General features: G+C 39.5%; 2 long non-coding RNA genes across 2 annotated transcripts; one reads left to right on the top strand and one right to left on the bottom strand.

Moving 5' to 3' along the window:
• The first annotated feature begins 31,522 nt into the window (after positions 1–31,522).
• On the top strand, positions 31,523–34,805 carry LOC133257223 (uncharacterized). Its single transcript, XR_009739459.1, has 3 exons — positions 31,523–31,611; positions 32,329–32,441; positions 34,209–34,805. It is a non-coding gene; the product is annotated as an uncharacterized LOC133257223 (long non-coding RNA).
• LOC133257224 (uncharacterized) lies at positions 32,435–40,129 on the bottom strand. The gene is made up of 3 exons (XR_009739460.1): positions 39,912–40,129; positions 39,770–39,821; positions 32,435–34,064 (listed from the first exon to the last, which is right to left on the bottom strand). It is a non-coding gene; the product is annotated as an uncharacterized LOC133257224 (long non-coding RNA).
• Positions 40,130–72,089: the final 31,960 nt, after the last annotated feature.

Raw genomic sequence — 72,089 nt, 5'->3', positions numbered from 1 at the left:
TATATAACTTTCAGCTAACTTTGAGTAGAATACATTAGAACAATAAAATTTAGACAAAAGTATCTCATCCTCTACCTCTTTTCTAAGCAACTGAATTTTTTGCATTATTTTATATTCAGTTTATATTCCACACAAAGAAGTAATGATCTCTTTTTTTATACTTGCACACCTATAAAAATGATATAAAAGGAACAATTTAATATTGCATCAAAGGCACTGAACTGAAAGAACTTTCTTAAGAGACAAAATATTTTCGTCATGAAAAATGAAAATATAGATTGTTGCTACTGTTTTTAAAAAAAAATTAAAGAAGTGGGGAAAATTTATCATCTTTCCTAATAGAAGTAAAGCTTGGTATCTTGTGAAGAACTCATCTGGGTATTTCTCTGCTACATTTTTTTTGACCTGTGGGTCAGCAAGTCAGCTATCACAACCTTAAGAAGTGAGCCCTCAGAAAGGATTTCCTTAAAGATGGAGGAAGAACTCTATGAATAGGATAACACTGTTTTGACCAAACACAGTTGCTTGGAACCGTTTATGAATGAGCCATAAATGGAATTGAATGCTATCCCCAGTTTAATTTTTTTCCCTCCTCACATTCTTACACACCAAAAATCCTATCATAAGAGGCAGCCGTGTAAGTTGCCAGAAGCCCAGCAAAGACGTATTAACGATATGACCCTTTATGGTGCAAGTTTATTTATATTCAGTGAAGTAGGTTACTGACAATTTGGCCATTAATTTTCTGTTTATAAACCGTATTTTCCTTGTGTAGTCACTTCAAGACTTTGACATTCACAGTCGTGTTGAAAGAAACAAGTTTATTAAAGAAGGCAAAAGAAGAAAAGATTGGTCCTTTAAAGTTCACCAAATTGTACATGTCAGCCACTAAGTAAAATTCTGGTTTTGAAAAACAGCAAAATGCCTAGCATAGTAGAAAGAGAAGGAAACACGCTGTGTGTATTCAACTCACATATTGAAGAGGAATCAGATCAGCAAAGAAAATCTAAGTATTCCACCCCCTAAAGAAACATAATCCGGAGTTTATATCAGATGGTTTATAGGAGTTTATTGGAATATACAACAGGGTTCATGTCGTGTGTCACAAGGTGAAGCCTGTTCACTGGTGATTTACAAGCCGCATGTGCCGGCGTTACTGTAATTTATAGGACGCAGATGGTCCTGGGGTGCCCCGCTGACTTGTAGCTGAATCAGGACCTAAGCCCTGTGTGTCATCTGCTCTGGGTACCTCAGGCTCACTTCCAAAATTACGCACCAACATATTTCTGTTCTGAACTGGAAGATTCCAGAAACCTTTACCTTGTAACAAACGCAGCTTTTTTTAAAAAAATGCAGTGGAGGTGGGAAAAGAAGCTAGGAAGGGACTTTTTTTTTTTTTTTTTTTCCTCCCTCTGCCTGAAGAAAGGTGGTTTCAGCCTCTTCCTCTGGGAGTTTTCATCAATAGGTTTGTCACCGCCTTATTGTTAACAGGGAAATGAGATGCTGCCTTTCTTTTTGAATGAGTCCAGGAAACAGGAAGGCTGAGATATTTAAAAGTTTTGCCTATTTCTGAAATGAAGTGGCAAAAAGGTTCTTTCCGTAGCCACCTTCAAAACCCTTATATAATTGTGTCTTTATTACAAATCCTCTTTATCACCCTCAGAGAGTATGGGTCAGAGAGATGGTGTAATAATGTGAGATGGATGTCTCCAGAATCTAATGTAAATGAGTTGACCTTTTTCAAAAGATTGTTTTATCAGCACTTTAATTCACAAATTAAGGCACACGTGTTGGTTTTGAACCAGCTTTCAGTACCTCCATTTTAAGTTTCTAGCACTCCTTGTTCTGGTGCTAATATATTTCATGTTTTGTTTGAAACTTTGTTGGCCAAGGAGGGGCAGTTAAAAGAAAGGACCCTTGAAGTTCCATTTGTACTGCTCAGATATCTCCCTCGGAGCCTGTTATTGAGAAATTAAGTTGAACAATCTGGCAATCACAAACACGTGCCTTAATAACATGTTCCAGCACCCATGCACACTGCCACCAAGAGCTCCCTTGTCTCCACACCAGCTGGCCCTCGCAGCCCTGGGGATGGTGGGAAAGATAAGAAAAAGTATGTCCAGTCCGTCCTTGCCCAGTTCCATGGGGAGCACAGCACTCCACAACAGTCCTGCCCATGTACGTGTCTTGTGAGCTGCATACATCATTCTAAACTCTCCAGTAGCCATGCTCAAAAAGTAAAAAGCAACAAGTGAAACTAAACAATAAGAGCGTTGCTTAATAATAATATGTTCAGACTACTATAAATAAAATAGATAAACAACAAGGTACTACTGTATAGCACAAGAAACTACATTCAATATCCTATAATAAATTATAATGAAAAAGAATAGGTATGTATATATGTGTAACTGAATCACTGTGCTGTACACCAGAAACTAACACATTATAAACCAACTGCACTTCAATAGAAAAAATAAAACAGTATATTTTTATACAAATTTTTATACACCCAAAATAATATCATTCAATAAGTAATTTAATGTTAAAAGTATCACTGAGATATTTTACATTTTTCTGTACTACATCTTCAAAATCTGGTGTGTATTTTACACGTACAATGCATCTGAATTCAGACTGATCTCAGTTCAAGAGCCCCATGGTAATATTGGGTTGAAGACTAGAGTACTGCATAGCACCTTTCTGGAATAGGCCTCCCAGGAAGAAATTGATCTAGAAAATCTGAAACAAGTAATAATTTCCATAAGGAGTAGCCATTCATACATGTTTTAATGTATTAAAAAAATAGATGTATGCCATGTGTGCATATTTGTTGTTTTCTTATCAAGCAAAAGGGGGAAAAAAGGAGTCCAAGAGGAGAAGCTGGAGAGCTGTAATGGAAATAAAATTGACAGTCTCTCAAAACTCAGGTGGCACTTTCCTTTTCCAGTTAATTACGGTTTTAATTACATGGCTTCTTGCGACTCCTTGATACCTAATAAACCAGACTCTTTGGGGCGGCCAAGTTGGGTTTTGCTTGAACTGCAGGTGTAAGACTCAGCATGAAACATAAATCAACTTCTTAAACATGCTCCCAAGGTGTGTTCAAGCCTTTTCTTCCTGTTTGCTTGTAAAATCACATCTTTTCACCATTGTTGGCACAAAAATGATTGAAGCAGCTAGGAGCTGAATAATGGCTTTGTGTTTTTGTCTCCCTTGGCCTGGCATGAAACATTTTTGCCTCAGATGAAATAGAATAGTAAAATAGAAGATATGATTTTTTTTCTCTTTCAGTCTTATGAATAATATATACTTCTAAATATTGACCATTTCACTTAAGAAAATAAATACCTGCAAGGGAAAGTAAAAAATGAAGACTCTGGGAATACATTAGGGTTGCCAGTTTGAGTATTTGGAACCCATGAGATCTCGGAAGATACATTTATTCCAGAGAAGTGCGGCATGAGGTCAATCAAGTTCAAATACGGTAGAGTGGGGACCAACGGTGCCTGGGGGCTCTGCTGCCACAGAGAACAGGGAGGAAGAGAAGCTTTCCCGAAGCTCTCATTGGCTGAGAACCGGCAGCATCTGATGGCATTATGAGCAGCTTGCAATTTAGCCTCAGCGGCAGGAAAATCTGCACTTGATCAGCTCTGCCATAACCAGTAAACGTCACCATGGCAGATACGGACTTCACTGGAAGGTTTTGCAGTGCCTAGTGATAATTCTGCCAACTCTCCCTCCTTCCCTCCTCCATCCATAAAGAGAAAGTGCGACATATGGTATTTGCATGTTATCACAAAATATGAGATACTGGGTGACATAAATTACGTGTGAAGGGGGTTTAGCCCATAATTTCTAGTAATTTCAAAAACATGAAAATGGCTTTTGAAGTAGGAGAGAGGGCCTTTCTCCTTGGGGAAAACTTCAAAACACATCACACGCTGTATAAACACAAATGCGTTTACCTTGCCGGGGCCTCCCTTTTTTTCTCCTTGGAATCCTGGCTAATTGTCAACGTTGTCTGTGTTCTAACAAGAGGTTTCTTTTTTCAGACCTGAATTACTTGAATTTGAGCTCTGTAACGTGAAGTTCTGCTGTGACTAGGGACAGTGGGGGGGGGGTTGGGGGGGGGGGGGGGGTGGTTGTTTGCTGGGGAAGGAAGTTGCTGCAGATGAATCACAGTCTTTTTATGAAAGAAGATCTCATGCTGGTTCAGGATCTGTGGTTCCTCCAAAATTCTCATCAATAATTCAAAGTTTTAAAATGTCTTCTTGTCTCTAAGGGATCTCTACTTGTTCTGCTTCTCCCATTAATTTTCATTGCCCTCTGTTCCTGCCTGGATATGCCAAGGATCAAACTTAAAGACCCAAGTTACAGGGCATGATGTAAGCCTTGGAAAACCCACACGTCTGGTTCCTAACAGCCCCCACCATCACTGTTTTTTGGAAAATATTTCTAGGGTGTGTGTATGGGTATATATGAACTCTAGACAGGTGGACACTTTGACTTTATATTAGCAATGAAGAACTAAAAATGCATTTGTTGCAGGAACGGGGACCCCTGCCAGGGCCTTGAGAGTGGGCTTCTATCAAACACTCAGAAATGAATTGTCCAAGGAGACACACATGCTGACAAAGCAAGAGACTTTATTGGGAAGGGGGCACCTGGGAGGGGGCTGGAAGGTAAGGGAACCCAAGAGAACTGCTCTGCCATGTGGCTCACAGGGTCAGGGTTGATGGTGATGAGGTTAATTTCCAGGTTGTCTCTGGCCAATCATTCTGGCTCAGGGTCCTTCCTGGTGGCGCACTTATTGCTCAAAGATGGATTCCAACAAGGAGGATTCTGGGAGGCTGGCGGTATATATGACTGGCATCTCCTTTTGATCCTTTCCAAATTCTTCTAAGTTGGTGGTGCCTTATTAGCTCCACATTCCTTACCAGGACCTTCTGTCATAAAATAACTCCCACAAATGGTTACTATGGTGCCTGGCCAGGGTGGGCAGTTACAGTCAGTGTTTCTCCTAATATATGTGTTGGTTTTATTGTAACCACAGTCATAAGAGTTACCTAAGTTTTATCATCTATTTAAAACAAATGCCAATTTAAAATAAATGCTATGTACAATAGTCAATTAACAAATATTTGCTGATCTGTTCTACTGTAACTCCAAGGGACAGGAGAATTCTCCTGATCACCTAGCCCAATGCTTAGTACACAGTCTGTGCTCAGTAACTCCTGGTTGACCAAATAAATGAACTGGCATCAGACCTTTCCATCTTTCCTAGACAGGTGAAAATAAAGTAAGAAGCTTTGAATCCCAATTCCACAGTTGTGCCAGGATACAGAAAAACCAAGTCTGCCATAATTAAAATGCTCATCAAGTTGTGAAAAAAGACTGGTAGACTAATTTAGACCTTCCTTGATTCCTGAATTCCTCCCTCTCTCTTCCTCATCAGTGCTTCCAGTTGGCCAGAAACTCTAAGGAGATTATTTACACTTCAATGCCAAAGACATCCTTCCTGAGGCCATCCTTCTTGGGAGGGGAAGGGGGGTTAACTGGGGAAGCAAAGAGAAATATCATTGAGAAAATGCTGCAACTTAGTAATTTACTAGCAATTGGGTAGCCCTTGAGAGTTTAGAAAGTGCTTTCATAGACTTTTCTTTTCCAATTCGCATAACAATCTTGTATGACAAACATCATCATCTTCATTTCACACAGGAGACTCAGGGAAATGAAGCGCCTTGCCTAAGATCACAATGCTAAGACACAACAGAACCTGAATTGATACCGAAATTCTGAAACCAAGGAGAGGAGTTGTTTTTTGTAAGTCGTATTTTAAAGTCGAAATATAGTGTATGTGACAACTCTTAAACATTACCTAGTAAAAATGTTTTTGTCTTGATTAGATCCCCAAATTTCCTTCCCAAAGGCAACTACTACCTATAACACCTTCAGTATTCTTTAAAAAATGTTATATATATATATAAACATACGTAGGGCTTCCCAGGTTACTCATTGGTAAAGAATCTGCCTGCAATGCAAGACACGCAGGTTCCATCCTTGGCTCTGGAAGATCCCCTGGAGGAGGGCATGACAGTCTACTCCAGTAATCTTGCCTGAGCAATCACCATGGACAGAGGAGCCTGGTGGGCTATAATCCATAGTGTTGCAAAGAGTTGGACATGACTGAAGCCACTTAGCAGGCACACATAAACATATGCACTGTGCACACACACACACATGTGCACATACATACACACACAAGTAGGGACATAATACCAAGTTTTTCTGGGTTTTTTTTTTTAATTTTTTAAAAAATATTTTAGTTTATTTGGCTGTGCTGAGTCTTAGTCACAGCACACAGGATCTTCAGTCTTCGTTGAGGCATGTAGAATCTTTAGTTGTGGCATGCAAAATCTCAGTTGCAGTATGTGGGATCTAGTTTCCTGACCAGGGATAGAACCCAGGCCCCTTGCATTGGGAGCTTGGATCTTAGACACTGGACCACCGAGGAATTCCCCACCATGTTCTTCTAATCATAACTTTCTTCACATAACCTATAGTTTGGTGGACATATATGTAAAGTTTCCCAACACATTTAAATCTACATTCATGCATGCTAAATCACTTCAGTCTCAATTAGAAATGAATATGAGGGCATGGCAACCCACTTCAGTATTCTTGCCTAGAGAATCCCAAGGACAGAGGAGCCTGGCAGGCTACAATCCATAGGGTTGCAAAGAGACGGATGTGACTGAGCAACTAACTCTTACACTTTTGACTTTACAAATATAATGTGTTTCCCTTTTGCTGGGCTTTTAAATTGCTTTTAGGAATTTGTCATTGCAAAAATGCTAAAATACAAATTCAGGTTCATGACAACAATCATTGATTTTCTTACAAGAAACTGGGTCCTGGTGACTGGGTTGTCCCCTGGCCTTAGAATGATATAAAATACCCTGCGTAGACTGAGGAAGGAGTTTCCATTCTGTGTGACTTTTAAGCCGTCCCTTGAAGTCTCTGACACTCAGTTTTCCCAGATGTAACATTAGAAAGTGACACAGCAGGAAGTTCTAAAGAAATAGAGCAGTATGATGGGAGGATATTCAGTGTAGTATTAGGAAACCTGAGTTCTGGTCTTAACAAGATCTATAATAACAAACCCTCTCAAAGTAGGATCTCTGAGTCCTCCTATCTCCTCCAGATTAGTCTATAGGGGAAAGAACAACTTCTTCCAGTCACTACATTTGCTGGCAGTACTTTCAATGTAATGAAGACAGTGTCATCAACACTATGGTTGGGTCATCATCCATGTCTCCCTTTTTAGATAGCCACATCTCCTCTTTACAATTCCCATGTATTGGAGAAAGCTAACATCAGATTGGAGCTCAAGACTCAAGCCTAAATTTACTAATATAATCCCTTCCCCAGATCTCAGATCATGATGGACCAAGTTGAATCACAAAGACAGAAAGCTCTGGAAAAAAGAGATTTCTCAGTCTTTTAGGAGGCTCCCTGGAGAGGGAAACAGGTAGATCTGAGAAGCATTTGTGGTTATTTTTCAACCACAAAGAGATGCCAGCCTTGGGGTTAAGTTAACACCAGAAAGGAAGGATGGAGAGAAGGAAATTTAAGAGTGCCTTAGTGATATTCCTAAAATCACTGAAACACAACAACCCAAAGGCCTGCCTGACTTTGCTTTCCATTTGGATGAGTCAGTAAGTCCCTTTTTGGTTTAAGTCTTTATGGATAAGTTTGAATCAGATTTTTCTCTTATACACATTTGAGGTCAAATTAAACAACACAGAATTATATATCAATATAAATACTTATATAAACAGTTTATTGATGCTTATTAGCTACAGGCTGTATCTTACATACTTTATAAACATTATCCCCTTTAACATCATTGCAACCCAAAACACAGATACTACATCTGGTGGATGAGAAAACAAGCTCAGAGATGGTAAGAAACTGTTCAGGTTACGCAGCTAATCAGCAGGGGAGGTGGGACTGCTTGTCTCCAAACCTTGCCTTAAATCTATACACCTCTTCTAGGCATGATGAGTAGATGCGCTTACTCACTTTATCATCATGCTAAGCTACATCGTGAAGGGTGAAATCGGTCTCTGGTACCCGGCCTTGTCAGAATCTGTCCCCACAGAGACACTCAGGGTGCCAGGTATCCCAAAATCAAAGGCAAAGGAACTGCTCTCACAGGCAGGCCACAACCCTACCTCTTAAGCTTCCTGTAGCCTGACATTCACTGGATCAGGGTACCATTCTCCTGTTGCTAAGTACCCACTCAAATAAATTACTTATGGATAAATATGTTTTAAATGATATACTCTTCACAAGAGCATAATTGCACTTTACCAGAAACCTTTGTAATCTTCACTCAAAGGGGAGACTAATGGAGAACACTGCAGTACCAGCTACATTAGAAGATGGGAAGATCTGACTTTCAGATAGTTCTCTTTGGGTGATAACGTTTATCACTCACAAGACTACATCAAGCTCACATTTAATTAACTGAAAATTTGTAACTTGATTCAAATCTGGTAAAAATCAAGAAGAAAATAGTTAACCAAAAATAAGAAATAATTACAAAGAAAATTGACAAACTACTGGAAAAAATGAAGACTTCTTTGAAGTCTTGTGTCTGATTGCTTATAAACTAACGAACATACACACCCACAGTATACAATATCAGTACAATACAATACAATACAATCTTTTTTTTCTGTTTACTGGATTAATTTGTAGAGCTCAAATTAATCATTACTGTCCATTCCTTTGTTTTTATTTTTCTACAGCATATATACTTTGATTAATTTCTTCCATATAACATTGTTCTCCTTATTGTATTTTGTTTATATAAATCGGAAGAAGCAAGGAAAGAAGGAAGGAAGAAAGGAAAGGAAATGATAAAGGGGGGCATCTAGTTAATATCAAAAACAACTGTTTGAACAGACTTTCAGGATTAAAATAAAAACTGATACTACATTTGTAAATTTTCTTCTGTGCCATAATTTAGACTACAGTGCATATTTTGTTAGGTTGATTACTACAAAGAACTAAGAGAATCTCACCAATAATTAATTAATTGTGCAATTAAAACCACACACCTGAATCTTCCACAAATGTTTAAATAAATCATTTTTAAGAGAATTACTATGTAGTTGCTTTCCCAGATGTTCCAAAGGCAAACAGATGTGTTATTTAGCATACTTTAGGACTTGAACTCTATTTGTCTTTTCTTATAATTTTTCCTTTTATTCTCAACTCTAAATTCCCTGGGTTAAAAAAAAGGTGGGAGGGAGCAAAGCCCGTATTGGTACCAACAATTAGAGTCAAAAAAAAAAAAAAAAAAAAGTCAATAGATGTTTTGAGAATCAATAATTAAAATTAAACTACAAATAAGTTAGGCTTCCCTTGTGGCTCAGCTGGTAAAGAATCCGCCTGCAATGTGGGAGACCTGGGTTTGATCCCTGGGTTGGGAAGATTCTCTTTAGAAAGGAAATGCTACCCACTCCAGTAATCTGGCCTGGAGAATTCCATGGACTATATACAGCAAATTTCACTTCACTTGTCACAAATAGGTTATGTATTATTTGCATGAGTTGGGAAAATCTATCACAGTAAAATTTAGAATACATAAAACATAGAGACCTTTACCAGCTGAGACACAGGGGAAACCCAAGAATACTGGAATGGGTATCCTGTCCCTTCTCCAGCAGATCTTCTCTACCCAGGGATCGAACTGGGGTCTCCTGCATTGCAGGGAGATTCTTTACCGACTGAGCTATCAAGGAAGCCCAGAGGTATAATAGTAAACATGCCCAAATAGCCCAAAACACTTTCACATTGTATTATCTCAAGTAATCCTCATGACCTCTCAGTGAGAAAGGTGCCTTTTATTATTCCCATTTGCAATTACAGAAACTGAGGAGGGGAGATTCCTCAAGTTTTCACAGCTCATGAGTTGCAAAACTAGGTAAAACAGGATCCTAAAACCTCTAGATCCCATGCATGCTCTTTCCACTGTATAATCCTTTCTTCCAGGAAGTGAAGATTTTGACAAGTTGGAAAAGAGCTGAAGAAAGAGATGTCAAGGCAGACAGCAGGGAACATTGATATAAAGTGGAAAGAGTCTATGAGAAAGAATTTGATGGACCTATGGAAACCCAGTGAACACATATTTAGAGTCACATGGGAAGGATGAAAAGCTATGAAGCTTTAAAATAAAGATTTATTTTCTGGTGAAACAAAGTGAAACTGCCCCACTCTAACAAAGTGTATTTGGTGGCAGGATGGGTTAAAGGCCAGTCTGGCAGAAGGAGCTTTGCTGGGAAGGTTGTAAAGAGCACTAATGCTTTGGGGAGGGGGTCAGGGAAAAGATGGTAGGAGGCCACTGGCTGACTTACAGCCAGGCAGGAAGGGCTATTTCCCTCCAATATCATTTCTCCAAGAGGAAAAATGGTAACATGGTTGCTGTCAGAAGTTGCATGACTATTAACGAGAAAACAATCTACATGAAAGTCCCCTGGCCTCAAATCCATCACTTTACCTTTTTAATTAAGCTCACAGACCCATCCCCAAAACACCTTAAGAAAGAGAAGAAGCACACTCAACCAGAAAAATAAAGCAAGGTGGCTCAGATAATGAAGAATCTGCCTGCAATGCGGGAGACCCAGGTTTGATCCCTGGGTCAGGAAGATCCCTTGGAGAAGGAAATGGCAACCCACTCCAGTATTCTTGCCTGGAGAATTCCGTGGACAGAGGAGCCTGGCAGGCTACAGTCCATGGGGTGGCAAAGAGTTAGACACAACTGCCTGACTAACACTTTCACTTTCAGCTAGACATCCTTATACCAGGATTGCAAGACAGTAAGGGAGGGTTAACAGACTAAGAATTCACCCACCCCACTTCTCTAGGCTTCAAGAGGACTTCTTTTCTAAGAAGACGTGGATCCAAAATCTAACTCCACATTTGCTTACACACTGAGAAAATACTCAAAGTGTGACACCTATCTTACAATTCAAAAGAACAAAGAAGTCAGTGAGAAATCCAATAAGATCTAGACGGGAACATTCACATTGAAAGGACAAATGCTTTCAAACATGTATAAAGAATCTTTTTACCACTTTCTCCATCCATGTAACTCACCTCCCCATGAAGGAAAAATAGTCAACTATGACAGACATGGTGCTCATCATGAAAACACTGAAATCAATGGTCCAGTGATCCGGCCAGTTATGTAGGAAATAATGGTCAAAGCAAATCTTAGAGAAACAAACCCAGGTGTTCTGGTTCCTTTACCGAGGACTGCAGCCAACACCACACTCTATCTGCAAGAGGAATTAAGCGCCCACTTAACAAAATGGAAACTCCAGGTGTCCCACCCCCAGCCAAGAACAGCGGTTCAGAGTTTCACATTTTGTTTTCACTTTCAGTGCATCTGTCAACTTTTCCTGGGAGGGGTCATTCAGAACTCCTACACCTGATTTATGAATTATTTTAATTAAGCTACCCATTTGCTAATGTCTGTGACCTTCCTTGCCTGGTGGCATGACCCTTGGCAGGAATCATCTATAAAACTGCCTCTCCTTTTGCAGGGTAGGTAACTCTTTGGTTTAGAGGCAGCAATTTCCAAATGCTCCCATTTGGGGCCAAGTTCTCACTAGGCCAACTGTGAATTCCAGTCTAGAACCTCACACAATCAATGTTTTTGGTGTGCTCAGAGACTGGTAAGCACTGAGAGAGGGGACCAAGGACGAACTTTTATGGAAGAGATCATGAATAAGTCGTTTAAAAAAAAAATCATTCTGTTAGAACAATTACATAAACACCAATAGAGTGAGCCTTGGAATTCTTTCAGAACAGAAGGATAAAGAAAACCAGATAGCTGTAGCACTTTCCCTACTATGAATAGCTATAATATTGCTGCTGCAGAGTAAGGGAAGTATTTCCAGTAAAGACAAGAAGAGGAAGATCTAAGGCATTTGGCAGACATTGATAACAATGATTTGAAAAAGTGGGGGAAAGCCCTGGAACGTTTAAACAGAATTACAAAGGATTTTGTCAGATTCAGATGGAGAGAAAAGTCCATAGTTGGAGATGAAGTTGAGGTTCTGCTCAGAGGGAGCAGAACAGCTTTGATGCTGAGCCGCGAGGCTGCCTCTCCTCCGACGCCTTGCTTCAAGCCTTTGAGGACTCAACGGTGGTCTGATTTACTTGGCGCCAAAATACACATGTTGCTTAGAGATAGTCTCAAATGTGTAGCAAATGCGGAAGGCAAGCGGCAGTTAACTGAACTGGGAGACGTGAATGCAGACTTCTAAGAATAAACCTAACTGACTTGGGCCCAATGAGGGAGAGGAGAAAAATTGGTGCTTAACTCTCCTGCAACCTGGGTGGGTTGCACCAAGGTTAGGTTGTACAGTTACAGAGGCCCCCCCCCCCCCCCCCCCCCCCCCCGCCCCCCCCCCGCCCCCCCCCCCCCCCCCCGCCCCCCGCCCCGAGCTCCAAAGGGCCCGGGGCTAGGTTCAAAACTACAGTCGCCATCTTGAAATCTGTAATACTTTCCCAGCATAGAGCCTCACATCTTTGTTTTGCTCTGAGCCCGGTGAATCACGTAGCGCACCCTGCTCTCATAACAGAGCAGGGTATGGTATCTAGGCTGCAGGACCACATACAAAGCTGAGGATTTCTGATTCCTGACCCACCAGCAGGCGCAAAGAAATATGGAGAAAGTCGAAGTTGAGAATTTTATGGACAAAGTGAGAAATTTGATGAGATGGAATATTTTTTCCTTCTTGGTTGTAGCTTGATCAACATTTGTCTTATGTTCTTTACTGGCATTACAGCTTTCTTAAAGTCATGCAGACTGTGGTTCATTAGAGACAGGATTGTAATCCCCAGGCCAAAGAGAGGAAAAATGCCCCCTCAGCTCAGTCCTATTGAATATGCATTAACTACCCTGGATGGGAATCTTTGTTAGGCCCTATTGTGACTGTTTTAGAAGAGGCTGAACTGGTTCAGAGAGTTGGAGAAAGAATAGCACTGACCTGGTTGAGTACCAGAGTAGGGTGAGTAATATTCAAGGAACTCTGAATAAAAGTTGGTCTGGAGACACTGAGGAATAGATCACTGCTGGATTAAAGTAGATCCTATTTCCTCCAGATCCTCCCCTCTGCAACCTTTCTGCAGTGTCCTCACAAAAGAGCATACTGCTACTGTAACCCAGAAGGGCGATACCAAAATATTACATTTCAATAAATAAGTAATATAATTAAGAGTAATCTTTTCCATATCCCACACTCAGCACGAAAATTAAACAAGCCCGCCTATATTCCAGAGACAATAACTGAAGGGGAGGGGGCTAAGGAAACAGATGAAAACAATATAAAGACATGCAAAACTGCTATTAGCTTGGAATAGATAAAAGAATTTCTAAATTACAGCTTTTGGTAATGTTTAAGTGGAGAGTCTAGTAATCTGGGTGCAAATTGAACTTGGGGACATTTGTTCTTTGTAAAAGAAAATAGATTAAGGGGGAAAAAAAACAGAGTTGCTAAGCCCACCACCAGAAAACAAATCTTCAGAGGAGGCCTCCAGAGCTTTGAAACAATGCATAAACTCCATCACCACAAGGCTTCAAAGTTAGGACACCACGTGTAGGCCTGCCTGGTGATTTTGAGAATTGAAAGGGAACCTAGAAATCATTCAATTTGTAAACGTTTTTCCTGGTAGGAGAGGTCTTTGGTGGGAGGGTCTCTTCTACTAAAGTCCTCAATGCACAGAGGAGGTAACAGGAAGAAAGGAAGCCTCTGTGGTCAGCGCCATCTTGAACCCAGAGTGGGCATCATCTGACCAATTCTCCTGCAGATGCCCCAAAGAACATGGGACTTGCCCCAGGTCACACAGCCTAACAGAAGTGGGTCTGGGTCCTCAGCCCGGGCACCCTGAGGCTGTGCTGTGCCAAGGTCCAGTCTGGGCCCTCTCTACTCTGTGGGTCCAAAATGAAGATTTTCCAGGAATTCAGATTAGAAGCTGATGAAGGCAATCCTGAGAAATTCTCTCTGCCCTGTTCACTGAGTCATTGCCATTAAGAGTTCAGAAGTCTCTGAACAAGGCCTTTCGTGTTGTCACTCCTACCCCCAAATGCCACACACACACACATGTGCGCACATTGACTGTGTTTTAATGTAACCAGAGCCTTTCTTTACTGAAGAAATACTCCACAAAAATGTAATATTCATCTAATTTTGAAAAACTCCCAAAATAGACTCATCCAGATTTGTGAGCAGCTAAGTGCTATACCCAGTAGTTCTCAAACTGGAGTGTGCTTCAGAACCCCTGAAAGTTTTTTCAACAGACTGCTGGGCCCTTTCCCCAGAGATTCTGGGGTGGAGCTTGAGAATGTTCATGTCTGACAAGTTCCCAAGTGATGCCTGATTTGCGAGTCCAGGGACCACACTTGGATACACCATGGCTGAAAAGTCTGTTGGAGGGAGTTTTGGCCCCAGCAGGCATGCTACAGGGCTGAACGCCCCTTCCAAAGAGATGACATCTGTAACCTCAGTGCTGTTTTAGAGTCTGCTGGAGTTGTCCTCAACAGGAAACATCAAGGGCAAGGCTGGCTAATACCCTCAGCTTCTTATGATACTTTCTTGCCCTGCAAGATGATCTGACCAAGGGATGGGTGTCAGATCTCTTAAAGGACTCCTCTGGTCTTCACCAAGTACAAATTTAACCAGTGGGGCAGGACAGGTTGGCTGTGTCAACAGTGGCAAAACCTAGAATGTTGACAGGATCATTCAAGGAGAAAAGAGGAGGGCATGGAGCCATGCTCAAGGGAAAGGGGATGAAATTGGCTTGAAATTTCCAGACCAGCTATTTCCATGGTCTCAAATCTCAGGTTCAATCCCATGTTTCTTTGCCAGGTAGGAGGCAGTAAAATGTTCACTGAAGGAGGAAAACTAAAAGCAAAACCTTCTAGAGTTGATAAAGCTGGTGTTCATTAACATTTAAAGAGGCAATACTTTTTTTATATTCCAATAAGTCTTTTATTCTTTTGGATAAAATTAACAGACAGATTTCTCCTTCCAATTATACTTTCTGTGAAAACAATACAACTGAGTTCAGAGAGACGTTATTTCCAAATTAGGTTATTTTCTCATTTGTGTTTTAATTTCTTGCTTAGTTCTCATCAGAAATCCTGTGAGCTATGCGTTTTAATTTATAATTAAATAACCAAGTAATAATAGAGCATTACTAATATGCTGGTCATAAAAGGGAGTACTTTAAAAGAAATACATAAGGACAAACCATGGTGAAGAAAATAAGAAACACAGGTTAATTTTAAGTTGAAATTTGGTTCTTAATTTGCCATTATTACAGTCTCAACTCAACTCCATAATAATTGCCCAGCTATGTGCTAGTAATTTAATAGACATGAGAGAAACTCACAAATTTTTAAATGTGGGGGAAAGTGCATTGTAATTATTTAACATAAGATAATGTCACCACCCTTAAAATAGTTTGAAGTACCCCTAGCAGCCAGCCATCTGATTCAATTTTTTCATAACATGAGCATCTTTTCTGTAGCAGCACTGACCAGAGCCAGAAAACACTGTGTAAACCATTTCAAATGTCCAGGCATCTCAGATAATCCACGCTGCTGGCACACACGGAATAAGCCCAATCCTATGAGGACCATCTAAAACTTGAATGTGGCCTTCATAGCCATCATGCTAACCTTTCAGCTACAGATTCAACATTACCAGTTGTACTAGCAGGGTTCTCCGGAGAAACAGAACCAGAAGGAGAATACACACACACACACTTACACATACGTGTACACACAAAGACACAAAAGTGAGCAAGAGAGAGAGACTGAGAGAAGGAACAGGTTCATGCGATTGTGGGGACTGGAAAGACTGCGGTCTGTAAGGCAGGCTGCAAGTTCAGGTAAGAGTTGATGTTGCGGTTTTGAGGTGAATTTCTTCTTGTGGTAACTTCAGTCTTTGCTGTTAGGCCTTCAACTGATTAGATGAGGCCCACCCATATTCTGGAGCTTAATTGACTTTACTCAGAATTGACATGTACACACTGCTGTATTTAAAATGGATAACCAACAAGGACCTACTGTATAGCACAGGGAACTCTGTTCAGTATTATGTAACAACCTAATTGGGAAAAGAATTTGAAAAAGAATAGATACATCTATACGTATAACTAAATCACTTTGTTGTACAACTGAAACTAGCCCAACATTGTTAATCAACTATATATACTCCAATATAAAATAAAAAGTTAAAAAAATTAAAAATAAATAAATTATAATCACATCTAAAAAATACCTTCACAGCAGCATCTAGATAGGTCTTTGACCAAATAACTGGCACCACCATCCAGACAAGGTGAGGCATAAAATTAACCATTGCATCCTCTCTCCCTTTGGTTTCATTGATATGTCAGTTAACATTCAAGCCACTGCTAGGGACAAGGACTTCATTCCCTTGTTTTATGCTTGAGATTTAGAGTCACACTGGCTGCCGGCCTGATTGTTGAATCCAGGAGACAGTGAGCGTGCCTGGCTGAGTCCACACAGGACTGGTAGCAGACCCACCTGCCTGCAGAGTCTGACCTGCTCCCTGCCTATGTTGAGCTTACCCAGCAGGCTCAGCCCCTTCCAGGCAGGAGCCTGTGGTTCCAGCAGCTACATTTGATCCTTGGGTTGGGGAACAGGATTCGCATGTCTGTTTAACCACGGTCTGTATGAGGCTGCCCCTTGTTGGGCTTCCCTGTTCGCTTAGATGGTAAAGAATCTGCCTGCATTTCAGGACACGTGGGTTCAATCCCTGGGTCAGGAAGATACTTTGAAGAAGGGAATGGCTACCCACTCCGGTATTCTTGCCTGGAGAGTCCAATGGACAGAGAAGCCTGGAGGGCTACAGGCTACAGTGCATGGGGTTGCAGAGTCGGACACAGTTTAGCAGCTAAACGCGCATGCATGCCCCTCCTTTACTCCTTTACCTTTAGGGTCACCCCATCAGTGCTGTCTCTTCCAAGCCGTGTGACATCAGTCTCCATTTTGGCTTCAGTCTCCCGGATCACAAAATGGGGCTAATATTACCTACCTCATAGAGATACTGTGGGGTTTAATAAATGTGGTTATGAATTTAAAGCATCTGATGAAAATATCGGAAAAAGCAATGGCACCCCACTCTAGTACTCTTGCCTGGAAAATCCCATGGACGGAGGAGCCTGGTGGGCTGCAGTCCATGGGGTCGCTAAGAGTCCGACACGACTGAGCGACTTCACTTTCACTTTTTACTTCCATGCATTGGAGAAGGAAATGGCAACCCACTCCAGTGTTCTTGCCTGGAGAATCCCAGGGACGGTGGAGCCTGGTGGGCTGCTGTCTACGGGGTCACACAGAGTCAGACACAACTGAAGCGACTTAGCAGCAGCAGATGAAAATATCCAATTGATAGTAGGTGCTCAATGCACAGTTTCAAAATTTTTGAAAATTTTTAGGCAGTTTCTATCACAGTCTTGGTTCATTTGAGGTCACTTCCAGACAAGTTTTCCTCCCACAGTTTGTATTAGTTTAATGAACTGTTAGCCCAAAAAGCAGAATTTTACACCTCATCAATTTCAAAGATGAATCATTTGGGCATATTACCTGTTGAAGAAATCATTCTCAGGTTCAATGGCCTCTGCATCTTACTTCCCACCCTTTCTAAGTCTTACAAATCATCACCTTAGGTCTGCCCTCTCCAAATTCTTTGGGAACAGTTTTCCATCAGCTATGCATACCTGATTCTAATCCCCAGGTTTATGGTGTCTCTATTCACAAGGAAGATCTTGTCAAATCCAGGCTTCAAATGTTTAGTGACCTTGTTGCCATGAGCAGACTCTGGGCTGGTGCAGGACTTGCCAAAATGCAAGATCCAGTGCCTGTCTTCAGAAGCTTCCACCAGTGGGCAACAGGAATGCCACAACGCAAGGATAATGCAGCATGAACAGTGCAGCAGGGGGAAGCAAGGAGGATCAGATGGCACAGAGCAGAGACGTCCCGTCCCCTTCTGAGGTCCAAGAAGGGCCCCAGAGGACACAATGCCTGAGGTTAATGTATAGGAGGAGAAGGATTTAGCCAAGCAGGGAAAGCGAAGAAGCTTGTTAATTTCAGAGGAAAGAATCCATCCAAAGGCAGGGGATGGGGAAGACATAAGATGGCAAAGGAGGTGTCCAGCTTGTTAGGGCCAGATCCCAGGGTACCCATGGGGCAGTGGACTGCACAGGCCCACATGAAGGGTATGAATGCCACGCACACACTGCTCTATCACGCTGCACACCAAGAAGAGTGATTGAAAGAGTTTATACAGGGAAGCAACTGGATCCAAATGGCATTTCGGAAGATGACTAGAGCCTTGCATGGGAGGAGAATAATATTTCTTTTCAAGATTTTCAGTGCCACAGCTTAAGGCAAAGAAATCCAGAAGAAAATCCATGGCAGATTTCTTTACTCAAGGGCTAGATTTTAAAGATGTTACAACTGGGAAGAGAGGTTACAATGCTCTCACAGTGAAACAAGTAAAAGGACTCATAGATTTAAGAGTGGGGTGGGACCTTACAAGGCCACCTGGACCATGTCCCTGCTTAGATATAGCCATGGCTGCTGGGCTGGCATAATGGTGCCAAGACAGCTAAGGCTTGGGAATTGACATGACTGGCCCACAGGACAGAATCACGGGTTGAAGGCCAGAACGTTGGTTTCTGCTGTGCCTGGAGACCTCTGTCTACCACAACCTTTGCCATGACAAATGGCAAGTGGAAGAGAAACAGAATTGACAACTGGCTTCTTCCTTCAGATCTGCCAGAAGGGAACAGAGCTGTATTCAGTTTCCTGATGCACAGTCATGTCAGTATGATCCTTACACAGGGAATTTTATTTTTTTGGTTCTCCCTTTTGGAGAGTGATAGCCACGTGGGATACTCCATCATAGGCGGTCTGGGACAGAAATGTTTGAAGAGGTTTATTTTAGGAAGAGAAGCGTTTGCAAAGGTTGCTCTTATTTTCTTATAGATTTCTAAAATTCATCAGGTCTTCTCTACTGCTCTTACTAATTCTAGAGTGTCAGGAAATTTTTTTTAAAAACACTAATTCCCAGAGGAATGAGCCTTGAGTCATTTTCTGGTGCTAACCTACCCCTATTAAGGAGTCAGTCAAAGTGAGTCAGAGCAAGGGAAGCATTCTCGGAGGGAAGAAGGAAAGGAACCATCTAAGCTAAGAATATGAAAGACTGAAGCTGCAGAGATGGACGAGGGTGTTCTCTTGTCAAAACAAAAGAAGATAAGACCATTCCTAACAATAAGCAGGTGCTTTATTTCACTGTTCAATAATCACAGTTAATATTTATTTAGTTCTTATTCTGTATGCAGTACATGCATTAACTTATGGGAGTCTCACAGAAACTCAAAGAGACAGACACTATTATTGTCCCCATTTTACAAGTGAGAAAAGTGAGTTGTAAAGAGATGGAGCAATCTGTCTACCATAATAAAACAAGAAATTAAACCCAGGGAACTGGGCTTTTAACCTCATACTGAGAAGAGTTGCATTTAGCTGTAGTTCATTCTTATTTTATTAATTTATAATTTATATGTATATTAATATATAATTTATAATTATATAATAGATAATATAATTTATATATAAATCATATAATTTATAACTAATAATAAATTTGTTATTTTATTAATTAAAATATTAATTTTATTAGTAGCAGTTGCAAACAGGATTTTAAGATCATTTGTTCTGAGTTGAAAACCCATGCCTTGGCCTTAATTCACATCTGTGGGAATTTTATTTCTTTGGTTGTGCTTCTTTGTGGCCCATATTATTTTCCAAAGTATAATTGGGAAATATAAAAATAATTATGAATACTGCCTTCTAGATTAAACATCTGTTTAACTTGGGCAAACAGATCAAATTAAGGCTGAATCTCTTTCTTATGAAAATTTTACTTCTTTTATATTTAAGAGTTTGTTTTTGTTCTTGTTGAACTTCAGGATTTAGAAGTAGACATATTTATTTCGTTTGGCCCAGATCTAGTATGTGTTTCTTGGTCTATTCTTTTTAGTTTATTGTATCTCTTAATCTTCTACACATGCAACCAGAGACCTCAGTGATGAGGGCACTGGAAAAATCTAAACAAACAATAAATTCTGGCTACATGATTCCCTATAAATGGAGTGCTTAAAAAATAATGATTGGAAACGTGATGTTGGAATGATCAGATCTTTATGAAGTCACCAAATTATAAATTTCCAGTGTTTGCCATAACTGGTAATATTTTTTCTTATTGCCTGAAGTATTTGTGACCAGTATTTTGTACATGATAAAAACAAGATAGTTCCTTGTTTTAAGAAGTAAATGTGATTCAATCTTAGACGGTTGAAATAAACCTAGAGGCCATGATGATTTACTGTGAATTCTGCAGACTGAATTACAAGCCCCTTCTTCTTGGTTGCCCCATCGGAGTTTAGAAAACTACACCAGTCTTTTCCTTGGCACTGACTGAATACCCTCACAGGAAGTTTCTCTGAATTTCCACCTGGCTCAGACCTTGGGCATTCAGGTGACACCTGGTATCTGTCCTCAGTGGCACCTGGTACTGAGAACAGCCCCCCAAATTGTCAGTAGTCTCACCTGGGATAGAACTTTGTTTGAACTGATTTTCCTGCTCCTGGCTCTCCTCTTTTTCTTGTGTAGTCTGAACAATTTAGTCATTCCTCAAGTGATTAGTAAGTACCTACTCTGCTCTAAGGACTGCAGAAAGGATGGTAAGTTAGAAAGACAGCCACTGTCCTCACAGAGCTGATGGTCTGAAAGGGAAAACACAATAGCAATAAAGCATGAAGATAGAAACACACTATACATTGGAAATGCACAGAGAATATAAGTAACAGAATAAGTACACTAAAACAGGGGTCCCCCGGGCTGCACAGCAGACGGTGAATGGTGGGCAAGCAACCACAGCTTTATCTGCATTTACAGTTGCTGTCCATCACTCACATTTCCACCTGAACTCTGCCTCCTTGCAGATCAGCAGCAGCATTAATTCTCATAGGAGGGAACCCTACCATGCTTGAATCTTCTGGAAACCAACCCCACCCCACCCTCACTCCATGGAAAAATTGTCTTTCACAAAACCCATCCCCAGTGTCAAAAAGACCAAGATGATTTAGAAGGAAGTCAACCAAACTGAAGCAGCATCCAGAACCTTTACGGATGCTCTGCTGTTGGCATCTGCTTGGTAAGATGGCTTTTTCCAATTTGAAGGTAGAATTTTGTGGTCCTCAGTTCTCTGTAATGCTAAAAGTAAATCAATAATAATTTCCCCAGGTGTTAAATATATTTTCCTAATAATAAAAGTAGTAACACAAGTTTGTTAGAAAGATCTTACATAGTACAGAAAAAGTTTATTGAAGAAAACAAAACCCTCCATAATCCAACTGAGAGATGGCAACTTTAACTCTTAAAGTCCCTGTAGAGTTGGTTTTATACTGACTGTAGGTTGCAAAAGAGATGCAAAAGAGACAGAAAGAGAAGGGATGTCACAAACAGAGAAGTGAAAGTGAAAGTTGCTCAGATCAGATCAGATCAGTCGCTCAGTCGTTTCCGACTCTTTGCGACTCCATGAATCGCAACACGCCAGGCCTCCCTGTCCATCACCAACTCCCGGAGTTCACTGAGACTTACGTCCATCGAGTCAGTGATGCCATCCAGCCATCTCATCCTCTGTCATCCCCTTCTCCTCTTGCCCCCAGTCCCTCCCAGCATCAGAGTCTTTTCCAATGAGTCAACTCTTTGGATGAGGTGGCCAAAGGACTGGAGTTTCACTGGAGTTTCAGCTTTAGCATCATTCCTTCCAAAGAAATCCCCTTCAGAATGGACTGGTTGGATCTCCTTGCAGTCCAAGGGACTCTCAAGAGTCTTCTCCAACACCACAGTTCAAAAGCATCAATTCTTCAGCGCTCAGCCTTCTTCACAGTCCAACTCTCACATCCATACATGACCACAGGAAAAACCATAGCCTTGACTAGATGAACCTTTGTTGGCAAAGTAATGTCTCTGCTTTTGAATATGCTATCTAGGTTGGTCATAACTTTCCTTCCAAGGAGTAAGCATCTTTTAATTTCATGGCTGCAGTCACCATCTGCAGTGATTTTGGAGCCCAGAAAAATAAAGTCTGACACTGTTTCCACTGTTTCCCCATCTATTTCCCATGAAGTGATGGGACCGGATGTCATGATCTTCGTTTTCTGAGTGTTGAGCTTTAAGCCAACTTTTTCACTCTCCACTTTCACTTTCATCAAGAAGCTTTTTCGTTCCTCTTCACTTTCTGCCATAAGGGTGGTGTCATCTGCATATCTGAGGTTATTGATATTTCTCCCGGCAATCTTGATTCCAGCTTGTGTTTCTTCCAGTCCAGCGTTTCTCATGATGTACTCTGCATAGAAGTTAAATAAGCAGGCTGATAATATACAGCCTTGACATACTCTTTTTCCTATTTCAAACCAGTCTGTTGTTCCATGTCCAGTTCTAACTTTTACTTCCTGACCTGCATACAAATTTCTCAAGAGGCAGATCAGGTGGTCTGGTATTCTCATCCCTTTCAGAATTTTCCACTGTTTATTGTGATCCACACAGTCAAAGGCTTTGGCATAGTCAATAAAGCAGAAATAGATGTTTTTCTGGAACTCTCTTGCTTTTTCCACGATCCAGCAGATGTTGGCAATTTGATCTCTGGTTCCTCTGCCTTTTCTAAAACCAGCTTGAATATCAGGAAGTTCACGGTTCGCATATTACTGAAGCCTGGCTTGGAGAATTTTGAGCATTACTTTACTAGCGTGTGAGATGAGTGCAATTGAAAGTTGCTCAGTAATGTCCAACACTTTGGGAGAGAATTCTCCAGGCAAGAATACTGGAATGGGTAGCCTTTCCTTTATTCGAGGAATCTTCCAGATCCAGGAATTGAACCAGGGTCTCCTGCATTGCAGGCAGATTCTTTACCAATTGAGTTATCAAGGAATCCCAAACAGAAGCAAGTTTTTTGTTACCTGTTCCATCAGTTTGACTTCGCTGGTGGTTCACTGATAAAGAATTCACCTGCCAGTGCAGGAGAGGCAACTTCAATCCCTGGGTTGATAAGATCCCCTTGAGAAGGATTCCCTGTATTCTTACCTGGGAAATCCCATAGATGGAAGGAGCCTGGCTGGCTACAGTGCATGGGGTCGTAAAGAGTCAGACACGACTTAGCGACTAAACAACAGCAACAATCACTTTTACGGTATTCTGTTGGCCGTTACAGGAGGACCCCATGAGAGTAAGAATACAAAAAGAAGGAAGTGATTTGGATTTTACATTGAAACCATAAAATCTTGCAGACTGTCTACGACAGAGTAATTTTTATGAAGATCCAAAATACATTTGTAAAAATCATCTGTCAGAAAATCCTTCATGAGCTGCTACTTAGAAGAGAGTTTACCACATCTAGTAAATTTGAATGGGCTTCCCTGGTAGCTCAGCTGATAAAGAATCTGCCTGCAACACAGGAAACCCTGGTTCAATCCCTGGGTTGGGAAGATACCCTGGAGGAAGGCATGGCAACCCACTACAGCATTCTTGCCTGGAGAATCCTCATGGACAGAAGAGTCTGGTGGGCTACAGTCCATGCTGTCACAAAGAGTTTGACATGACAGCGACTAAGCACAGTACAGCACAGTAAATTTGAATATTCACATGTCCTACAATTTCATCCCTGAGTTTAATTCCCTAAACAAAGTCTTTCAGTCGTTCACACGTGCTCCAAAGCACATGGAATGAGAGTGTTCCATGCAGCAGTGTTTGCAATACAAATCAGTCAGTTACAGTCTAGATGCCCATCAATATAAAAAAAAATAAAATTAATTGTGAGGTGCTGGTATAATAAAATGCTGATAGCAGTGAACCTGATGGAATGAGAGCTACACACATCCGTCCAGTTGCATCCATTGAATGAAAAATGCAGGGCACAGGTTTGATATATTTCATAGTAAATTTAAGAAGCACATCATATACTAAAACATTATGATACTTTCAACAAGAAAACAGGGATTAACAGATCTGAAGCTCTCACTGTGCAACAAGCACTATAATAAGCATGTCAAGTTGTTTTCATTTAATTCTTACAACAGGTAAAGTGTTAAAATTAGGCTTTTCCCCCCCTCATTTGCCAGATGAGAAGGCTTGAACTTAGGACATATGGCTACCTATGGCAAAAGCCACCACAATACTGAAGTAATTATCTTTCAACTTAAAATTAAAAAAAGAAAACATTCTCCCAAGGTTACATGACCAGCATGTCATAGAGCTAGGACTTTAACCCAGGCAGAACAATTCTGGAGCCAACTGCCCTAACTGCTAAAGTTTGTTTTCCCCTAGATTTAGCTCTATGTGTCATAGGATAAAATGAAATGCTAAATTGCTGGAGTGTTGGAATAATGTCTGAATGGATAACTAGTCCTGGCACAGGTGAATGGGTCAGCTCATCATCTCCCCAAGCTCTCTGCACTGTGCTCTGGTGATGAAATCACCCTCACTTTTCTACCAGAATTTCAGGCACCTCTCCTATAAACACCAACTGGGTAACATGTTTAACATTTTTATTGAGCATTTATTGTAAGTCAGGCATTTATCTAAGTATGTGGAAGCACTAACTCATTGGATATTCATAGTACCTTCTGTGGTTGATGTTACTATGATACCCACTTTCCAGATAAGAGGACAGGCCCTGGGAAACCTGTTTCCAGCGATTAGAAAACTTGTAAGTGGCAGCACCAGGATTTAAACCCAGGCCTTCCAGCTCCCAAGCCTAAGGCTGTGTCCTTATCCATACACTGCCTCCCATAAAATATTATGCCTAGAGTAAGGGCAGATAAGCAAAAACTGGCTAGTGAGCTATATCAAACATAGAGACCTCACTGATATTCTAAAGAATTTCCATTCTCTTAAGGAGCCAGAAAAATGTACTGTTTAACATGTGTACTCAGAGAAAGCAATGGCACCCCACTCCAGTCCTCTTGCCTGGAAAATCCATGGGCGGAGGAGCCTGGTAGACTGCAGTCCATGGGGTCGCAAAGAGTCGGACATGACTGAGCGACTTCACTTTCACTTTTCACTTCCATGCATTGGAGAAGGAAATGGTAACCCACTCCAGTGTTCTTGCCTGGAGAATCCCAGGGACGGGGGAGCCTGGTGGGCTGCCGTCTATGGGGTTGCACAGAGTCAGACACGACTGAAGTGACTTAGCAGCAGCAGCAGCAGCAACATATGTACTAGGAAAAACCAGGATGGCTTCATCTTGGAGACTGTAAGAACAATACAGTTGCACTAGAGTTTTTTATTGAAGTATAGTTGATTTATAATGTGTTGGTTTCAGATTTATAATAAAGTGGTTCAGTTATATGTAAACGTATATATGTAGCTTTTTCAGATTCTTTTTCCCTTATAGGTTATTATAAGATATTGAATATACTCCCCTGTGCTACACAGTAGGTCCTTGTCATTTATCTGTTTTATATGTCACAGTTTGTATCTGTTAATCCCAAGCTCCTAAATTCTCTTGAGTTTTTAATTTAATTTTGTCACAAGTTCACTGTCTCATCCAAGCTAACAAGACTTAATTCAATTAACAGCATTGCAGGCATTTGATTCACATTTACTTTAAGTCATTTTTAGGGTGAGGAATGCATTTCATAAATTAATCAAAATTTGGGGGAGGAGTCCCACTATATGTGAGACTCTAGAACAAAAGATACAGAGTTGAAAAATACACTGTCTGTGCCCACAGGCATTCACAGCCAAATGGTTACAGCAGTGTGATGACAGTGCCTGTCATTCAACTATTCAACATGTTAGATTCTGAAACAACAAATACACTCTACATGTGACTAACTCAATGTGTGATGCCCTAAAAAATAGGTGACTTTTGAACTGAGACATACAAGATCAGAGCCCATCACTAGGCATAAATGGAAAGGAAGGGCATTGCTGGTAGTGGGGCACAACACGGTCAGAAGTCTGGAGGCCCGAGAGCATGCTATGCTATGCTAAGTCACTTCAGTTGTGTCCGACTCTGTGCGACCCCATAGACGGAAGCCCACCAGGCTCCCCCATCCCGGGGGTTCTCCAGGCAAGAACACTGGAGTGGGTTGCCATTTCCTTCTCCAATGCATGAAAGTGAAAAGAGAAAGTGAAGTCGCTCAGTCGTGTCCGACTCCTAGCGACCCCGTGGACTGCAGCCCACCAGGCTCCTCCATCCGTGGGATTTTCCAGGCAAGTGTACTGGAGTGGGGTGCCATTGCCTTCTCTAGCTCAAGAGCATATCATATGTATAATTTTTTGTCATCAGAGTGCAGATTGCTTAGGGGGACATGACGGAAAATGATCCTGGAAAGGCTAGTTGGCAGGAGATTACAAAGACTTTGCCTGACTCCATAGGTTAGGCTTGAAGGCAACAGAGAGGCAAAGACTTTTACGCAGGAGGGTATCATAGGTATTATTTTATAATGCTAACTCTGGTGGAAGTGAGAAGGCTGGATGACAAGAAGGAGAGAAACCAGCCTGAAGGCTGTTGTAACAGTTAGGTGAAGCAATACCAGGGGTCTGAACTAGGCTACTTTATGAAATAAGTAGTATTTGGGGACCCATTTTACAGATGAGAAGATCAAGGCACAGAGGAGTAAAGTACTTTGCGCAATGCTGTGTGCATGCATGTTAAGTCACTTAAGTCATGTCTAACTCTGTGCAACCCCATGGACTGTATAGCCCACCAGGCTCCTCTATCCATGGAACTTCCCAGCAAGAATACTGGAGTGGGTTGCCATTTCCCTCTCCAGTGCAACGCTGCACTACTGGTAAATAAAGGAGCCAGATGCGGACCCAGGGAGTGAGACAGTAATGCCCCCTGCACCTGTCACAGCTCTGCCAGGCCAGCTGATGATCATGGCAGGTGAGAAGGGAATGAGCGGAGGCAGCAAGAGAGAGCCTTGAGCCTGAACTACAGAGTGGAGCGGACAGTGGTGCTCCCAGGAAATATCACATCGATCACAAAGAAGCAGGTTGGGTGAGAAATCAATGAATTCAGTCTTAGATATGGACTGCAGGAGTTCTGTGATAGCCAGGCCATGACACCAGAGGACTGTTGAAAAGGTCAAGCCTAGGCTTCAGGAGAGGTGTGGACAGAGAAAATCAACCCAGATACAGAATACCCTGTTCAATCGACACTGTTCCACCCAAGACCCACATCCTAAAGAGGAGAACCTGAGTCCATAAGAGGCAGTTCAGAACTGAGGACTCTGGGGTCACACTCATGTTTGAATTCTAAGCCTAAATCTTTGTTCTAGGAGATATGTCTTCACTTTTCCAATCAGAGTTTTTCATTCATAAATGGAGATTACAACACTTCATTTGCCATGTTTTATAAGAGTTATCCTCCAATTAAAAATAAAAATTAAAAAAAAAACTACCCATCAAGAATGAAAAAAAAAAAAAAAGATTAATATATATCTAAAGTACCTGACAGGTTGCTTTCCAAAAGTAAGTGCTCAATTAGTGGTGATCATTATTATGGTTGTTTCCATGTAAGGATTTGTCTAAGGCAAGGCTAGAATGTAGCGAACAGTCTGGGCAGCCAGCCCAGTTACTCTCTTGGCAGTTTTTCCCATAAAATTCTCTTACCTACATGGAATTGTCACTAACATTTTAACCCAAGAAGGTCCTTTTGAGGAATATGAATCGGGCTTTAAAAAAAAAAAAAAATCAGTTCTTTATTTGCCAAAAAAATAACCTAGAGAAATGAGATAAAAATTCTATATATGAAAAAAAATTTTAATTCTATGTACATGATAAAATTTTAAATATTGACTGAAAACAAAGCAAGGGCCACATTTCCCAGATTCTTCTTTTTTTTATTTTTTAACTTTTAGGAAAACAGCTTTACAACGTTGGTTTCTGCCTTACAACAACTCGAATCAGTCATAATTATACACGTATCCCCTCCCTCGTGGTCCCTCCCTCCTCTCCCGCATCCTACCCCTCTAGATCATCATACATTTCCTAGATTCTTAAGTGACTGAGGCAAGTGTGGGGTGTGGCTCATCACCTCTGAAGCAGAATCAGGTCAGATGAATAGTAGAAAGTATGTTTTCAGCCATAGTCACCTTGTTCAAGACTTTCCATTATGACAGTATATTTGTCCACAGGGACACATGTCCCAAGAAGGATAGTCTTTCCAGAATCATAGGAAACTTTGAGACTTGAAAATTCAACAGAAAAGACGAACTTGGTAATAAAGTAGAAACGTTAAAGATTGAAGGCCAGTAAGCATTTACTTATCACTTTGTCATTCCCAACTCCTTCAGATATATTTTATTTGAGGATTCAATGTGGTGACTAACAGCATGGTTATTTAGGAAGAGACCTTTAGGTCTGAAAAATTACAGTAGAATAGAATTTCTGGGAAAAGGACTCATTCACTGCACACACACACACACACACAGCGTACATACACATAGTTCAAAACACAAACCAATACACTTAAGAAGGAAGAAAGACATCGGAAATAAATAAATGAAATTTATTGTTTAATTTGATTGCCTTGAAGATAATATGTTCAGTAAGGATATGAGTATAACCAATATGGAAAAAGTTAGAAAAAATAATTAAAAGAGGAAGCCTTGCCAACCTCATCCTTTAGAAATAAGGAAAGATGTTTCGAGACAAAAAATCTTTTCCTCTCCACAATAAAGATTCTTGGCCTGTTCAGTTCTCGTCTCAAGAGCATGGCTGCAGAACATCAGATTCACTAGTTCTTGTTCCTTCTGAGCGCCCGCCCCCCACCCATGCTTATCTGAATATATAAGCCTGCCCTTTGCTCAGATTTATGGGTCGGGCCAGAGCTGTGTGTATTTACAGCGTTCTGACCTGAAGACCCTGGGCTGAAGAAGAGGAGGAAACCAGGCCCATTCCATAAACAGAGACAGATATGAGGGGGAGGTAGAAGGCCTTGCTAGCACTTAACATTTTTAACTATTTGGCCAAGCTTAAGAATTAGTGATTAGATTAGAGCAAAAGTAGAACGAGAGACCGGAGTGCAGACTTGGCGGGGGGAGTAAACTGTATTTTTGCTGGTTACTGGGAGGGCCTAGGTTGGGGGATGGGAGCGGGGTTAAATGTAATGTGGAAGGTCTGAGAGAAAATTGATAACTCAGATGCAGAGGGAGCTATAAAATGCTTTGGGAAGGCAGAGGGTGTACAAAGAGGAGGATAAAAACTGCCTTCAATAAGTTAGAAAATTTCTCCAACCACAACTTGCATTTCTTGTGTGAAGCAGGACTGCTTGCATTCTTTAAACTGTAAAGGGTCATCGAAGAAAAATCTCCTGCTCCATGCTTAAATGAGAACACATTGCCATAGATTACCAAAACCTAATCAATTGTGAGTTGAAATATTTTTCTCAGGGTCTGGTGGCCACTTGAAAGCAATTCCATTTTCAAACAGGAGTGCTTGGTAAAGGGACCACCCCCATGCAGAGCTCTGGTCCATGCCCCAGTTCAAATGGGAAAGAGCATGCAATGGACCCTTAAGCAGTGCTTGGCACCCAAAAACTGAACCCCACACCTCCAGGGTGGCATCTTTACCCATAAACCAAATGTGAAAGTACAACTTCTGTCTGGGCCATTCTCAAATAATCTACTTGCTGAAAAAACTTGAGTGCATGCAGAAAAACTGGCCTACTGACTGACTAAATTAGAAATAATCTGGCATCCATAAGTAAAGGCTACAATATTCACTGGAGATCTCCAAAGCAAAGCAACTGGGACAACACAGTAAGTGACTCATCCACAAATCAATTTACATTGCAACAGAGCAGAGAGTTGCAGTGGACATGATTTAACCCATAATTTGTGAAATACCATGGAATGGTTTCCTTTTGCTCATTTTAATATCAAGCAATCTGGTTCATATGATGTTCCCTGTTAAAGCATCTGCTAGAATGATATTGCTTGACTGGACTATTTTCCTTTCTAAGGTATGCTCTGGATCCTGAAGAGTACTCTTACTATTCTAAACGGGTTTGTGTGACTTGGATTAAACTAGCACTAACAATTGCATGAGAACACGTGTGTGCTTAGCACTGGTTGTGGCACTTCATAAATGTTAATTTGTTTATGAGGACTACATTATTATTAAAGTCATGAGTTGGAAATAAAAAGGAAAATTGACTCTACAACCGAACTTTGAAAAATTGTATAATCCAAAAATACGCTGAAATGTATATTTTCTTTTTATGTTGGCATTTTCTGTTCAAAATTAAAATTCAAAGCAGTAGAGCTAAAGAAGGCATTTGAATTATTCTGTTGGTGCAAACTGAGTACACAACAGTGAAAACTTGGGCCAAAGGTGATGAATGGGAAGCAGCTATCCTAAGCAGGTTGCATTTCTAAAGTCAAATGAAATACGTGATATTCTAGAAAACTAACTTTTTATTACTATCATTTTTTAACTTTCCCCTAAAATAACACAACTTCTGCTTTGTCAATAATGCATGCTCAAAACAGATGCAAGCGCATGATGAGGATTTGGGAGGAATTTGGGGACTATTCCATCGCAGCTAAAATGCTTTTCTGTGTCATTTCTGTTGAGATCCATTTGCCGGCGAAATCATTTTTTTCTCTAATATGGTGTGGATCACAGCAACAGTTCAGATGTAACCATTTAGGAGCAGAGGCCTAACTCAGTATGCCAGGAAAAAAAAAAAAAAACATGCACCACAAAGAGCATTGAGATGAATGGCTCTATTTTATGAGCCATAAAAGTTTTATTCATCTTGACACTGAAACAGGTTTAGGCAGTGAGTTGACACGCCTTAAATAAATAAGTGGAATTAATTCCCCAGCCCTTGAAACAATAGCAGCATGCATGGAGCACGGAGAAATGCCCCATTGTTTCCTGTGGCTGCCTGATATTGATATTATTTGTGTTTTCTGTGCTGCTGCCTCAGGGGCCTGGTTGATCCACTTCAGATTCATCCCCTGTTTTATTAGAGGTTGAAAAAGGTTCAAGACCTGTTTGTACCACAGCTCCCACCGACAGCTAAGGAACCAGTTTGGCGTCTGGTTTGTCTGTTGTTTTACTGCTGACCTTCAAATCAACTTTAACCCCTGACCTCCAGAGGCATCTATCATGACAAGAGGCTGTTTAACACAAATGGTGCCCATTTATAGGGGAAGAGACTCAGAAGATTTCCTTTTTATGAAGAATTTAGTTTTTCACCCCTCTTTTCTCAGTCACCACAGGTGAAATCTCTCTCAGCAGCTGGCTTATGAAATAATGGGAAGGGAGGCCTTAATGAGCAGAAAGCACCCTCAGCTGGAGATAAATATATGCAAATGAGATGCACAAACAAAGGAGCCTGGACAGAGAAATATCTGCAATTCCAGCAAAATGCTGCCTGCAGCTCGAAGATGAACAGCTTTGATAAAATGGTAACAAAAAGCACCTTTTTATTCTCCAGCGTGTTTTACATTGCAATAGGCCATTGTCATTGCTAGCCAGTGGAGCATGCAGGGGTTTTCTGCACTGTTTCAGAAAACTGTTTAAACATTTGTTTTAAGGCATTCATGAAATATAATCAATGGACTGCTTCTGTGTTGTTGTCATGATTTTTTTTCCTGAGTGTGTTTTAGACGTGACTGTCCTTCTTTTACCTGTTGGTCCTTTCATAGTCTCATAGGCCTGTTTCTTTTGGTGACTGTTTCTTCCACAGACCAGCATTTTTTTTTTTTTAATTTCAATGAAAAGAGATTTCAAGTTAATAACTAGTAGGAATCTGCTTTGAGCCACCACAGAGCAACACCAAACAACTAGTGTTAATGATGGCAATCAAGTGTGTAGAGCTAATTCAGAGACAGGCATGTAACATGCTGATTTTAATAAGCTTTAAAAAGGCAATCTCTAACTTTTAAAAGTCTCCTTTTAATTCAACCATCCTTGGCTCATATGATACCAAAACAAACAAAACCATTAAAATATGTTTTCAATATATAGCCACAGTGTTATTTGATGGTATTTTCAATTAGCACTGTGTTAGGAAAATATTGATTTGATGAGCTTTAAAAATGGAAAAGCTAAATTCATTAACCTATTTGTGGGGGGGCAGTGATGGGGAGAGGGAATAGAAACTTTTTTTTTTCTCTTCAAAGGAATTAAGCCCCAAACCCAGTCTCTTGCCGGAAGACAGGCTGGACCCAGGACAGAGAAATTGCTGCACGTGAACATGTGTATGATGTTTAGGTTAATAATCCAAGCAGTTAAGGTGAGAGATGTAACACCAGACACTTCACATGCATCAAAATACCATCACTGTAAAAGCTCTGCGATATTTGGTTTTCATTTATAATCCAATCTCCACATTCTGAGAAAAGATGTACCGTCCTTTACTTAAATGATTTCATCTTGGTTGCCTGGATTGGAGCAGAGACATTTCTTCTGAGTACTGTGGGGCTTTCACATTTTATGTGCATTTCATCAGGCAAATGTCAAATTCGCTAATAACAAGAAAATCTCCTCATTTTTAATCATGCCACTCCTGTTGCATGGGTTGGGGGTGGGGGGAGGAGGGAGTGGAGGAGGAAATATAAAGCATTGAGCAGTCTGACCAAAGAGCAGAAGGAGAAAATGTTTCTTTGGGTTTGGAAACGACACATGCTTGGTTATCTCCATGCCTGCATCAGCACATCATTAAATTCAGAAATTCAGGAGTTAATAGAAACTTGGTTGGTTCTATTAGAGATGCTTTTGCCAGCCCAGGTTTGAGGCAGCATAATTATGCTCAACTGCTGTTGTTTGGAAAGGGCAAACAGCATCTTAGGCACAGAACAATGAAATTACAGCTGAGATTTAGGTTAGCAAAAGCCGTCTTCTCTAGGCTTTTATGATTCATTATTTCCCATTAAATACAGTATTAGAAGTGTACACTAGATAGCTCATGGTTGCTGCTCTCGGAGCACATTATCTATATTACACAGGTCTGGGGAGCAGAATTAGAAAACTTTGGGGGAATGAGCAATATGTGTTTGCTGATAGAAGTACCATATGGCTCATCTTCTTCAATTGCTTTCATTGCGACTCTGATGCTGGAGAAATTAAAGTTTTATTTGATGTGGCACAGCTTAATGAACTGTCTTCTGTTAGGAAAATTGAATATGTTTCCTGTTATTTGAGCACAGAGCCTCCATGGTTTGGCTGATGAGGGATGCATTATGTATTGTTTATTTAGCATTTGGAAAACAAAAGCAAGATATTGAAGGTAAAATTGATTACTGCTGGATTGCATTATATAATCAAGTTTTATCCCTTTAAATTTCCCTTTACAATCCTTTGTTAATGTTTTAATACGAGATTGTTCCAGGTTTTTGTCCTTCTGAAGTACAAAGAGCTTGTTTTTTTCCCCCCCTCAAGATACCTTTATTTGTAAACAAGTCACATGAAACTTGAAACCTAGTATTGCTATATTTATAGAGTTTGAAGAACAATATTTGGGAAAGATGAATATAATTCAATTTGTGTGAGTCTAATGGCAAAACTTCCAAGTGAGTCCCCAATCAGCTTTGAGAGAAATCTAACATTTGCTAGCTGAAAGTGGAATGTCATTTTCTTTTGTTTGAAATAGACCACTTAAGAACATGCCTTATGAGAAGGAAGAAATTTTTGATATTTGGAAATACAAACCTCAAAATATCAAATTTTAGATTTTCAAGTTAGTTGTCAGTGAATGAAAAGTTGGACTCAACCTGTGAATTTTTTAAAAATGAAGTGTACATTCCATGAATTTGATATTTTACTAAATATGACTAGAGAAAACATAACCAAAAATATACTTACATGATGAGAAAACTGAAATGTCATCCATGTGAATGTTCTCTACTCCCTGAACAATCTGCAAAGATACACATCGAGCATTTTGTTTAATTTCCCCTTTTTTGTTCTGGATCCGATTGTGTTTTAGACATAAAATCTGAATAATCTCTAAAAAGACTGAAAGTAAGATCATCTAATCACTGTGTTTCTTTCATTTTTTCAGTGAGAAATATTCCTCCTATGGGCTGGTGACTCAGATACAGATCTGCAACAAGCAACTAGGATAAAAAATAGTTAAAATGAATCAACATTTATCTGGAATATACAGTCCTGACCTTAAAAAAAAGTCATTTATCTTCTGTGTCCTGTAATGTTTTGAGGATTCTGGCAAATACGGCAGTTAAACAAACTTCTCTCATAATCTAAATACTGTCTGTTCAAGAGAGGCTTCCAATGTTTATAGCCCATAAGTAAAGAAAAAAAAAAAAAATCCTGGTATTTAACCAAGAATAGTGCTCTTGAAAATGTCTTCGAACAAAGTGTTTAAGCAAAACTTTGGCCACGGATATTTTCAATTCCTCATTCTTCTTCTGATTCCTTTTTTCAATGAGCTGTTTTCATATGCCATCATTTCTCTCCTTTCCTTGAAATTAACGAATTCATTTCAAAAAATGAATGCCTAACTAGTGACCTGGTCATACAAACTTCCTTGAGAAACAGTTGAGAAGAAAACATCACATTTTTATGAACCCCATCTCCTGCCAGGGGCCTCGGAGGAGGAACACCATTATGCATTGTTATCAGCGTGGTGTAATTTGACTGTTGACAAAGTATCCGTGGCAGTGAGAATGAGCGCAGTTAGAAGTGTGGCGGATTGTAATCAAGAAGATGCTTAGCTGTGCAACACTGCATCTTGAGCAGATTTGAATCAACATTGCCTTAAGGGGACACACACACATACCAAAAGGAAAAAAAAAATCCATTAATTTTTAGAGGGAAAATTAGAGTGGCACTTGATGAAGTGAAATTTGACATGCGTTAATTGCTCTGCAGCTCCCCTAATTAGAGATTTTCAAATTCTTTTACTGCTGTCACCATGATGACACATTGTCTTGCAGGACAAGTAGCGAAACTGCACATTGGTTTGATCAGGAAGTTTTACAGAGGAAGATGGGACGGTATCCTTGAGCCCACTTCCAAAAGGTGGACAGCTGGAGAGCAAGGAGGAGTTCGCAGCCCTACCTGGAGCACAGATAAAAATATGCTTATTACAATAGTTTCAGTCTGAGACTTAATGTAAAGGAAGCAGGTGCGGATGCGATTTCCTTAAACAGATGGAAATGTTCCTCTGGTACTCATGCCTCTGTTTCCAATGAAATATTTCAGGTGGAACAAAAAGTCAGCAAGATGCTACATTACATACACATTCTCATATTTCTACTTATATTCCTCAGAAATTGGACAGAGGCGGATTTTGAAAGGCTGTGTCATGTTTTTCCCAGGTCTGAAGTCAGAGGCAAACAGCACTTTTGATCCCCTTCTTAATCTTAAAGTAATTATACTGCTGTTTGGCCCCCAGCATGGCATCAAATATGATACCATAATAATTTTGGTTTCCCTTTCAACCCCTCTTGTCTAGCCCTTGAACCTCTCTTAATTCATTAACATATTGAATTTTTTTCAATTTTCCATTTTCTTGCAATAACAATATTAAGGCTGGGGTGAAAGCTTGATTGGAGCTAAATTACTTGTTACCTGCTGGCATTTATTTATATGGCATTGAATTATAAAGCTTTGCTATTGTCATGCCTTGGGCGAATTGTTTATGACACCAGTAATAGGAGTAATTGTTATTGTTGAAATTACCTGTCAGCTACCCATAGCAGTGGCCCTTGTCCCACTGACAAATAGTGACAAGGGAGAGGTATCCTCCATGCGTCCCCCTGATGGCTTCTCCTCTGATAATAAGAAGTGCAGGGCCTCTGATAATTTGCCTGTCACTGTTGAGTGCAGCTCAGAGAGAGTTGGCCAAATTGTTGTCATTCACTTTGACAAAGACAGCAAAATGCCCCTGTGCAGGAGGAGGATTATCAAAATAAATGAAATCACTTACACCCCCTTTGTTTGTTTGGCTCAAGAATTGCCTGGCTTTGTATGAGGTTCTGAAATTAGGGTCCAGTTCTTCTGGGTATACTGCTGTTCATTCTAAGATGAGGATCCCAGGCAAGAGAGGCATTTTATAAGACTCACTGTTTTGCAATTTACATAGGTCATGAAAAAATTATATTCTGATATAGAGTCAGTAACGTTGTAACAAGAAGTCTAAACATGAGGTTGAATACCTTAGTTTAAAGTATATGTAACATTCACATCTTTTTCTCTTCTGCCTTCCTTTAATCCTTCTTTTTTTTTCTTTTTTGACCCACTCAGGCATTCAAATTCAATAGACTTTCAAAAAATGCACACATTTCCTGGTTGTAATCAGGTTTCCTTTAAAAGTGTGGAAATCTGCATCTCTGACTCTTAAAGCCTTAAAAGATTACCCAGTCAAATTTAGGATTATTATTTCAAATGGCTGCTTCCTCTCCATAAGTTATCTTTTATTTATATAATATCTTCATGTGTAAAGAGAGAAATGAAACGTAGTTCCAGGTATGAAGCATCAATTATCACAGGCTAACAGAGGAAGCAAACTGACTCTGTTATTGCCAGAGCTCAAGTATAAATATTTGCATTTTAAAACCCCTTGGTTGCAGCCTGTGAACCTGTCATAGAGGAGAGAAGGGGACGGGAGAAGGGGGGATGATGTCCAGGGGTCTCCACATCTGAAAGAAATGGGCTTTAAAGTAATCAAACCTCTGCTCTTGTAAAAACCAAAATCATTCTCACCATTTCACAAAAGGCATCATTTCACGCTAGGAAAATTCTAATTTTTAAGGGGCCTGTGAGGTTACCGCTCGTAGGTCTTCTTGACAAATGCTTGTTGTTATGAGAAGTTGCAAAGAGAAGAAGAAAATAACTAGGATAAATGTAAAATATTGGCTCCTTATAGGATAGTAATCAGCTGTTTATTGGTCTCTACCAGACAAGTAATGACCGAGCCCAGTGTTAAGTGCCAGCAACATCGCCCTGGGCCCTTCCCTCCTAACACCGGCCATTATCTGATTAAAGAACCTCCAAAGAAGTCACTATTGCATAATTTTATGGGCCTTAACAGCACGCAGGTTGGCTGGCAGGAAAACTACCTAGGAGGGTTGATATACCAACAGTGAAACATGATTTTATTTACTCCACTCACACCTTGCTCTCTGAAAGGGTTTCTGAGTATCTCAGACATTGCTGACCACAGAAGACAACTAAAATTGTTCAAAGGAATTGTGTGAGAGGTGAAGGAGCCAGACAGGGAGAGGCAAGAAAAGTAAAATTATCTATCCCTTAAAATTTTTCATGAGCTGCACAGTCTCAAGTAATTAACAGCACCATTACAGGCAACTAGACCTTATCTTTGGTGTTTGGTATTTCAAGCAGGTAAGTTTCTAGCAGTGCTAAAATCATACATGCAATGATATGATGATAGGAATAAAGTGTTTCTAGTCCTTAAAAAATACTGTAGTCTTCTAAAGGCAACCATTCTCTGGTTAACCGTGCTGAATGTCTCTGATTAACAAGTGGAAGGCAGCGACATAATTAAGAGGTTATCTGTAGTCATAAAAATGCTCAAACCTGTCTTGGAATGTGATCCCTTTAACAGATAATTTTTAAGAATGTAGCATGTCCTCGCTTTCTCTGTCGAGACCCACGTTAGTGATCCCAGGAGGGAAAATAAACATACGTTTTTAAATGAAGATATTTAAAATGTACCCCATATTTCAGTGTGTGGCTGTAACCTGGTCTTTTTTATGTTCTTCCTATAAAACCTAAATTAAGCCTCTTAGGAGTGGTTTTGCTGTAGGTTTCATCTAAAAACACAATACGTTTCAAATGATTCCAGTACTTGAGTACACGTTAACATGCAATCTCTAATGTGTGTTCTCTCCCGTCCTCTTCCAGACAGCAGCTCTTCTAAAGGAATGAGGCTTCTTTAAAATTTAGCTTCATTTGAAATGGAAACTTTTAACAAATAGTAATTGCTCCTGTAGCTCTATTGATGAAGTGACTGGCAGCAAATCTTTTCTCCTCTCTCTCCCTCTCTCTCTCTCTCCTGTAACATTTTGAAACACCCATCAGTGTCAAAGGAAACTGCACACATCTCCTTTGCTGCTCTAAATAAGGCTCAGCAATGTTAAGAAAAATGTCAGAAAAAGCTCAGTGGATTAAAGTAACATTTCTGCACCATGTCACGGAGAATGGCAGGGCAGACTGGTCTGCATAATTCTGAAAGATATTTTGTGTGAAATGCTTACTCTATAAACGGAATGAAATTTTATTTGGAATGATTTAAGGTTGTATTTGATCACCTACAACATTCAGTTGTTTTTCCAAATCTCCTTAATACACCTTCGATATATATTTCTAAAATTAGAACAATAATACACTCTTCTCTTTGTAGAATGTTTCTCCACCCGTGTACAGCGTTAAAACACACTGTGGACTCTTCAATGCATTTTTCTTTTCTTTTCTTTCTAACATCCCTAGGATGTTCATTCAGTGAAAGCAGTAAAAACACTGAGCTCTTACACATGTAAATTCATTGAACTAATCAGCCAGATTTCCCCCTAAATAAAATTTGTGTATAACTTTGGAGATTTTCAGCACAGTTCATTTAGTAATACATTTTTTAAAAAGAGCATTTACATTTCATTCATGTATTGAAAATACATGACTGGTTGGAGGATTTTAGTTTGTTTTGTTCTCTTTTTCTAAAGAACAGTCAAGAATACAGTGGTAGTAAAACACCCAACAGTACAATAAGTACATAATTAAAACTCAGCAGTTAAAAAAGGAAAATACCTTACAAATCCAATACCAGATACCATTATACCATTAGACATGACAAGATTCGTTTCACAAAAACAAGGTAAATCTCTGCTGATTTTAAATACAAACTTTTTTCAAAACAGGTTAAAAATGAATTTAGACAAATTTGTCTCTTAACCTTTAAAGATTTCCTGCCCATTTCTGTATGTCCTTTATTACATTAATTTTTTATTTAAATTACACCATTAACTGGATATGAATTTATCAAGAATACATGTATTGATTTATAAAACAGTACCATTAATTATTATAATAGCTAGATGTAGCTGATATTACAAAGCCATTTAAAGGTTTTTAATATAACTTGGACATACATAGATAGATAGGCATTATGGACAAGACTACAATTCAAACTGGCTACCAGCAGTTAATGAAATCCTTGATTTATATTCTAGTTTAGAGATTGATTATATTGTTGCTTTGTAAAACTATTTATATTATGCCATTTTTCAAAGGATGTCTCAATAAAAAAGCTAAATAAAATATTCAGTCAATTCCCAAAGCAGATTTTGTTTTCTATATTTTAAATGCTAGTGAAAATAATTGATTGTGTGTGTTCCAAGCTTTGTCATTTCCATTCCAGAGGTGGCTTTCCTGATGGGAGACTCGTTTGCAATGCACACTTTCACACACTCTTGGATTCTTGCAGAAACAAACCCCTTCTCTTTATTTCATTAGCCGCCCTCCTCCTCAACAAACCCATGTATATTTCACGAAACCCACACATCAGGACACATAAGTCTTTTTGGCATCTTTTATGTTATGCATTTTTTTTTTTTCTTAAGGTTGTGGAAAACTGGGACTTACCCCAAAGCCGCAAAACAGGCAATCACGAAGAGAATTTGGGTAAGAATGCAATCTGAAGAGGAAAAAAAAAAAATAATGAGGAAGAATATAAGCAAATAACAGTAACACTTTCAAATTACTTTTCAAATGGTAATTAGCCAACCAATAGATTGAAAGTTAAATTCTTTTCACATTGTACTTGATTTGGGTCTCCTACTCTCTTTATTTATATCACTTTTCCTTGCCTGGCAACATATGTTACCGATTTATTATAGTATTTTTACTGTTAGCAGACAAATCTAAAGGCTAGCTGAGAAGGCTAGCTTCATCTGATGACTTTAACAACAACCGCAGGGCATCCTTGAGGGTGAGCCAATAGGCTCTTTTGAAGCTATAATACTATTAACCATTTTGATGCCAAAATATTTCTTATAGCTAAAGTTGGTTCTGTCTTTGTGGGCATTCCAGGTTTTACATACACAAAAGTTAAATGTAAATGATTTGTTTTGTAAACATCTCAATGGCTTTCTAAGCACTTTCTTCCATGTGTCTTAAGTTTCCTAAAAGCCATATGAATGTTGTGGTTTCTTTATTTCCCGCTTTCTTTTACAGGACATTGAACTCTGGGCACACAATGGTAAGTAAACAGCTATCAAGCATCAAGTTAAATTGTCACTTCACCCTCCCCCATGCCATTAATTTTCTGCTATGCTATTAAAAGAAACAAATATCCTTTAGAGTTTCAGTGATCACATCTCTCTGACATATGTACAGTACTGAAAAGTTGAGTTCAAATGAGATTCTTTTTTGGCTAAGAATCTGAAATTCCTTTCCAAATTAGAGATGCCATATATTATGGCCATTTTAATGGATATGTAATAGTAGCCAAAAGTTTATGCCTTTTAATATGTACACATGAAAATGTCTGTTTCAGAGCTGTATTTGTTGACAGAAAGTATTCAGTTTAAAGTTGCCAAATAGCAAACTTCCATTTTTGATCATCTGTAATTTACTTCACTCCAGACTGTTTAGTCATTTTAACTTAAAATTTTTATAAATGACCTCTTTTTCCACTCAAATGTCTCACGCAGAGTTTACTTACAATTTCAGATACATTTGATAGAAATTCTCTCACACATGCATGACTTGAAACTTTTGAAATTAAATCTTAAATATTAGAGGCCAGTATTACTTATCTGCAAGGTATGGCTCAGTAACTAAAATTTCACGTCATCTTGATACTAGAATTCAACCAATAAAACCAAGATACTCATGATAGCATTAGGGGTCTGACTGTGAAAAAGTGAATTTTGAGGTCTTGTACCCCGAGGATCCAAAACACGCTAAGACATATTGTCTGCATAAACATATCTAGAGTAAGAGATTCTGCCTGAAAATCATAGCAGTGCCTCTGCTCTCCAACATATGTAAGAACACATGATCATACCTGGTTTTAAGACAAAATCGCAAACTTTGCCATCACAACAGGTGATGAAACAACCACCATCTAAGTAACCATTCATCTGATTCCAAAATTTTTATTCAGTAAAAATATTTGTATTTATTTCATCACTTTTACTTTCATATATTTTCCAAATTTTTAGTATTAGCTATCACAACCCCATCAAAATAAGAAGAAAAAATTATATTTTTACATATAAAAGTTACACAGTTTCATCCTAGTCTAATTTAGGATACTGTCTAAGTGGACCTGTTATTCATGTCTATTAGCAGATATTTACTATATTTATATCTTTGTCCCCAAGAGGCATCTTATGGTGATGGTGGGCAATTTTAGGTCAGAAGCAGTTATGATCAAAAGGTTTTCAGCTTCAGAGAATGAGACCAACTTTTCAAAGGCATAAATGCACAGCAATTCCAAAAAATATGTGTCACTGGGGGCCACTCACTGCCAGTCCTGTCGTTCCATGAATGAACCATTCCATAAAAGTGCCTATTAGTTCATTTTTAAATATTAATTGTCTTTGAAAAATAAAGGGAGACAATGTTGTTGGTGGCCCTAGAGTTTTCTTCTTCTAAAACACTTACATTCTTGAGTCAAAATTCAATCTCCAGCAGTTTCATCCCTATATTTGGAAGCACGCCAGTTGTGTACACGGGACTCCAAGCTTCATGTTGTTTGATGCTGAACTTGACGCCTTTCTCCCCTGTGACACAGTACCCCTGACAGATGGGATGGACTGGGCTGTCCCTTAGTCTAGCCCCTTCCACCCATATCTACCACATTCTCTCTCTCCTCCACCTCAAAGCAGGTGCCTTTGAAAGGCTTGAATCCAAAGATACGGGTCCCTCTGACTTCCAGGCTCAGGCTGTGTTATTATCTTTCTGTAATATATCTAAGCGGCCCCTTCCAGCGGCCGGTGCGCACCTAAGCGGGATCCCCCTTTCCTGTCATTCCCTCACCTCTACCCTGACCTCCAAAGGCCACCCCCCTGCTTTCTGTTTTGTCCATCACCTCGGTTTCTTTTCCCCTGTTTCTGACCTGCACTTTTTCTGGATCAGACGCAGGCAGGTTGAGAGGTAATGAGAACCAGATGGACAGAGCGCAGAAATTGCCCAAATGGGTATGAGAATGTGGGAGCTGTCAGGCATGGAGAGAAGCTGGAATTTTTCAGCAATAAAATGGGATTTATCGCCACTCTACCACAGTCATTGCCGACAACCGTTTACCTTGACAGAAACCCCATTCCAATAGGCCATGCGGATGCAGATTCTTTTTTCCCAAAGAGTGATGATTGGTATTTGTTCTAAGGCTCAAATGGCCTGCACTAAAGGTGAAGCATTAGGCCAAAGTCCTGTATTCCCCACTGAGGCAAATGAACCTGCTAAAATAAGTTCCTTCCACAATGGCTGTGTAATTGAAACCAGAAAGTGAGAGAATTTGATAAATTGCTTGACCCTGAAGGAATGTTAAGGTCATAAATTTTCATTGCATTTTTTTCTCTCTCTTTTTTTTAATTTTTATATATTGATTATATTTAGTATTTGCTTCAAAACTCAACAAGCTTACAGATCATCAGTTGTGGCCTCAGGGGAGAGCACGGTAAATCATCAACTAAGAGGGTAGGGGGCATTCTCCCCTCATCTTCCAAAGAGGAATGTCAGCTCCTCAGTATTCCAAGGACAGTCATGGAGGTGTCTTCCATCTCAGAATTATTCCAACTTAGCACGCAATTTGTCCTGGCATGGACAAAGTAAAATCCACAGGAAAGATTTTTCTCAGAAGGTTGCTGCTACACTTCTATCATTCAAGAATGATGAACTGTTAAGAGACTGGCAATCCGTTTGCAGCCATCACACCCACGCCGCCCCCCAACCTAAAATTAATAACAATTGGATTTTAGCGAAAAAACCATGATCCTCTTGTTTAGGTAAATTGAAAGTGTGCCTGTGTACGTGTGGTTGAAAGCACACATATTTCTGAGTGCTGGTTTTGGCAAGTCCATTTTGAAATTTTTCAAACTTACTTTTTTAAAAATCTGGGTTATCTTCACGTGGAAATAAAACATAGGTCATAAAAACAGTCCAAGTCCCATGTTACATAACATAAAATGGACTAAAGTACTCAAGTATCACGTAGTAGCAAATTTCTACACATCTCGCTTTAAGGTTTTACTTGTTTTTCTAAAAAGTGAATGAACAAAGCTTGCCAGCATTTTAATTTTATCTATATTTTCTACCAATTGTTTATAGTGATACAATATGAAGATATATACTCTCTCAACCTGAAGGTTAAGTAATTTATTGATAGCCAAAACTTCTCGTCCTTGAAAATTTTAAAGCACCATCTATCTCCGGGGTATTTGTAAGCTTGGCTTGTTCTCACTGTTAAATAAGTAAAATCAGAAGTATTTGACCACTAATGTATAAATTTTATGTTCAGAATTTTCAGGATTCAGGAGACCCCCAGATGGGATCCAGTGCAGAATTTCTGATTAACTATTGGGACAATTTCCCTAATTTAGGAAAAATGGAGTCATGCTTATTTATTTTCAATTATTAATTATCAGCTTATAGGCAGAAACCATTGCTACCTCTAGGATGTATTAGAATTAAAAAAGCACATGCATTTTTTTCAGAACAATCTAAACTATATAAGGTAATTTATGCTTCCTTCTATAAAGTATTATCAATAAGGGGTAAAGCTAAATAATCTCTAGTCCCATATCCTACTTTCTTTTGTTCAAAAGTAGTATCACCAACATTTATTAAGAGTACATATTTCTATGTCAAAAAAATATTTTTTGGTCAAGTAAAGACATGGAAAGAGGATCCACAACAGAAATGAATTTCAAATCTTTATTCCAAAAATCAGATAATTTATGATTGATGGAAAATAGTAAGTAGTGCCACAGTTGTCAAAAAATTGGAAACTGCCATCAAAGTACAGGGGAAGATGAGAATTTTCATATGTTATTGCTTAGATGCATATAAATATTTTAATAAGAATTCAGCAACAATATGTTTTCATCTTTTAGAGAAGGGATCATGATATACACATGATCTACTTTTAATCTTGTGGCTTTGTCCGTGTTAAAAATGAAACTTCCTTCCCCACACTTAAAAATGTGTCACAAGGCTGTTTCAAAAAATAAATAAATATATGCATATGTATACATATATAAGCATAAATAAAATATGAACAGAAAATGGCTTCAATCACTAATATTTTTGCAAACTAATGTTCAGCTGATGCAACTCAATTTTATTTTGCATCACATTAGTGTCATAATGGTAATGACTAGCCTTTATTCACTAACAGTTTGAGTCAGCACTTTGAGACATTTTCAAATTAGGTCATACAGCACATTTGTGGCTGATACAAAGGTTGATTAAGAGAGCTGCACAATTTTAAAGTGATGCGGTGTGAGCTGAATTAAGTTCTCTCTGATACTTATGGGAAATGTGAGCCACCATAACTAAGCAGAAATAATGTATGGGCTATAGGGGGAGAATATATTTCCACAGAGTGCTTGAAGTCGTACTCATTTACAATTTCACAAAGTCCTCTGTCTGTTATGGAAGAATTCTATCATGGGGCCTAGAAACAAGCAATGAATTACAATAAGCAAACTGGAGGCCTGGTCCCCAGCCCTGTTTCAGTGAAAGTCAGGTTTTGCCTTCATGTCCCTTTTGATCTTCTCCATAAAGACCTTTTTTTTCTTCTAGACACTGTCTACTGCTTTTCTGAAGTCAGAATGATCCCATGTCACAACCAAACCATCTACCTATAATGTAAGGAGGCCAGGCTCAATTGCTCTATGCAAGCTAGACGTGGAGGCAGGGGAGGAGGCCTATTTAAAGTGATATTGTCACAGAAAATCCATAATCTCATCAAAAATTTGAAGGAACAGGATTTTCTTCAGGTGCCCAGCACTTCAAAGAAATTGTAAAAAAAAAAAAAAATAGCCCTACAGATAGCTTTTAATTAGGTTTAAGTAATATAAAAATAAGAGCTGAAACTCCTAAATTGTTGGTTTGTCCAAAAGGGCAAAAATGCCATTATTATTAACACTGGATTCCCTCCGTATTGCCTTCTCCACATCATAAAGTAGCCACAGAAGATTTTTTATATATATATATTATTGTGCAAGTGGTCTTAAAAGCAAAGAAGCCTGGAAAGAAACCCTAACAGCGGATGTCACTGAACTGAAAGAAAGTCTCCTGGGTTTGGCAAGCTTTGGCCCCAGGATGCAAAAAAAGTTAACTATAGTTTCTCCTTGCACATACACCTTGCTTGCTTTGCATTAGCATCCTGAAGCATAATGCAATCAAATCACATTTCACTTCATGTGTTTGGTGAGTGTTTTCCAATTCTAGCCTCCCATTCAGACCCTTCTGTATTCCTGGAGTCAGTCCTTGCCCAGAGGCTGGGACAGCATGTACCGTACTGGCCCTCCGGACCTGATCCCTCCAGTGTATTCTTAGTTTCTTTCCATCTGAGTTTTCTCAGAAATCTGGACTAAACTTGTTTTCTTGGGCAAGACCACCTAAGCAAAGTAAGAGAAAGGGTTCTACCAAAGAAAAGGTGTACATGTTGATTGTTTTCTAAATAAATGCGCCCAATTAGGAACATGAAGTCTGAACGACCACAGTCATTCTCAATGTTTATAAATATATTCATAGTCCCGTCTCCTGAAGATTTTCACGATGAGAGAAAAACAGCTATCAAATCTTAGAAGGAATATAAACAAGAACTCTTGGAAAGAAAGAAGGAGTGGGGAGGGAAGGGAAAAGAGACAGAGGGAGGGAAGAGAGAGGAAGAAAGATTGACTGCAGCCCCTTTCCCTCTATTCCAACAAAGAGCTGCTCGTTGGCCACCAACCCCTTCACAGATTTCTGTCCTTGAGTTGTGAAAGATCACAGTCCAGGACAGGAATACACAAACACTCTCTTCAACTTTGCTGATGACTTGTGACACCACATAACCAATATTTTTAATGTCATAACTTGAATTTGAATTCAAGCTGGGCATGACTGATAGTGCCTGACCTTTTGATTTGCCATTAGGGTATTTTGATCTGTTCTATTTTTGTCATTTAATATAGTTGTATTCTAGAGTTTTCATTTTTCATTTCAATCTCACTTCTAGAGCACTCAGTTCCAAATAGTTAGCTTGTCTCTTCAGAACACTGAGTAACTCTTATTTTAAAGTACTATTTTGAATTGTCTGTCTTCCTTAGTTACTGTATGACCATCTATGCCATCTTCTGCCTAGTTATTACCAATACTCACCATACATCCTCTTATTTGTGCTAATAAACCTACTCTACTTTTTTTAGTACCTTCTTCTGCCAGGATCATTTTATCAAGTTATAAGTTCCATGTGTTTATTTTTCAGGGCTTACCCAGAGAATAGTAACTATATATGTAAATTTTATAAACAGACATAATTATTAGAAGAAATAAACTAGTCAATATGAATGCTCCCCTACTTATTAAAAAATCAACTTCTAAAAAAATTTGAAAAACCCCTTGTTCTTGCTAAACTCCAGAGGTTGCTCTACCCAACTCCAATTATTTATCACAAAAACAAGAGTCATGAGTATCTTCAAGTGGAGTTTCCTGTGACTCCGATGAAAACATGAAAACTGGATTCAGTCTGCCAATTAATACTTGAAGCGGTGGTGGCAGTATGTCTCCAACACGTACATTTTCATTTTCAACACACCCCTGGTGTGTGCAATCACTTAATTTACATTTTCAAAAGGTCACTTGTGGTGCTAGCTGGGATGAATTGTATATTTTACTTATTTGGAAGTAGGCTAATTTGCCCAGCCAGGGAGACGCACTTTTTCCAGCCACTAGGATGACATACATCTGAATCAGCCATCATATCACAACGAATAGGTAAAAGTAGTTTTGCCATTTTGTTAAGCAATTATGGGAATACTTGAGTTCCTCCAACAGTTTAATTTAGTACATGCGAATAGCATCTAGTGAGGCATATTTATTAATAGTGAGGTTTTTTTATTATTATTTTGCAGGATGGATGCAGCAACATTACTGGAGTTCAATATGACTTTTGATGATCTGGCATGCGGAGATTAAATAAGGTTAATCCTCATTTTATATGCTAATAGGATATTTATAATCTCTACAGCATATCCAATTTAACGATTTTATTCTCTGTTGTTCAGACAGTATTTCTTATTAGTGAAAGAGAATACTCTTACATTCACCACAGACACTAGTTTAATTGGGCTTGAGTGCATTGTGTATAATTAGTCTACTTCTCTAATATTTCATCTATAATTACACAATGAACAATGTGCTTAAATTTCATAAAATTGGTGGGTTCAAAGAAAGACTTCCCCAAAATGAGCAGTCTGTTTTCAAGCTTTCCCAAGCCTTACTAAGAGCCTGATGAAAATATGTTGCAAACCAGTGTGAATTTCTTAAACTCTGAATGGATGCCGAAAGCCTCTGAGGCTAAAAGCAAGAAAAATGTCCCCTCCAGCTCCACTCATGCCATCCAATGACAATGTTAGTGGCAGAGCAGCCTGGACTGGGCCCAGCTGCCACTGGAGAAACAGAATCAAAGTCCTCACATGCCATGTTCCCAAGGTCTCTGTAAATGTCAGCCTTCAAGATGGTATTTTAAATGGCAAAGCTATTTGGTTTGGGGTTGGATATTTAGAACTCTTTAGGGCAAACTCACGTCAAGACAACAGCCCATGAAGTTTTATCATGGAAACCAACTTTTAGTTTTGTTGAGGAACGGGATCACATAGGGAAAGACGGCGGGAAAAAAAGAGAAAGAAAGAAACTGATTCATGATTTTGGGAGTTCCTCTACCAAGACCCTGGTGGGCTTCAGTCCATAGTGTTGGAAGAGTCGGACATGACTGAAGTGGCTTAGCTCGCTATTGATCAAAGTTAGTTTGGGTCTCTGAGTGTGCATGTCTGAATTGCTTATCTTAGTTCAAACAAGGCGATTTTTATACTATCTTGATACTTACTTGCAAAATTTAAAAAAATAAAAAGACTTCAAGGACAAAAGAAAAATGGATTATAGGGTTTTAGGAGTGTTTTTTCAAGGGACATAAGAAGCCTCCATTTTCAGTGCTATCCAGCTAAGGGGAGTCAGCCAAAGTCAACAGTGTGTCCACATGGCCCATCAATGTGCCTTCTCTTATATCCTTAAAATATACATTGTATAAGGCCCTTCAGTGGTTCTTACTTCCTCACTTTGCCTTCGAACATGATTGCTTCATGTCTACCAAAAGAGTGTGCCAGTTGCCAAAATGACTACTGTGAGCCAGCAGCCTAACAATGGCCAAAAAGAGCCTGAAGACTTCAAACAGAATCTCTTACCTTTTGAACCAATAACCTACAAATGAATCCATTGGCTGCTCAATCAGTTAAGGCAGAAAAACAGAATCATCATGGGGTACTTCAACAAAAGGATTTAAACTGGGACCTACTTCCAAAAGTGCTGGAAGAACTGAAAGGCCAAACGGAGACCACAAGAACTGGCAATAGCAGGAAGCCACCGCCACCCTTAGACCAAAGGGACAAAGGGAAGGGGGCAGGTTCTGGAACCTCAGAGGAGATGCTGTCATTGCCAGTGAAAGTGTTAGTCGCTCTGTCGTGTCCAACCCTTTGCAAATCCATGGACCATAGCCTGTCAGGCTCCTCTGCCCATGAAATTCTCCTGCCAAGAATACTGGAGTAGGTAGCCATTCCCTTCTCCAGCGGATCTTCCCAATCCAGGGATTGAACATGGGTCTCCTGCATTGCAGGCAGATTCTTTACTGTCAGAGCCACCTCCAAACCAGGTGGGAGGTTGAGGGGCTGGGGTATCCCAGTCTCCCCTCTTCTTTGCTCAGAGTCTCCATTTGTGGAAGCCAGATGGCAATGTATCAATACTTTGAGTTGGTAAAGAATCCACCTGCAGTGCAGGAGACCCCAGTTTGATTCCTGTGTCAGGAAGATACACTGGAGCAGGGATAGGCTACCCACTCCTGTGTTCTTGGGCTTCCCTTGTAGTTCAGCTGGTAAAGAATCTGCCTGCAGTACGGGAGACCTGGGTTTGATCCCTGGGTTGGGAAGATCCCCTGGAGAAGGGAAAGGCTACCCACTCCTGTTTTCTGGCCTGGAGAATTCCACGGACAATAAGGTCCACGGGGTTGCAAAGAGTTGGACACTCAAAGAGCGACTTTCACTTTCACTTTATTTTCAAGATCCCTAAAATACAAAAGAGCAAGGAGATAGCAGGAATTGGTCTAAGAGCAAACAGATAAATGACCAAGCACAGCTCCTTCTCAACAGCCTTAAGACTTTTGTATGAAGATGAAATTTGCTGCAGATATCTGGGTGCATACAGTAGAAGGAAACTGATATTTATTTTGGATTCAAATTCCTAAGGTGCTATGCTGAGGATCACAACTAGGAAAATGGCTGTCATGTTGAAGCCAAACTTTCGAACAGACTCAGCATAATTTTGCTGTGTGGATTAAAGAGGGGGCAGAGTAATGTGTCATTTTCTATCTCATTGTGGCCCACGGACCACAGAGCGAGGCACAAGTAGAGATCAATTGACTTCAACCTGGAAGCAACCTAAATGCTCATTGACAGATGAATGGGCAAAGACGATGTGGTACATACACATAATGGAATATTACTCAGCCATAGAAAGAGTGAAATGATGCCACTTGCAGCACATGCATGGACCTAGAGATTATCATATTAAGTGACGTCAGAGAATGACAAATATCATATGATATCACTTAGATGTGGAACCCAGAAAAAAAGATACAAATGAACTGACTTTGAAAACAGACTCACAGATGTAGAAAACAAACTTATGGTTACCAAAGAGGAAAGGGGGAGGAGAGGGATAAATTAGGATGTTGGGATTAACATATACATGGTTCAGTCCGTGAGTTGGGAAGATCTCCTGGAGGAGGGCATGGCAACCCACTCCAGTATTCTTGCCTGGAGAATCCCATGGACAGAAGAGACTGACAGGCTACAGTCCATAGGGTTGCAAAAAGTCAGACATGAATGAAGCGACTAAGCACACACACACATATAAAATAAATAACCAACAAGTACCTACTGTATAGCACAGGGAACTATATTTAGTATTTTCTAATAACCTATAAGGGAAAAGAATCTGAAAAAGATCACATGTTTGTGTGTATATGCGCTGCTCAGTCACTCAGTTATGTCTGACTCTTTATGACTTCCTGAACTGTAGCCCACCAGGCTCCTCTGTCCGTGGTATTACCCAGGCAAGAATGCTGGAGTGGGTTGCCATTCCTTTCTCCAGGGAATCTTCAAGACCCAGGGATCCAACTCCCATCTCCTGCAATTCCTGCATTGCCAGGCAGATTCTATGTGCATGTATGTGTATGTATATATATATATATACATATACATTTGTAAATATATATGCTTCTGCTGCTAAGTCGCTTCAGTCGTGTCCGACTCTGTGCAACCCCATAGACAGCAGCCCACCAGGCTCGCCTGTCCCTGGGATTCTCCAGGCAAGAACACTGGAGTGGGTTGCCATTTCCTTCTCCAATGCATGAAAGTGAAAAGTGAAAGTGAAGTCGCTCAGTCGTGTCTGACTCTTAGTGACCCCATGGACTGCAGCCCACCAGGCTCCTCCGTCCATGGGATTTTCCAGGCAAGAGTACTGGACGGGGTGCCATTGCCCTCTATGAATGTATGTATATAAAACTGAATCACTGCTGTATACCTGAAACTAACATGATATTTTAAATCAACCATACTTTAATTGTAAAAACTCTTGACTTCAAATGCTCTGGTTTCCATGGATTTTGAACACCCCAAAGTTTGCTTGAACAAGAAAAGGTTTTGTCCAGAGACACCGTGCTGTAAGCTGAATGGGCATCAACGTGTGGTCTGTGTTCTCCACCCTGCTTTCCACGGGACTGCCACTACTTAGCCAGTTCAACTAATTTTAGACGTTGTTTCTATTGTCCTCATAGTCCTCAAGCTCTTCTCCCTAGACACAAGCTAACACTAAAGGGCTGCTTGTTCAGGCTTGTGAACAAAGCCTCCTTGAAACCCAGACACAGGTACACTTTTCAAGGTTTAGCATCTTATCTTCTTGCTCCTCTATTTTCTGCCATATCACTTGCCCATTAAAATGCATGTTGCAGTTAAAAGAGATTTGCATTTGGTCCTACAAAATGAAGAATTCATAAGTTGGCTTTTTTTCCCCTCCTAACGAGAATCCATATTACTTGGAAAGGGAAAGGCCAAAGGGAAATTATTGCTATTTTAGACAGCAGCATAAATTTTCTTCCTATTTTTAACCTAGCTTTTAATTTAATAAGTTTTATGACCCTTATATTAAGTACATATGTTTTACAAGACATTGTGTCCCTCGAGTCACCCTGAATTTGCTCTACTGTACTAGAGTTAAATGAATGAATACTGTGTTTCTGATTGAAGTTTCACCCTGTATTTGATCCTTATGATATGCCAGGTAAACCTTCATAAAACAAAGAGGCGCAACACAATTTAAAGGCTATTTAAGGCTAACATACACTGGTTTAAAAGAAATGAATGAATGGGTGTCCCTTTGAAGTATTTTAAATTCCAGATTTCTCTCCCACTGGTACTTGCAGAAAACAACTAAAGACATAGAAAATACTGGAAATGATCTCTGGTCTCCAGAATTGGTAACTAAAAACACAAGCCCTTTATGTATTTATCCCATTGGCCAATGCAAAGGTAAATTTTCTTCAGATTAAACCCTCAAACTCAAATATGGTTCTCTTTTTGGTAATCTGAAGTGATACTAATTTCCTTATACAAGATGCTCCTGCTCATTTGAAAATGAGTTTGATGCTATTTAAACATAAAGAGGGTCCCATAAATCCTAAAACAAAGATTATTTGACTACTAACTCTGGTTATTCAAAAGAAAATTGTGAGTTTATAGCAGAATGGAGAAAATCACCTACAATGTTAGTGTGGAGGGACATTGGTAGTGAGTAGTTAGTTCATAAGAAGATAAATGTTCCTGCAGAGGAGCTGGAGGAGCAAAGCTCAAATTTGGGCTCAAAGTCATGTGTGTAAATATTGTAAAAATGTAACAGCCTTGGACTAGTGACAAAACTTGTTTTTTTAATTATTAAGATGTAACAGATTTTCACATTCTACCAGAGTATTGTACAGGAGTTATTGATTAGCTGAATATTCATCCAGAAAAAATCTTTATAATGTAATAAGATTTGTTTTGAAAGATGCTTTATAAATTTTCTGCTTCAATTCAGATTTTTTAAATGATTTTCCTATGCATGCCAAAGTTCAGTAAATCAATAGCCTACTGAAAGTGCATTTTAGGTCAATGGATTAAGGGTGATACAAACTCAAGATGGCAAAAATTAGCCTTTATACCACAGTTTCAGATTATGTGCCAGACTGATAACTGTGTACACTTAAATTTAGTAATGTATCCAAGCCAATTCAAGAAGTCATTAATTTCTTTCCCATTCCTTTTGTTTGCTTTCGTCCTACTTCAGTGACTTTGAAGGACATTACTTCAGTGTGACTGGTGAGTCAGTAGAACCTCCCTCAAAACTCTATTTAAGAATTGATGTTTATTTCACAATCATATATAGGCTCAAGAATGGATATGTTGTCCTGTGATCCCATTGCGAAAAGAAACTACCCATTATTTTCCAAAGGAAAGAATCTCAGCTTCTCTATATTTCTTTTCAGAACTAAGTGGCTAATATATTAGACCTGTTTGAAATCTGTTTAAGTATCTGGCACCTTGGAGGTTGTTTGCCTTTAAAAGGTTTTTTTGTTGTTGTTGTTAGCTTTTAGGGGAAAAAAAAAAGCGGGGGGGAGGGTCTCTAATATCAAGAAACTCTGGGTCAGTCCAACCATCCACATTATGGCCACACGGCTGAGAAACACAGGTTAGAATGGAATGTTGGCATTACGCTCCAGAAAAACAAGGCCTGACCATTTTAGCCCGTCACAGGGAACTCCTGGTCACCTCCCAAGGGGCAAATTGATGTCAAGTTCTGCTGTCTGTCAGGATTAAGTGCCTGTTTGCTTTTTCACTAACATGTGGTTTGAGAACAAAGCAGCTCAAATCTCCTCAGCCCCTAACAAAGCATCTCAAATTGCTGAGTAAAATTCCTTAATCCCCCATCTTAATCTGAAAACACCAGCAGCGCCTGGTAGAGCACTGTGGTCTCTTTTTGTACTGCTCTGCACTCCACCCACCCCCATCCTCCCGTTTCCTGACCAACTCCTCCTCAGCACGACCATTCACATGTGCATTCAACTTGCCCCGAACATGGTTCTTCAATGGAATATCATTACGTCTGAAACCAAGGTCACTTGATCCAAGATCATGCCGGCTCTAGTCATTTTTATTCCTTATGCACTTCATCGTATAATTCATTATGCTGTACAGTAGGAACTAACACAACATTGTGAAATAACTACACACCAATAAAAATTAATTTTAACAAGAAATATATGGGAAATCTCTCTACCTTCTGCTCAATTTTTGCTGTGAACCTAATATTGCTCTAAAAAAATAAAGTCTAGGGTTTTTTTTAATGTTTAAAAAAAGGGAAAAAATAAAATCCTCACAGAGAGATGAATTAACCACTTTCACATAACCTTAAAGGTATATGTATGCACAGGGTATTGTCATAAGTTTCAATAGACAGGACTTACTGGCTTGTTTGCAATATGTCTCAACTCTCATCAGAAGTCAAAAGGATATGGGACTTTTACGTACCAATTTAGAATATTTTTGCTAAGGTAAGAGAAGGAAGTAAAACTAACTTCAATGACTGGTTGGAAACTATGAAACACTCTCTGTTAACACCTGGCAAATGAATCAGCAATTGGAAAATATTGTCCACTATGTGCATCTTTTCACTGCATATTAAGGATCAAGGTTTTATCTCTTGACTAGAGTTGAAAGGCTCCAACCTTTTGCTACCTGAATTTGCAGTGTTGAAGTCTGCAAGTTGAAGTACATAAAACCTTACTTTCTCCAGGAAAAAAAAAATGCCTTATGAGTTCAATGCTTTATTTGGGTTGTATTTTCTTACCAACTTCAGCTGAAAATAGGATTGGTAGATTTTACCTGGAGAAATTTTTTTGGGCAGCTACTAAATTAAGTTCTGGTCTTGGGGATGCTGAGATTCATGGCAGTTATCTTTGTTTCTATTATTCTATAAGAAGGTTGAACAAGAGTCACTATAAAAGATAAATAAAATCAGAAAACTCTACTCCTTCACTCCAAAAATTTTATTCAACTGAACAGCAAGTTAAGATAGATCCTGATCTAGTAGACTTTTGTTCTTTTCCCCTTCTCTTTCACTAAATTCTCCTCCCTAGCACAAGTAAAGTGAATAACACTCCTTTCCCTAGTAATCTTGTACTCTGTTGTAGTATGTATATCTCTGAAAAAATGGTAAAAAGCTTCATCAAGAATATAAAAATAGGAGAGCTAAAACTTCCCAGCACCACAGATATCTATGAAAATAGCACCTGTGCTATATTTAATAGTATCACTTTCTTCATTTCTCTTCCTGGCATTTTTACTTTGTACAAAGTTAGGCAAAGGGATAGAGCAAAAGGAGAAGAAGGGAAGCATATACAAGCATCCTCAGTTCAGTTCAGTCGCTCAGTCATGTCCAACTCTTTGCGACCCCCTGGACTGCAGCATGCCAGTCTCCCCTGTTCATCACCAACTCCCAGAGCTTGCTCAAACTCTTGCCCATCGAGCTGGTGATGCTGTCCAACCATCTCATCCTCTAGGCAAACATTCTTATTCTAGTTTAAGCTTTCAACTGTCCATTTGAGAAGTTAAGTTCCATTAGAAAAAAATAAAATATTGGAATTCAGATACAAAACAGCACATTTTTTTCAATAAATTCAGTCATTCCTATAACACCACTATTTAAATAGTAGAAAAAGCACCCCCCTCCCAATTCAAGAATGATTATCCTTTACAAATGTCAGATTCTTAAGCTCATCACTTTAAATATGAGGAAAATAGACAATCTGGACAGTTGCTGCAGCTCCTAATTCATAAATCATCAAACATGAACCTTTCTACCTTAAGCCCAGGGTTGGAGATAATGACCTTAGGATAGTCTAAACAGAACAATAATCTCAGAAAATCTTCACAGTACATTACATTATACATGGGTAAGAGCATGGACTCTAGTAAACCTATCTATGTTTGAATCCCAGTTTTCCTGTTTCCTGTGTAGAAGCTGTGTGGCCTTGAGAAAGTTACTTAACTTCCCTGTGCCTCATTTTCCCCTACAAAATGAGACTAATAGTCATACCAAACTCATATAAATATTAAATGAGTTACTACTTGTAAACTGTCTGCTATGGGAGTGACTGAATTTTTTTTTTAATGTACACTTTTCCAAGTTAGTTTGAAAATAAGATTTTTCTTCTACTTTATTCAAAGAAAAAAACAGTTTACATCCCAAGGTGACAGCATGGGAAGAAATGAAATAAACTGGTAGAATAAGTTTTTTTTTTTTTTCTAGTTAGCCTTACCATAACAAAATAGAGAAGAATATATAAAGGCAAAAAATTTTGCAAATGTGTGAAATACATGAAAAAATATCATTTTAGAAGTTCAAAGAGTTTAGAAAAGGATATGATGTGTTTCATGTTTTAATAGCCTACCTTAGTTGTAACAAATAGTTCTTTGAGAACTCTTGATTATTCTAAGCAAACTATTTTGTTAAATAAGCGGTTGGATATTTAGGCCACATCTACCTTGGCAAATATTTATTACCCAGAGTTGGAGTTGAGCAAATAAATGCCATATTTTGGAATATCTTAACAACCTGAATTGAGATCTCCAAACAAATATTTCTGGTACAGCTGTTTGTTTGTTTGTTTTACTAATAGACATGCTTACCTTAAGCAATGAATAAAATGGGCATCTGGGTTAAATTTTCTATAAAGGTTTTGGCAAGCTTCCTCATATACCCTTCTAGCTGTCATTTAAACTAGCATTCCTGGTTGCCTCATTGAAATAGTCATGAAAATATTTTCCTTCATTCAATCTTTTAGCAAGTATTCATTGAATCTCTATCTGTGCTAGAATTTGGTTAGGTATTTTTAGAAAGCAGTGAACTAAACAGACACAGTCCATACCCAAAAGCATAGAATTGGCAAAGATGCCTTGACAGCAAACATACAACCATGTTGGAAAACGTTCTCACCCCTACACTTCCAACCTGCATATGTTTGTTCAGCCTCTTCAGGAAAAGGTGTTGACTGGGCAACACAATCTGTGAATTCTCAAGACTCTAGTTAAGAGATTTGAGTAACATTTCAAAGCATTCATCTTGCGTGAGTACAACCAAGCTCCACAAAGCTAAGACTGAGTGAAAAACAATGAAAAGGTCCTTTAATATAGCTCAACTTTAATGAGAGTTAAGGAATGTCCTCCATAGTCCAATGGTTGCTGCTGCTAAGTCACTTCAGTCATGTCCGACTCTGTGTGACCCCATAGACGGCAGCCCACCAGGCTCCCCCATCCCTGGGATTCTCCAGGCAAGAACACTGGAGTGGGTTGCCATTTCCTTCTCCAATTCATGAAAGTGAAAAGTGAAAAGTGAAAGGGAAGTCACTCAGTCGTGTCCGACTCCTAGAGACCCCATGGACTACAGCCTACCAAGCTCCTCCATCCATGGGATTTTCCAGGCAAGAGTACTGGAGTGGGGTGCCATTGCCTTCTATGATAGTCCAATGGTAGCTTAATATTTTATTGATTTAAAATTTTTTATAAAGGATAAAGTTCAGAACAAGAGATGCTACAAATCGCATATGAACTGCAACAACATCAGTTAAAATGTTTGAATATGGAAGGAGGAACTGCCACTGGAGAGGGACAACGCAAGCAGTCAGAGAAGAGATTCTCTCTCTTTAGTCACTAACTCGTGTCCGACTCTTGCGACCCCATGGACTGTAGCCTGCCAGGCTCCTGTGTCCATGCCAGGCAAGAATAGTGGAGCGGGTTGCCCTTTCCTTCTCTAGGGGATCTTCCTGATCCAGGAATAAAACCCGGGTCTCCTGCATTGCAGGTAAAATGTTTAGGAGAAACTTAAAAAATTCCTCAGGTTATAACTCTTCTGTATAGGAATTCTTCAAGGCTTGATCCAATTATGCACTCATAAAGCCAAAGCCAAGGGTGCCATTCTCAGGCTCTCTAGTTAATTTTACCGTATCTCATAGGTATAAATTACTCCTAAATCTGAATAATCTTTCTAAAAATATATTTGCAGTCACAACCAACCAAGGGAAAGATACCAGTGAATCAATCTCAATATAAATTGATCAAGCTTTCAAAACATATTTCTTAAGAATACCAAGGCTGCATAGTATGATTTCTTTTGGAAGAATTTTTCTCTGTTGTGTATAAGAAACAAAAGTCAGAAAAAAAAACACAAATAAAATAATGGTTATCTGTTTGAAGCATTTCCATCCCTCCATTTTCTTTGTCCCCACATGCATTTTCTGTTATTTGTATGAGCTGAACACTTATGACATAAACCCAGGTGGCCACAACCAAAATGTCAGCTCTGCACATTTGTGCCTGAACAGAGGGCACTTTCATCTCCATCTATGAGACTTTGATTACACAGAAACCTACAACAGCTGTCAGCCAATGTCTCACATAAATAAATACATAAATGAATGCATTGTTATATGCAGACATCCATACAGACTTTTAAAAACACCATTATGAATTGCTAGGATTATTATTAGTAACAATCACACATGTCTGATCAAAACTATTGTATTAGTAGTTCTTACATTTTAAGAAGCATGAAAATCCTCTGGAAGACTTAAGCCCCAGTAACTGGGCCTACCCTCAGGTTCTAATGAAGCAGGTCTGGGGGTGGGGGGCCTGAGAATCTGCATCTCTAGCAGGTTCCCAGAAGATGCTGGTGCTTCTACTCAGAGACTCACTTTGAGAACAACCTACGTTTTCAAGAGCTTCTCAGGTGCCACCTGCCAATGCAGGAGACACAGGAGATGTGGGTTCAATCCCTGAGTCGGGAAGATACCCTGGAGGAGAAAATGGAAATCCATTCTAGTATTCTTGCCTGGAAAAATCCCATGGAGATGGGTTAAAATCCATGGGGTCACAGAGTCAGACACGATTAAGCATGCCCGGCATACTCTGCCTGAGTGATGAAAGTCCAAGGGTAACTGGATGGCTCTGTGTTCAGGTGTGTTCAGCTCTACTCTGAGGAAGACAGTGAACAGCTGCTCTTCCCCCTCACCGGAGAGAAGAGAGGAAATGGAATTAGCCTGCATGAAAATGATTTAGGTTTACTCAAGAGGGGAAACGTCCTTCCATAATGGTTATTAAGCACTGAGACGGGCTCAGAGGGTTACTAGGAGGAAGTGTTTGTTATCTGTCTCCCTTGAGGTTTTTAAGAATTATAGACCTTACTTGAATGGAGAGGAAGACAAAAGAGATGATGTAAGAGGCACCAGCTATTTTCTGGGAGACCCAAACCCACTCCACTACCTTTTGGCAACCAGGGATAACTAAATATTTTCTTTTCCTCTGCTCCCCAAATACAGCAATATAAAATTGTTCTGTTTTTTTATTCTCACTTCAAGGAGAAGGTTTCAGACTCACATAACATTGAAAGAGTTAAAGTTATACGCTTGCCTTGAGACATAAGAACAAATCAACATGGGCAAGATGCTTTTCTGATTTTCTACTTCCCATGCTGAAGTGAAAGTGTTTGTCTCTCAGTCGTGTCCAACTCTGCAACCCCATGGAATGTAGTCCACCAGTCTTCTCTGTCCATGGAATTCTCCAGGCAAGAATACTAGAGTGGGTTGCCATTCCCTTCTCCAAGGGATCTTTCCTAACCCAGGGATCAAACCTGGGTCTCCTCCATTGCAGGCAGATTCTTTACTGTCTAAGCCACCAAGGAAGCCCTTCCCATGCTAGCTGGTGGTTTAGTCATGAAGTCATGCCCAACTCTTGAGATCCCAGGCTCCTGGGATCGAACTTGGGTCTCCTGCATTGCAGGTAGATAATTTACCCAACTGAGCTATGAGGGAAGCCCTAGGGAAACATCAAATCAAGAGGTTTACATCTATCTCCTTGGAAAAAAAGTCCAGACATCAACTCAGTAAAACTAGCAGAAAGTTGCTTTCAACATAGGCTTGGAGCTTCCCGAGAAAACCTTTGGAGAATGAAAACAGATTTAATGTTATATAGCACACTCAACTAATTTTCTGCAGGTTAAACACTTCATCCTCCGCTCTTTACTATCTCAGAGTACTAAACCAGTCACAATCAGCAGCTGACACTTGCCTTCTGTCACTGAACCTCTGGACTTTTCCATGGTTCTCATCATGGAACTTGGACAACTGGCACACCACACTCGCACCAGCTATGAGAGCTCGGCCACTGGCAGGTGAGACGCAGGATTCAGAGTCCCGTCCACCATTCACTGCCTGTGTGACCTTGAGACAGTCATTTAATCCTTCTGTTCCTCTTCTGTAAATGGAATCAACTCTACCTGCCTTCCTGGGCTGCCTTGGAGATTAAATGTGATATAGTGTGGAAAGGACCTTAGCCCAGTGCCTGCCTTACGAATAGGGCTCAACAAATGTTAGCTGTGTCTCCCTTCAAAACCTAGTCCCTGAGGCAAAGATGGTCTGGAAAGAAGCCATTTGATGGCTCTTAAGTCAAATACTAGAAAAGTAATGCTCAAAATTCTCCAAGCCAGGCTTCAGCAATACGTGAACCACGAACTTCCTGATGTTCAAGCTGGTTTTAGAAAAGGCAGAGGAACCAGAGATCAAATTGCCAATATCCGCTGGATCATGGAAAAAGCAAGAGAGTTCCAGAAAAACATCTATTTCTGCTTTATTGACTATGCCAAAGCCTTTGACTGTGTGGATCACAATAAACTATGGAAAATTCTGAAAGAGATGGGAATACCAGACCACCTGACCTGCCTCTTGAGAAACCTGTACGCAGGTCAGGAAGCAACAGTTAGAACTGGACATGGAACAACAGACTGGTTCCAAATAGGAAAAGGAGTACATCAAGGCTGTATATTGTCACCCTGCTTATTTAACTTACATGCAGAGCACATCATGAGAAACACTGGGCTGGAAGATGCACAAGCTGGAATCAAGATTTCTGGGAGAAATATCAATAACCTCAGATATGCAGATGACACCACCCTTATGGCAGAAAGTGAAGAAGAACTAAAGAGCCTCTTGATGAAAGTGAAAGAGAGGAGTGAAAAAGTTGGTTTAAAGCTCAACATTCAGAAAACAAAGATCATGGCACCTGGTCCCATCATTTCATGGCTAATAGATGGGGAAACAGTGGAAACAGTGTCAGACTTTATTTTGGGGGGCTCCAAAATCACTGCAGATGGTGACTGAAGCCATGAAATTAAAAGATGCTTACTCCTTGGAAGGAAAGTTAGGACCAACCTAGACAGCATATTCAAAAGCATAGACGTTACTTTGTCAACAAAGGTCCGTCTAGTCAAGGCTATGGTTTTTCCAGTAGTCATGTATGGATGTGAGAGTTGGACTATAAAGAAAGCTGAACGCCAAAGAATTGATGCTTTTGAAGTATGGTATTGGAGAAGACTCTTGGGAGTCCCTTGGACTGCAAGGAGATCCAACCAGTCCATCCTAAAGGAGATCAGTCCTGGGTGTTCATTGGAAGGACTGATGCTGAAGCTGAAACTCCAATACTTTGACCACCTGATGCAAAAAGTTGACTCATTTGAAAAGACCCTGATGCTGGGAAAGATTGAGGGCAGGTGGAAAAGGGGACGACAGAGGATGAGATGGTTGGATGGCATCACCGACTCAATGGACATGATTTTGGGTAAACTCCAGGAGTTGGTGATGGAGAGGGAGGCCTGGTGTGCTGTGGTTCATGGGGTGACAAACAGTCAGACATGACTGAGCAACTGAACTGAACTGAAGTCAAATTCAACATTTGTTACCAAGAAAATTTTGTAAATAGATTTTTGGCCATCCATATTTTCTCCCAGGTCAACACAACTTTGCTTCAATGAACATCTCTGAATTTCAACTTACCTGACTGTGTAGTGGAAAAAGCCTCTCTTGTAATGGCATATTAATAAACTAAATTGCTTTGGATGCAACTTTACAATTAACTCCCAATCAACTTTTCCTTTGAAACTTTTATTTCCTTTAAGATAAAATGAGAAATGGAGAAATAACTTTGGAGTTAACTTTGGTATTCAGATTTCCCTGCTTTATTTAAAAAAAAAAAAGAAAGAAATACTAAGTTCCAATTATTTCAAAAGGGGACTTACACAGATTATAACAAAAATAATAAAATAAATAACTATAAAATGGAAACGTGATCATATATCTGAAAGCATCATTATGAGGATATAATAGGATAATTGGTGCAAAATGCCACGCAGAGTTCATAGCACATAACTAGCAGTAATTATTGTTATTATGATGGTTTTGAGTATGTGATGAAGTCCTCTTCAAATTTCAACGTTGATGCTTAGAAGTCATTTAATCTTCAGGAAAATCTATCTCATTCCTTCACTCTGTAAATATCACCTTCTTAGACAAAAACACTTTGGGCCTGTGTGACTACATCTACAGCAAATTTTACTTGTTCCCTGACTTCTTTCTTTTTCATTAAGCTGTAGAAGTGGGCATTCGTGGAAAATCTCTAAAGGCACTTCTTTTCAATTGATTTATGTATTCCCTACTTAAGTTCCTAGCTGATGCTGTGGAAAATTATCCTGGGATCATAGTGATTTAGAACTGAAAGGATCTTAGGGGTCACCTAATCCACTACCGTTATTTTGAAGATGAGGAAACTGAGATTCAGAAATGTAAGGTGACATTCCATGATGCTGCTTCCACAATGAGCACCGTCAAATCCAGAACCCCAATTCTTCCTTCCCATCCCAACAGACAGGAGCTAAGGGAAGCTCTAGTAGGTTTGGGATATTTACTGAATGGAGAGAGTGTTTGTCTTTATTTCCATATCTCCAGAAATTCTGTTATTTGTGTGACAGAAAGAAACCAAACCTTAAGAAACTTGGCAGATTAGGATTCTACTGGTTCATCTAACATAGCCCCAAGCTGCAGAGAAATTGTAGACATGAGAGACTTGAAGATCTGGCCTTGTTCTTGATCTCTTGACTCTTCCTTCTGTGGATTGACTTCATTTGCTTAGACTGACCTTCTCTGCTGCTGTTCAGTCGCTCAGTCATGTCTGACTCTTTGCGACTCCATGGACTGCAGCACTCCAGGCTTCCCTGACCTTCTGTGTAAGCAGCCTTAACATAGGGAAAGGACCATACCCATTAGGACCGTGTCCTTCTGAACGTAACAGCAACTCACACACAGTAAGGTAAGTAAATAGAGGTTTTCTTTTTCTGACATAACGAGAATTATGAAGGTGAGCAGACTCAGGCTGGTGCAGATCCTTGAGATGTTCTCAAAGAATCAAGATCCTCCCAAGTACTACTCCACTGTTCTGAGCAGGCTGAAGACATCGCTCTGCGCAAGTTTCCAGTAGAAGGGAGAGGAGTGAGGGCAAAAGCCACTCGTCAGCTAAGTGTGACCCCTTTCATCAGGACAATAATTTTCCAGAAGCCCCATACAGCAGATTTCCATTTATATCACACTGGCCACATACGGTGGATAAGAACGTCTGTGGTTCCAGGACTGTATGGGGAGAGGAGGATTTTCAACTGGGAACATTCCCATCCTAAAAAAAACAAGTAAGACTTTGTTTATAAGGTAAAAGGGAGGAAATAAACATCAATAGACAACTTGTTTGCCACAGAACATTCCTCTTAATTTTCAACTGGACAAATCCTGTAAAGGGCTGTGAATTAGTCCTCTTGGGTCCCATGCCTATCCCTGTGGCCAGAAGAGTGAGACATCACAGCCCCAGCTAGAACCACAGGCAGGTTAGGAGAAGATTCCAGCATATGGAAGAGCTACAGTTGCCAGATGAAAGGAAGGGGTACACAGCAAAGAAAACAATAGATATAGGAGAGTCCACATTGCAGAAAGTATTGGTGGCTCAGTTGGTAAAGAATCTGCCTGAAATGCAGGAGACTTTGTTTTGATCCCTGGGTCACGAAGACCCGCTGGAGAAGGGAATGCCTACCCACTCCAGACAGAGTGGACAGAGGAGCCTGGTGGGCTACAGTCCATGAGGTCATGAAGAGTCAAACATGACTGAGTGATTAACAAACACTTTAACATAACTACTACGTGTAACATATATGTTATTTTGAATATTATTAATAATAATATTGAATAATAGAATACATATAATACAAAAATTTTCTCAATATTGAAAATGCTCATCATAGTCATGAATTTTGAAAAACACCAAGAATTTTTTCTGATGAAGTGCACCAACATACCCCAAAGCCATAGGGAAACCCAGAGCAAAAAATATATATAAAAATGTTCAACCAAAATATTAAATATATGAGATTGCATACCTACTTGTCAGGTGCATCATTTTATAGCCTACGGGTGAGTAATAGGTCAATGCTAGGTATCTGCTGCCCTCATCCAGTGATATTATCTTCCATCATGTTAATTAAATTAATATGACCTGCACTAATGAAAACCGCAAAAACCTATTTTGGTTTCTCCCAGCACATACATTTTGATAATTTAGTCCTGTCAGGCTTGTATGCCTCTCAGCACCAGACTCAATGCTCATAATATCAGGGTAATTTTAAGCATTTTCTACACAAAACCAACAAAGAAAATGACTCGTGAACTAAATTTCATTTCGGTTGAGCAGCAAACCAGATCGAGAATTAGAGATTCATGATGACTTTAGTGATGCTTCTGGTCTTATCCATCCATCTCTCTTTCTTAACATATATTCTTATTTGACATGTTTTCTAAATGATTAGCCACCTGAGAAAATATTTAAATGACCAAATCATAAGGCAAGAAATTTATGGCTTAAATTATATTAAACAAATTCAATATGTTACGCATATGGAAATCAGCAGCTTTCAGATTATATTTTTGCCATTAAAATGTGCCTTAAAAATATTTAGTTCCCGTTTTCCAACAGTCTGATTTTCTTTTTGCCTGCTCATCTGATGGCAGATTCTCAGAGTAACCAAGCGAAAACAAATGACTTAGTCCTTGGTTCAGAGAAATAATGGGTTACTAGCATAATTAATTTTATGTTTAATTACTGTAGAATGAAACAATTCAACAATATCCAATCAATCCTTAGAATGACAGAACAGAAGGTCAGCAGTTGCTAAGTCAATTGTTTTGAAAGAGAAATTTATGTCAGGTTCTCTTTTATGTGCTATGGAAAGAAATTGGATAAAAGTGGTCAAGCAAACATTAATTAATTGTATAAATGTAATCTGGTTGTCATGCTAAATCATACAGGCAGGGGATACAGTTCTCAGAATGGTGGGTATGCATCAATCGCAAATTTCAGTGACATGTCCAACCCCACCCCATTGCCCAGTCACACACAGTCAAAAGCTTTAGAGTCAAATATTAACATCTCTAGCATTATTTTCCTAGTCTGTACTGACAGTTCGTAGGAAGGAGTTGATGGTTCTAGTCCATTTCCTTCCACACCACCCCCCAACACTGGGAGCTGAGACTAAATTAAACTCTCCACTCCTTCCACCTGCCCACCCCCCACCACCCGGTGCAACTCCTCTTACTGTCCTATTAACAGCAAGAAACTATTTCACAAAAGAGTTTTTTTCTTTCTTTTTTTCTGATCCTAGCATTTGGGAGCTCATGTAGACAATAAGGGGAATTCCTGGGTGGTGCTAGTGGTAAAGAACCAGCCTGCCAATGCAGCAGACATAAGAGATGCCAGTTTTATCCCTGGGTCAGGAAGATCCCTTGGAGGAGGGGATGGCAATCCACTCCAGTATTCTTGCCTGGAGAATCTCATGGAACAGAGGAAGCTGGTGGGCTACAGTCCATAGGGTCGCAAAGAGTTGGACGCAACTGCAGCGACTTACCATGCACACATTGTAGACAATAAGACTACAGGATATAGAAGGTGGTTCACACATCACTTTTTAACATTAAAAAAATTTCATTTTCCAAGATTTCCTCCTAACTTATCACTTTCCCCAGCATTTAAAGGCATTTAGATACTCTGCCTACGTGACTCAGAAAACCATAACGTTCCCTCTGCCATATCTAAGGTATCCGTATCAGCATGACTGTATCCTTATCTCAGGACCACCCCTTCTGCCTTTATTATAATGCTCTTGGGAGATGACCCCAACATCCTATTTTATTTTTTTCTCAGTGGTTTCCTTCTGAAACTGAGTATGAAGTAGCCTTTTCTCTGCAAGCTATGGTTTTTCCAGTAGTCATGTACGGATGTGAGAGTTGGACTATAAAGAAAGTTGAGCACTGAAGAATTGATGCTTTTGAACTGTGGTGTTGGAGAAGACTCTTGAGAGTCCCTTGGACTGCAAGGAGATCCAACCAGTCAATCCTAAAGGAAATCAGTCCTGAATATTCATTGGAAGGACTGATGCTGAAGCTGAAACTCCAATACTTTGGCCACCTGATGCGAAGAACCAACTCATTTGAAAAGACCCTGATGCTGGGAAAGATTGAAGGCAGGAGGAGAAGGGGACGACAGAGGATGAGATGGTTGCATGACATCACCAATGCAATGCACATGAGTGTGAGCAGGATCCGGAAGTTAGTGATGGACAGGGAAGCCTGGTGTGCTGAAGTCCATTGGGTCGCAAAGAGTCAGACATGACTGAGCGACTGACCTTACCAGAAAGATGAAGAAGAATTTGTGGCCGTTTAATTAATGGGGCAGGGCAAAATGAAGAAACAGGCTCCTTCATGGAGATTAAAATCAGAGAGTTACAAAGATTTCCCTTGTGTCCATCCTAATGAGCTGGATGAACCTAGGGTCTATTATATGGAATGAAGTAAGTCAGAAGAGAAAGACAAATATTGTATATTGATGCATGTGTATGGAATCTAGAGGGATGGTACTGATGAGCCTACTTGCGGGGCAGCAATGGAGACAACAGACATAGAGCACAGACTCGTGGCACAGTGGAGGAAGGAGAGGGTGGGACAAACGGAGAGAACAGTGTGGAAACATACATAATCGTATGTAAAATAGATAGCAAGGTAGAATTTGCTGTGCAACACAAGGAGTTCAACCCAGTGCTCTGGGACAACCTAGAGGGGTGGGATGGAGAGGGGAGTGGGAGGGGGATTCAGGAGGGAGGGCACATGTGTAGACCTGTGGCTGATTCATGCTGATGTATGGCAGAAACTAACACAATATTGTAAAGCCATTATCTTCCAATAAAATAAAATTTAAAAAATTCCCCTTGGGGAAGTTGAATTGAAGGGGCATGAGGGAGGCAACAGGACGAAGTGAAGCAGGAAATGTTCTGATGTTTGAGCCCGATACTGCCTTCAGGGGCATTCAGTTTGTGAAAATTCACTAGCTGGCCTTATAATTTATGTATTTTTGTATGTTTGTAGGTAGATTTTGAGAAAAAGTACTCAAAAATAAAAAGTAAAGCCTTTGTCATACAGGCCTTGGTGTCCAGGAGTCTGGGACAAAATGTTTTTCTAAGAGGATCTTAGATTCATTATAGAAAACTATCTGGATGCCTCCAGTTTTTCAAGAATCAGTTAAGGTTCTCTGCACACTCTGAGGTGACATTCCAGAATTGCAGCTCCACTCCATCAGGCTGGCTTGGGCCATGAGTGATATTTGCCCATTGGTTCATGATAATAGCAATGTAGTCTTTTGAAGCTATATCTTGAACACAGGAGTTTTACTTGAGAGGCCAGAATAACCCTAAATTACATAAAAGCTGTGCACTGTTACCAGGACCTGTGCATGTACCTGGAAGGCTCTACGGACCAGAACAGGCGGGAAGCCCTCATGACAACATACATCTTCCATCTTCTATAACACCACTGTGATCCAGGGTCCAAAATCTCCCACGATGCTGAAACAGTTGTTTTCTCTGGTCTACCACATGTTATCCAATAGAAGAATTCAGCTAGTTTTCACCTTCTTAAATACAAAGAAACACTGTGACTACAAGTTTAATATCTTCAAAATAATCTGTGAATTCGTCCTTCCACTATTAACATTGTTTTCGTAGCAAAAAGTTTGTCTATAGAAACCTGCTTCTCAGAGTGAGTGGATACCAGGCTGACATCTACATTGCCTGGGCTTTGAGAGCATTATTTATGGTAATAGAAATGGTAGATGCTCTGAATGAAAAGTTGATACCCTCTAAATAAATTCAACCAAAATCAGAAATAGAAATGCAGGCACTGACTGGGTTAAAACCAGTCAATTATATTCCTCAAAAAGGCACTTGATAAGTCAGCCATTAATATTTCTGAGTAAATCTAATTTACTGTTTGTTGATTTATCCAAAGATAAACCATACTTTCCCTGGAGGAGGTCATGGCAACCCATTCCAGTATTCTTGCCTGGAGAATCCCATGGACAGAAGAGTCTGATGGGCTAAGGTCCACAGGGTCACAAAAAGTCAGACACGGCTGAAGCGACTTAGCATAGCACAGCACACACAAACCATCCTTTGTGTGATAAGGTCTTTGGGACCACGTGTCTAATTTCTCAACCATAAAAATTCTCAGTACTACAATGCTCATAAAAACTATGTCCCTTTGCTATGAATTCTCATAGATGGTATATATAGTATGGCATATTATATTGTTCAGCATGATATTTCATGGAAAGTAAGAAACCATCAACTATAAGAAGCACAATTACTTTATATAATATCACTAAGAAAGGAAAGTACTAGTTTAAAATTTTTGTGATCTCTCTTTCAAGATACAGCTTTATTTCAAATATTAAAAGGTGAAAATATGTCTTACATGTGATGAAATATGTCTTTTTCTACTATATTTTCTCCACTTTTTTCTACTATGGAGGAAAAATATTCTAGTTAATTTTAAAATTCAATAACAATCACCAGTGGACAAGGATTTGGTGGGGGGTTGTTTTTTTAAATATATTAAATTGAACATAAGCCTTTTTATGATTTAATATGAAAAAGGATAATATTGTTTTGCTACTTTGAAAACAAAGTTACTGTCTTCTACCAAGTGAACATAAAAGGTCACAATTCCCCTCTTCTATTTTCTGCAAACGTTTTTGCACTGCAGATGAAAATATAAAATAGAGTACATAGGATCCACACAAACTGTAACTTACAAAACGCAGCTTCTCAGTATTTAAGTACAACTCTAAAGCAGTTCTACAGCCACTTTACAAAACCTTCAGTCAGTCAGTCAGTTCAGTCGCTCAGTCGTATCCGACTCTTTGCGACCCCATGAATTGCAACACGCCAGGCCTCCCTGTCCATCACCAACTCCCGGAGTTCACTCAGACTCACGTCCATCGAGTCGGTGATGCCATCCAGCCATCTCATCCTCTGTCGTCCCCTTCTCCTCCTGCCCCCAACCCCTCCCAGCATCAGAGTCTTTTCCAATGAGTCAACTCTTCGCATCAGGTGGCCAAAGTACTGGAGTTTCAGCTTTAGCAACAAAACCTTAGATACATGTTATTATACATGAGAAGTGCATTTGTGACACCGAATTCAATCACATTCCCTTAAACTTGATCTTTGAATGTCCATGGCAATAATAAAATCATCATTTGCCCCAGTGAATGTTCCTTGAAATTAATTTTCCTTTCCATTTTTAATTTAACACATTTTGCTTTCAAGAAAATAAGTAGAAGTCTAAGTTAGAAGAAAACTCAATTATCTGAAACTTGTAATTCATTCTAAATATATCTCTGAAAAGCTCTGCTTTAAGCAGAAAAGTTCATGATTCTTTTCCCTTTTTGTGTAGGGCTGGAATGAATCCTCTAGATTGGGATTTTAATCCTACAACAATTTTAAAACCTTAGAATAAAACATATATCTCTCTGAGACTGAAATTTTTTAAATAAGTAATACTATTTCCCCATGTCCACCAATTTAAATATAGTAAAGGGAAATAGATTGAAATACGTTAGGGAAAAAAAAATGACCACTAAGATGGATTACGTACTTTGTAAGTAGAATCTATTACAAACACTTTGGTATAAAGCATTCCTAACAGTTTATCGATAGTCCTTTCAGATCATTGTGGATCAAAGCTGTTTTCATTTTTACTGGTAAAATTCTGTATAATTTTATATATAAAATTAAAATTTTATATATTTTATCATTTTACTGGTGAAATTCTGAATAAATACTTAACAACCAAATGCAAAGTGTAAATTTTGATTCAATTCTGCATTTTAAAAAGATAGCTTTAAAATACATTTTGGGGACAGTTGGGGAACTGGAATATAAACTATATATTAGATTATATTATTGCATTGTCCATTTTCTTAGTTGTGTGTTAATGGTGTTTTAGTTATATGGGAGGATGCTCTGATCATCACAGGATACAAGCTGAAGCATTTTAGGAGTGAAGAGTCATAGTATCTGAATTTACTCTAAAATTATACAAATGCACACACACACAGAGTGCACAAAGGTGACAAAATATTAACAATTAGTTGAATCTAGGTGAAAGGTATACAGATATTCATGGGGCTATGTTTCCCCCTTTTCTATAGGCTTGAAAGTTTTTTTCACAATAAAAAGTTGAAGGGAATATTGCATAAATTCATGGAAAGTCTGTTCATCTGAACAACATTGAATACATGTATTTTTTTTGGCTCTTTCTCTCCATTTCAATACTTGATGTTAGTATGTGCTTGTCTGATGCCCCAATAAAATACTTCTGGAAGAACGGCAGGTCAGCAGGCCTTGTTTTTAAGTTTGTTAACTGACAGCCTACTTAAAAGAAAATGTTACCTAGGCCTGTTTTAGAGCCATGATTGTCAGCTCACATGGTCAATATGTCATGTAGGGTACACTTCATTAAGGAGTGAATTACTTCGCTTGTAATGTGAGCTAAATGAACGTCAATGTCAGGTTGTATAAATCATAGATAAAAATGTATCACTAAGTGCAATCAGATAAGCAGCAGCACCCTTTGCCCTCCAAAAACAACCCCAAATCGGGGCTTATTTTATATAAGTGGCAGATAGAAAGTCTCTTTTGTACCACAAAGAAACAATTCTCCTGCCATTGAAAGGACTGCTGGGTTAGGTGTAATATTTACGTGTTTTCTTGTCAATTTTTTGTAGCTGGCAAGATTGAAAATTAAAATTTGTCCAAGGGTACATTAGCTAAGAGAGAAAACTGTCCAGGTTAACAGCCCATGTAATGATTAGAAAAACAACCAAAAACCCTCTGCAAAGGGTCAATACTAGGAAGCATGTCATTTTGGCAAGATCCCTCCCACGTCCTGTTTATTATCAAAAGGCAAACTGTCAAAGATGCTTTCCGAAGATAAGGCCCACAAAACATGAAACACATCTAATTGTAACGCACTTATCCTCGGCCAAGCCAATGACATGCATCTCTGTCTCAGTTGTTCTAAACAAGGCAAATGGACTCGGTGCTGCTTTTACCTAATCAGGTGCCCAGCGACCGTGTGATGGTTTTGAACAAGGAAGAGGTTTGGTAAAGTGGACAGAGGGTTAACTCCAGCATCAGATAAGAGGTGACTTTCCACCCCGGGCTGCCAATTTCTGTCTATGTAAGTTTGAGCAGGTCAGTTTCCTCATCTCTGAAATAGGTATAACAATGCCCACCTCTCTGGATTTTACCATGGTTAGAAATAAGATATGAAAAACACCTTGGAGGGGCCTGACACTTGTTGAGTACACGAGAAGGGGGAACTGTCAATTGTATAATAGCAGTCCATTTTATTTTTAAATATCTAAATGGTTTTTGATTGAGCGGATTACCCTCGTTTAGAGCGGACCATTCAATACATGTAGTAGTGAGTTTGAAATATTTATTAAGGCATATTACGTACTACGCCAAGTGAGGTAGAAATTTGGCTAATTACTGTGGCATTTCATCACAGCTCAAGGAAGATCTGAATTTTCTGACTAGAAGGAATGTCAGGAACAGTCAAATACCTACATCATTTTCTGTCCTGTACCTCTCTCTAAGTGAGAGCTCCAAATTTTGGTTGAAGAGGATCAGCTGCTTTGCATTTCTCAGGAATCCAGCACGGGAAAGGAACCCCAACAGTGACTTCCAGTGAAGGGGATCAATTTAGCCCTAAAGTTCCATAAAGTGTTCCCAAACAGAACATTTCTAGAGGGACTTACTTAGAAATTTACTAGGCAAGACTTTTTGTTCATCTCCTACTTGTGGAATCCCGTTCTACATCCATAGCATTTCACTATGAAATTACTTTTTCCCGAGGAAAATATAAGCAAAAGTAAAACAAGTTGAATCTTCTAGAACACCAGGACTAAAACTGCTTTGTTTCGTGGTCTATCTGTAGACATGCGGAAATATTTTTTTAACTGTTATGCAATTTTTAAAGCTTAAACTCCATTTATAGGTATCAGGAAATACTGGGCTATATTCTGCACATTATACAATACATCCTTATAGCTTATCTTACACCCGATGGTTTGTAACTCCCACCCACACCCTTATACTGCCCCCCCCCACACACATTGATAACCACTAGCTTGTTCTCTGTATCTGTGAGTCTGCTTCTTTTCTGTTATATTCCCTAGTTCCCTGTACTTTTTAAGATTCTACATGTAAGTGATATCACACAGTATTTGTCTTTCTCTGTCTGACTTACTTCACTGAGCATAATACCCTCCAAGTCCATCCATGTTGTTGC

Source organism: Bos javanicus, chromosome 11 (genome assembly GCF_032452875.1).
Source record: "Bos javanicus breed banteng chromosome 11, ARS-OSU_banteng_1.0, whole genome shotgun sequence".
NCBI lineage: Eukaryota > Metazoa > Chordata > Mammalia > Artiodactyla > Bovidae > Bos > Bos javanicus.
This window is presented reverse-complemented; position numbering and strand designations above follow the sequence as displayed.